The following is a 70,147-nucleotide window of genomic DNA, read 5'->3' on the forward strand; positions in this document are numbered from 1 at the left end:
ATTTTGGACAGCTCTCAACCGGTAGAAGAATTAGTAGAATACTGTAATATCTTAGAATTGTGCATATACCCAAAACACAACCAGACACGTGGTGATGATTTGAGACACAGTACAAACCGAATGCACAGCTGCTGCAGTTTGAAAATGAAAACATTTGAGTTGAGGGCAGGTGGGTAAAAAGTTTACCAACAGGTAGCAGCCTATGTCAGAGAACCACACAATGAAAGTCAGGACTGGAAACGGAACACAGGTGTGGCATGTGAGCAGAGAAAGACTATCGGTGAATCAGAGGCGGGATCCCTCAGAACATTGTCAAGCAGGTGCATAGTGTAACAGTAATGATGCAGGTCCAACTCAGAACATATCCTCCTCTGACGTAACGATAGCCCACTCATATGTTAAGCATCAAAACTAGGACTCTTTCCAAGTCTTTATGCAACATTGGAAAGTGGAAACACATCTGACAGACTAATTGCAGCATTACCACAAAAATGGAAGAGGCAAGTGGAAGGGGTAGAAAGTAAGGACCTTGTTTGGAGTCCCTGCATTAAAGACCAGAACTGGTTAAAGAAAATTGTGAGAAATAAAAAAGTATACCAGTTTAATTAAAGGACAAAAACATTGACAGCTGTGCCATACAGATTGCAAAATAGTTGGTAAGAGATTTTCAATATACCGATTCCATAGCACACGGTTTATGAACTAACACACAAAACAACGCCGTATTCAAAACTTTTAGTTTTTCAATTAAAATTATTATACAAAATCCTTGCAACCAATAGGATGTCATATATTTGGGGGATACAACCATCCCAGCTCTGCAGGTTTTGCTGTGAAGAGACAGAATCATTACATCATTTGTTTTGGTACTGTCCATATGTAGCTTGTTTTTGGTTAACTCTGCAAATAGCACTGCTGGGTGATTTGAAAAGTCATAGTCAATCAATAAATAATATTGTAATACTCTAAGCAAAAATGTTTAACTTTAATTTAAAATCTGTAGAAACTATGAGAATAAAAAGGTTCATAACTTCTGTGAAACATCACAGCACAGTTGAAATAAATATGGCAAATAGAAATCAAAACGGGATGGTGTTCAGAGATAGATGGGAGGGGTTGAGGGTAGCTGAGGGATGGGACTAAAAACAAACAAAACATTACTAATTCAAAATATACTGTGTCTGTAAAATGTACAGTTGAAGTCGGACGTTTCCATACACTTAGGTTGGAGTCATTAAAACTCATTTTTCAACCACTCCACAAATTTCTTGTTAGCAAACTGTACTTTTTGCAAATTGGTTAGGACATCTACTTTGTGCATGACACAAGTAATTTTTCCAACAATTGTTCACAGACATATTATTTCACTTATAATTCACTGTATCACAGTTCCAATGGGTCAGAAGTTTACATACACTAAGTTGACTGTGCCTTTAAACAGCTTGGAAAATTCCAGAAAATTATGTCATGGCTTTAGAAACTTCTGATAGGCTAATTGACATCATTTGAGTCAATTGGAGGTGTACCTGTGGATGTATTTCAAGGCCTAGCTTCAAACTCAGTGACTCCTTGCTTGACATCATGGGACAATCAAAAGAAATCAGCCAAAAATTGATAGTCTGGTTCATCCTCGGGAGCAATTTCTAAACGCCTGAAGGTTCCACGTTCTGGAGGAAACAGGTACAAGTATCTATATCCACAGTAAAACAAGTCCTATATCGACATAACCTCATGACCGCTCAGCAAGGAAGAAGCCATTGCTCCAAAACCGTCATAACTTCTCAGGGCTACGTGGAACGCTACTGTCCCCCCCACGGTTCACACGATTCAACAGCCAGTGAAATATCAGGGCCCCAAATTCAAAACCACAAAATGTCATAATTCAAAGTTCTCAAACATACTACTATTTTACACCATTTTAAAGATGCACTTCTCCTTGATGTAACCACGTTGTCCGATTTCAAAAAGGCTTTACGGCGAAAGCATAAAGTTAGATTATGTTAGGACAGTGAAAACACAAGAAAAACCACACAGCCATTTTCCAAGCAGGAGAGGGGTCACAAAAACCATAAATTCAGCTGAAATGATGCACTACCCTTTGACGATCTTCATCAGATGACACTCCTAGGACATCATGTTACACAATACATGCATTTTTTGTTCGATCAAGTTGATATTTATTTCCAAAAACAGCATTTTAAATTGGCGCGTGATGTTCAGAAAATATTTTGCCTCCAATACTGTCGGTGAATCAGCACAACAATTTGCAAAAATACTCATCATAAACGTTGATAAAATATTAAACTGTTATTCAAAGAATTTTAGATTAACATCTCCTTTATGCAACCGCTGTGACAGATTTTAAAAAAACTTCACGGGGAAAGCACACTTTGCAATAATCTGAGTACTGCGCTCAGAAAAATACACCAGGCTATACAGATACCCACCATTTTGGAGTCATCTAAAATCATAAATAGCATTAGAAATATTCACTTACCTTTGATGATCTTCATCAGAAGGCACTTCCAGGCATCCCAGGTCCACAATAAATGTTGTTTTGTTCGATAAAGTCCATAATTTATGTCCAAATACCACCTTGTTGTTTGCACGTTCAGTAAACTACTCCAAGTGTAGGAAGCGTGCGGAAAATTTCACGAAGAAAAGTAAAAAAAAGTTATATTTATGTTCGTTCAAACATGTCAAATGTTGTATAGCATCAATCTTTAGGGCCTTTTTAACTTAGAACTTCAATAATATTCCAACCGGACGATTCCAATGTCTTGAAAAAACGTTTTGGAACACAGCTACCCCTCACGTGAATGCGCGGCAATGAACTCATGTGCTTTCCTGAGTCAACAACTTCCAACTCCTTTTGTTGGCTCTCTTTTCACCATAAAAGCCTCAAACAACTTTCTAAAGACTGTTGACATCTAGTGGAAGCCTTAGGAAGTGCAAAATTAACCCTAAGTCACTGTGTGTTAGATAGGCAAGGACTTGAAAGGACTAGAACCATCAGATTTTCCACTTCCTGGTTGTATTTTTCTCAAGTTTTTGCCTGCCATATGAGTTCTGTTATACTCACAGACATCATTCAATAATTTGCAAATATTTGACTTTGGGCCTAAGTATTAGGAAGTTTACTCTGGGCACGCTTTTCATCCAAAAGTGAAAATACTGCCCCCTATACCCCAACAGGATAAAAAACCCTAGACTATGGTTTGCAACTGCACATGGGAACAAAGATCGTACTTTTTGGAGAAATGTCCTCTGGTCTGATGAAACAAAAATAGAACTCTTTGGCCATAATGACCATCGTTATGTTTGGAGGAAAAAGGGGGATGCTTGCAAGCCGAAGAACACCATCCCAACTGTGAAGCACGGGGGTGGCAGCATCATGTTGTGGGGGTGCTTTGCTGCAGGAGGGACTGGTGCACTTCACAAAATAGATGGCTTCATGAGGAAGGAAAATGATGTGGATATATTGAAGCAACAGCTCAAGACATCAGTCAGGAAGTTAAAGCTTTGTCGCAAATGGTTCTTCCAAAGTTGTGGCAAAATGGCTTAAGGACAACAAAGTCAAGGTATTGGAGTGGCCATCAAAAATCCCTGACCTCAATCCTATAAACAATTTGTGGGCAGAACTGAAAAAGTGTGTGCGGGCAAGGAGGCCTTACAAACCTGATTCATTTATACCAGCTCTGTCAGGAGGAATGTGCCAAAATTCACCCAATTTATTGTGGGAAACGAAACGTTTGACCCAAGTTCAACAATTTAAAGGCAATGCTACCAAATACTAATTGAGTGTATGTAAACTTCTGACCCACTGGGAATGTGATGAAAGAAATAAAAGCTGAAATAAATCATTCTCTCTGTTATTCTGACATTTCACATTCTTAAAACCAAGTGGTGATCCTAACTGACCTAAGACAGATAATTTTTACTAGGATTAAATGTCAGGAATTGTGAAAAACTGAGTTTAAATGTATTTGGCTAAGGTGTATGTAAACTTCCGACATCAACTGTATATAGTATGTATAAACTGCAAGTAGAAGCCTAAGTATTGTTGTCCATTAGTTTACTCCAACTAGGGGAGGGGTGGTAGGGTTAGGGGAAAATAATAACGGAAAATATATTTAAAATATATATATATATATATTTAAAATAATATATACTGTATATTTATAAAATATATATATATGGGGGATTGGAAATGATGCAGACAATTACATTGATAGAAGCCACAATCTTTTTGCAATTTAGAAGCTGATCAACCCCCTGAAAAGAAAAAAAACACACCTGACTGGTTTTGAGTTAGCTCCACACAATGGCAACACACTGAGCCATGGGGCACACCTCAATCCCCGGGCACCAGACTAGACAAGTACAGTACTATCCTTAGAACAACTGACACAGCTATGCTCTACCTTCTGACCCTGAAACCATCTGGGCCAAACAACTGACTTCCAAACACATTAACCCTTAAGGTCGATTGACCTTAAAAAAACAGACACTGCTGAAAGCATCTGGCCACTCCCTTGGGTCTAACTCTTCATTACTTAATCCACTTATTTTCAACTCCATTAATATATAAATATAATTAAATATCATATAATATTCAAGATGAACAGGCTAGCTAGTATTATGTGAGAACTTCCCTGTGGCTCAGTTGGTAGAGCATGGTGTTTGCAACGCCAGGGTTGTGGGTTTGATTCTCACGGGGCCAGTACAAAAAAAAATAATGTAACTGGATAAACTGTAGCCTAAAGATCGGATTCACTGAGCAGTTAACACCTGCAAACTTGCTCCTGTTATATTCCAGAAAATAATCATACAAAAAACAAAATGATAAAAAGTTGAAAAAGGTAAGGAGAGTGACAAGTCGAATGTGTTTATAAAATAGGTATTTAAGCCTTGTTGAATTTTCTTTCATATAAGTGTTGTGTCTCTTGGTCAGGTACAGTCAATGACGAGAATAGTACATTTTTCGGAACTGGCTTTGACGTCTTAGGGGTGTGTCCCACATGTCACCTAATGATGGTGGGAAAGTCACAGCTCGTGTCTTCACGTTGGTTTAGTAGCCTGGACTATTTTTACAGTAAGGAAACATTTGCGCTTTTATTTGTGCCGTATATTTGCTTATTTAAGGACCGTTGTTGTTATTACGTCGGTCTGAGAGGGGAAGAACAATCATAAACTTGATTTATTAAATTGATCTATCAGGGGGTCAGTGCTGAAAATAGCCTAAATCTGGATTGTTGCATCGCGGATGAGAAATACATGTTTTATGAAGACGAGGACAACCCCGACAAGGCGCCAGCTATGTGGTGTGGTGGAGTGCGCTGTGTCCGTATGCGGTGCTTCACCAGGTAAAATATATTCTTCACACAATCTTCCTCTGCTGTTCAGGGCATAGACCTACAGTAGCCTACCTACGTATAGGCTATAGACTGTCAATATTATCCCACATAGGAATGATCAAACTGTGTGTGTGTGTGTGTGTGTGTGTGTGTGTGTGTGTGTGTGTGGTTTCAAATAGATGTTTTAACAAATCAACAGGTAGACTTATTCTGCAGCTCTCCAGGTGAATGGACCAGAGTAATTGTAATATCGTTTCAGGACACAGCTGATAGTGTAAATTGAAGTGTGTCGTAACAGGCACTCAGTATTGTGTTTACTTTAGAGTCATGTACACCATATTAGTGTTATGTAAGACAATAGCATTAACACATGGATGCTTCCCTACTGTATCAAATATCCATCTGTAACTGACACACAGAAATAACATCAGAGATATCAACACAGGTATTTAAAACCACATTTGTTTCTGCGAGATCAGAAGACGCACCCAAAATATTTTATTCAGATAAAAAAAGTGGATTTTAATATTGATGTATAAATCAGAGATCTAGACTGTTCTAGTAGAGAGGATGTATGGTGTCTGTGTGTTCCTTATACTGTAGAGAGGATGTATGGTGTCTGTGTGTTCCTTATACTGTAGAGAGGATGTATGGTGTCTGTGTGTTCCTTGTACTGTAGAGAGGATGTATGGTGTCTCTGTGTTCCTTATACTGTAGAGAGGATGTATGGTGTCTGTGTGTTCCTTATACTGTAGAGAGGATGTATGGTGTCTGTGTGTTCCTTATACTGTAGAGAGGATGTATGGTGTCTGTGTGTTCCTTATACTGTAGAGAGGATGTATGGTGTCTCTGTGTTCCTTGTACTTGTCTCATCAGTAAAATCTTATCTCTTGGTCATGCAATTAGACCGGGCTAAATCTAGACAGTATCATCTATTTTTTAGACATGGGTTCGTTTGGTCTCACCACACCTTCACTATCTCAGTAGTGCAGTCAAAGTTTTTTATTTCATTTGTGGTAAAGGATTCTCATCAGACTTGATACAGAGTTGCTTTAACAATGAAATGTGTTGAGATTGATTTCGGAGTTGTTAACGTTGATGCTGTGAACTGTTGTTTGACAGAACGATGACCAGAGCCTCTGATCTCCAACACATGGGAACTCGGAGACATCCAACCCTGCTCTGGATATCCCTGCTGGTCCTTCTTCTTCATGTAGCCAGAGGTGAGGTGTTGTAACCAGTAAACAACACAATACATCAGAAACACACCTTTTCAGAACACAATCCAAAGGTTGTACTGAGAAACCATTGAGGAATGTCTCATTAGTCTGTTTAGCTGTTTACAGAGGGAATCTGAGAAACCCCATCCTACTGTAAGGCTGGAGAAGTCTGACATGCTGGTCACTCAGCATTACCTGTCATCAACACACACGCAATGCCTCATACCTCCTAAGTATAGAAAAACCTGCTGGTCTGGTTCGAGTCTCACCTGCAACTAAACACCCAGAAATGTGACAAAGATGTTGTTAGTCAACACACAGTGGAGATGGAAACAGTCACACTAAGGCCGAGAGGTAGGGAGGAAGAGGAGGAAACAGGAACAGTTGAAAAAGGGGAAGGATTGGGTAGGTTTTTGTTGTAGTGGATGGAAAAAGGCCTGTTATCAACAGCCATTCGACTTCTTAACAGTAGGCTTTTACTGGCCATTCTGGCTGGTGCGTTAATCTGTTGAATGTCTTAGGTATTGTTCACTTATGTTGTTAACCTAGACTGTCTGTCGGGCTCCCTGATCTGGGGAAGTGGCCGAGTGTCTAAAGTTGTCGTTACACTGACCATGTTGACTTCTCTGTTTCTGTTCTCAGTAAATTCATCATTACAACCCGCTGCCCCGCCTCCTTCGTACTCAACTCAACCAAGTGCACCACTTATAACAAACACTTTATCAACTACACAGACTACAACCACATCAGTGTCTACCACCCAAAATACTGTAGCATCAACCATATCACAAAGTAGCACAACATCGACACCAGCTATAGCCACAACACCTGCAGCTCCATCAGCTATAGCCACAACACCTGCAGCTCCATCAGCTATAGCCACAACACCTGCAGCTCCATCACCTATAGCCACAACACCTGCAGCTCCATCAGCTATAGCCACAACACCTGCAGCTCCATCAGGTATAGCCACAACACCTGCAGCTCCATCAGGTATAGCCACAACACCTGCAGCTCCATCAGCTATAGCCACAACACCTGCAGCTCCATCAGGTATAGCCACAACACCTGCAGCTCCATCAGCTATAGCCACAACACCTGCAGCTCCATCAGCTATAGCCACAACACCTGCAGCTCCACCAGCTATAGCCACACCACCTGCAGCTCCACCAGCTATAGCCACAACACCTGCAGCTCCATCAGCTATAGCCACAACACCTGCAGCTCCATCAGCTATAGCCACAACATCTGCAGCTCCATCAGCTATAGCCACAACACCTGCAGCTCCATCAGGTATAGCCACAACACCTGCAGCTCCATCAGGTATAGCCACAACACCTGCAGCTCCATCAGCTATAGCCACAACACCTGCAGCTCCATCAGGTATAGCCACAACACCTGCAGCTCCATCAGCTATAGCCACAACACCTGCAGCTCCACCAGCTATAGACACAACACCTGCAGCTCCACCAGCTATAGACACAACGCCTGCAGCTCCACCAGCTATAGCCACAACGCCTGCAGCTCCACCAGCTATAGCCACAACGCCTGCAGCTCCACCAGCTATAGCCACAACGCCTGCAGCTCCACCAGCTATAGCCACAACACCTGCAGCTCCATCAGCTATAGCCACAACGCCTGCAGCTCCACCAGCTATAGCCACAACACCTGCAGCTCCATCAGCTATAGCCACAACACCTACAGCTCCACCAGCTATAGCCACAACACCTGCAGCTCCACCAGCTATAGCCACAACACCTGCAGCTCCACCAGCTATAGCCACAACACCTGCAGCTCCATCAGCTATAGCCACAACACCTGCAGCTCCACCAGCTATAGACACAACACCTGCAGCTCCACCAGCTATAGACACAACACCTGCAGCTCCACCAGCTATAGCCACAACGCCTGCAGCTCCACCAGCTATAGCCACAACGCCTGCAGCTCCACCAGCTATAGCCACAACGCCTGCAGCTCCACCAGCTATAGCCACAACACCTGCAGCTCCATCAGCTATAGCCACAACGACTGCAGCTCCACCAGCTATAGCCACAACACCTGCAGCTCCACCAGCTATAGCCACAACGCCTGCAGCTCCACCAGCTATAGCCACAAAACCTGCAGCTCCATCAGCTATAGCCACAACACCTGCAGCTCCACCAGCTATAGCCACAACACCTGCAGCTCCATCAGCTATAGCCACAACACCTGCAGCTCCACCAGCAATAGCCACAACACCTGCAGCTCCATCAGCTATAGCCACAACACCTGCAGCTCCACCAGCAATAGCCACAACACCTGCAGCTCCATCAGCTATAGCCACAACACCTGCAGCTCCACCAGCTATAGCCACAACACCTGCAGCTCCACCAGCTATAGCCACAACACCTGCAGCTCCACCAGCTATAGCCACAACACCTGCAGCTCCACCAGCTATAGCCACAACACCTGCAGCTCCATCAGCTATAACCACAACACCTGCAGCTCCATCAGCTATAGCCACAACACCTGCAGCTCCACCAGCAATTGCCACAACACCTGCAGCTCCATCAGCTATAGCCACAACACCTCCAGCTCCACCAGCAATAGCCACAACACCTGCAGCTCCATCAGCTATAGCCACAACACCTGCAGCTCCACCAGCTATAGCCACAACACCTGCAGCTCCACCAGCTATAGCCACAACACCTGCAGCTCCACCAGCTATAGCCACAACACCTGCAGCTCCACCAGCTATAGCCACAACACCTGCAGCTCCATCAGCTATAACCACAACACCTGCAGCTCCACCAGCTATAGCCACAACACCTGCAGCTCCATCAGCTATAACCACAACACCTGCAGCTCCACCAGCTATAGCCACAACACCTGCAGCTCCACCAGCTATAGCCACAACACCTGCAGCTCCACCAGCTATAGCCACAACACCTGCAGCTCCACCAGCTATAGCCACAACACCTGCAGCTCCATCAGCTATAACCACAACACCTGCAGCTCCACCAGCTATAGCCACAACACCTGCAGCTCCATCAGCTATAACCACAACACCTGCAGCTCCATCGGCTATAGCCACAACACCTGCAGCTCCACCGGCTATAGCCACAACACCTGCAGCTCCATCGGCTATAGCCACAACACCTGCAGCTCCACCGGCTATAGCCACAACACCTGCAGCTCCACCGGCTATAGCCACAACACCTGCAGCTCCACCTGCTATAGCCACAACACCTGCAGCTCCACCGGCTATAGCCACAACACCTGCAGCTCCATCAGGTATAGCCACAACACCTGCAGCTCCATCAGCTATAGCCACAACACCTGCAGCTCCACCAGCTATAGCCACAACACCTGCAGCTCCATCAGGTATAGCCACAACACCTGCAGCTCCACCAGCTATAGCCACAGCACCTGCAGCTCCACCAGCTATAGCCACAACACCTGCAGCTCCATCAGCTATAGCCACAACACCTGCAGCTCCACCAGCTATAGCCACAACACCTGCAGCTCCACCAGCTATAGCCACAACACCTGCAGCTCCATCAGCTATAGCCACAACACCTGCAGCTCCACCAGCTATAGCCACAACACCTGCAGCTCCACCAGCTATAGCCACAACACCTGCAGCTCCACCAGCTATAGCCACAACACCTGCAGCTCCATCAGCTATAGCCACAACACCTGCAGCTCCACCAGCAATAGCCACAACACCTGCAGCTCCACCAGCTATAGCCACAACACCTGCAGCTCCATCAGTTACAGCCACAACACCTGCAGCTCCACCAGCTATAGCCACAACACCTGCAGCTCCACCAGCTATAGCCACAACACCTGCAGCTCCATCAGCTATAGCCACAACACCTGCAGCTCCACCAGCTATAGCCACAACACCTGCAGCTCCACCAGCTATAGCCACAACACCTGCAGCTCCATCAGCTATAGCCACAACACCTGCAGCTCCACCAGCTATAGCCACAACACCTGCAGCTCCACCAGCTATAGCCACAACACCTGCAGCTCCACCAGCTAATGCCACAACACCTGCAGCTCCACCAGCTATAGCCACAACACCTGCAGCTCCACCAGCTATAGCCACAACACCTGCAGCTCCATCAGCTAAAGCCACACCTGCAGCTCCACCAGCTATAGCCACAACACCTGCAGCTCCATCAGCTATAGCCACAACACCTGCAGCTCCACCAGCTATAGCCACAACACCTGCAGCTCCACCAGCTATAGCCACAACACCTGCAGCACCACCAGCTATAGCCACAACACCTGCAGCTCCACCAGCTATAGCCACAACACCTGCAGCTCCACCAGCTATAGCCACAACACCTGCAGCTCCATCAGCTATAGCCACAACACCTGCAACTCCACCAGCTATAGCCACAACACCTGCAGCTCCACCAGCTATAGCCACAACACCTGCAGCTCCACCAGCTATAGCCACAACACCTGCAGCTCCATCAGCTATAGCCACAACACCTGCAGCTCCACCAGCTATGGCCACAACACCTGCAGCTCCATCAGCTATAGCCACAACACCTGCAGCTCCATCAGCTATAGCCACAGCACCTGCAGCTCCATCAGCTATAGCCACAACACCTGCAGCTCCATCAGCTATAGCCACAACACCTGCAGCTCCATCAGCTATAGCCACAACACCTGCAGCTCCATCAGCTATAGCCACAGCACCTGCAGCTCCATCAGCTATAGCCACAGCACCTGCAGCTCCATCAGCTATAGCCACAACACCTGCAGCTCCATCAGCTATAGCCACAGCACCTGTAGCTCCATCAGCTACGGCCACAACACCTGCAGCTCCACCAGCTACGGCCACAACACCTGCAGCTCCACCAGCTATAGCCACAACGCCTGCAGCTCCATCAGCTATAGCCACAACGCCTGCAGCTCCATCAGCTATAGCCACAACGCCTGCAGCTCCATCAGCTATAGCCACAACACCTTCAGCTCCATCAGCTATAGCCACAACACCTGCAGCTCCATCAGCTATAGCCACAGCACCTGCAGCTCCATCAGCTATAGCCACAGCACCTGTAGCTCCATCAGCTACAGCCACAACACCTGCAGCTCCACCAGCTACGGCCACAACACCTGCAGCTCCACCAGCTATAGCCACAATACCTGCAGCTCCACCAGCTACGGCCACAACACCTGCAGCTCCATCAGCTATAGCCACAGCACCTGCAGCTCCATCAGCTATAGCCACAACGCCTGCAGCTCCATCAGCTATAGCCACAACGCCTGCAGCTCCATCCGCTATAGCCACAACGCCTGCAGCTCCATCAGCTATAGCCACAACGCCTGCAGCTCCACCAGCTATAGCCACAACGCCTGCAGCTCCACCAGCTAGAGCCACAACGCCTGCAGCTCCATCAGCTATAGCCACAGCACCTGCAGCTCCATCAGCTATAGCCACAGCACCTGCAGCTCCATCAGCTATAGCCACAAAACCTGCAGCTCCATCAGCTATAGACACAGCACCTGTAGCTCCATCAGCTACAGCCACAACACCTGCAGCTCCACCAGCTATAGCCACAACACCTGCAGCTCCACCAGCTATAGCCACAACACCTGCAGCTCCACCAGCTATAGCCACAACGCCTGCAGCTCCATCAGCTATAGCCACAACGCCTGCAGCTCCACCAGCTATAGCCACAACGCCTGCAGCTCCATCAGCTATAGCCACAACGCCTGCAGCTCCATCAGCTATAGCCACAACGCCTGCAGCTCCATCAGCTATAGCCACAACGCCTGCAGCTCCACCAGCTATAGCCACAACGCCTGCAGCTCCACCAGCTAGAGCCACAACGCCTGCAGCTCCATCAGCTATAGCCACAACGCCTGCAGCTCCATCAGCTATAGCCACAACACCTGCAGCTCCATCAGCTATAGGCACAACACCATCAGCTATAGCCACAACATCTGCAGCTCCATCAGCTATAGCCACAACACCTGCAGCTCCATCAGCTATAGCCACAGCCCCTGCAGCTCCATCAGCTATAGCCACAGCACCTGCAGCTCCATCAGCTATAGCCACAACACCTGCAGCTCCATCAGCTATAGCCACAACACCTGCAGCTCCATCAGATATAGCCACAACACCTGCAGCTCCACCAGCTATATCCACAACACCTGCAGCTCCACCAGCTATAGCCACAACACCTGCAACTTCATCAGCTATAGCCACAACACCTGCAGCTCCACCAGCTATATCCACAACACCTGCAGCTCCACCAGCTATAGCCACAACACCTGCAACTTCATCAGCTATAGCCACAACACCTGCAGCTCCATCAGCTATAGACACAACACCTGCAGCTCCATCAGCTATAGACACAACACCTGCAGTTCCATCAGCTATCCTGTCCACAGCCACGTTACCCATTACAGACATTTCTTCATCTAACACTCCAAACACGTCAACAGTCTCAGTGCCCATGTCTAATGCATCCTCGACCCCACCCCCCACATTCCTCACAACCCCACCCCCCACATCCCTCACAACCCAACCCCCCACATCCCTCACAACCCCACCCCCCACATCCCTCACAACTCCTCACCCATCACCACTGCACACTGCCTTATCCAACATGACTAATGAACCAATGACATCCACCATGCCATCTCCATCCACTATTCTGCACTCGACTTCGCCCATCATAACGTCCACTACCAACAGTAAATTAGGTCATCCTTATACATTATGTTCAAATCTCATCATTCAATGACACTCATTGTACAGTCGGACTCAGCAAGCTAATAGACTCCTGTCTCTCCATTTCAGTGACCTCTAAAAATGGCACACCTCCAAGACACTCCACTCCTTTGCCAATAACAGTCACCTCTAATGCAACAACAGGTAAGTCAACTGCCTGATTTATAGTGGAGGGGTTTAACACAGGGAGTAATCATACTATTGACTGTATGTGTGATAATGTCTCTGTATAATAAAGGAGTTTGTGTGGAGCTACAGATGTGGGATCTTCATTTGAGCCAGTTTGCTGCAGTAGGAAAAATAATCCTGCAGCAACAGGAAATATTAATTATTATGAAGCCTTTTCAAACCTCGAATACACTACAATTTTGCATTTCCTGTTGCGTTGGTTTGCACTGATCCTCACATATCTCCTCTCCCCTCTGTTTCAGAGTCAGCAGAGGTGCTTTGTAACTTCACACAGCTCTGTACCAATCAGTGTATGTTTAATGAATCCTGCATATAATATGATATTGAGGCATTAGTCTTTCATGCCCACGGTTATTTTACTTATTTATGTTAATTACTTTACTGTTTTGGAGGGGGGTAAGAAATGTGCTATATAAATAAAGTCTGATTGATTGATTTGAAATGTACGATGTAATGTGTATGTTTAACAGCTGTGTACTACTGGATGGTCCTTGCGGTGAATGTGACTGGAGATCTGAAGAATGAATCAGACATCAGTGGCTGGGTAGGCCAGAAGACAGTGAATGAAACTTGATTGACTGATGTGTGATGAATCCTGTTGAAACTGTACATTTGTTTAGTTATACATGAAATGTGACAGCATTGTTTTCCTGTTTCAGTTCAGGACTCTGTTTCGTTCTCTCTTGGACTCCTGTGAGCCCAACAACTCTGAACAAGCAAATGGCACAAATTTGACTGACACACTGCAAACCATCTCTGTCAGTCCAACATATCCCACCCCCTACAACATGACAACATGGTTATACAACTTCACCACGACAACACTATCCCAGAACTTCACCGACTTCACCACGACAACAGTATCCCAGAACTTCCCCAACTTCACCACGACAACACTATCCCAGAACTTCACCAACTTCAACATGACAACCTTGACAACTAACATGACAACTATGCTTTACAATAGTATTAGTACTCCCTCACACAACCATAGCATGTCCACCCCACCCTACAACCATAGCATGACAACTCTTTCTCCCAGCTGGCCCCATAGCACCACAAGGTAAAGTATTCAGTCACACGTCATTATTGCCTGTTATGATTTATACCGTAGATGTACAGAAAAGGATGTTTGAATATCAAAAGAAAAATCTCTTCTGAAGCTATCTCTGTTTATTCACTGTCTGTTCTGTAGTGAAGAGCATGAAGGTGGAAATATGACTGCTGCCAGCCTGTTTCAAGTAAGACTACATCTCTCTCCAGACAGACCTGCCTTAATGTGCATGTCAACATTACAGGGCACTTTGTCTCAGTCTGTAAAAGTATGTGAGTTGAATCAAAACTCTTATCTTTACAGGACATTGAGGTGACGTGTGTCAATAAAACAGGGATCAGGTTAGTTGAACTCACAGGCGGCTGGTGGCCCCTGAATTGGGGAGGGCGTGCTCATAGTAATGGCTGCAATGGAATTAATGGAATGGTATCGACACATCACTTTCATTCCAGTCATTATTATGAGCCATTCTCCCCTCACCAGCCTCCTGTGGTGGAAATACCTCCACTAATTTCAATACTACAGTTCAGCATCCTCTGTCCCGCTCCACGGTGTAATACTGCCCAAAACCCTCCAGGAGGACTAACTGCACTGTGCTGCTGATGACGAGGAAGCCAATGTTAACCTGTGGTTTCCAGCGAGCGCTGTGGAAGGGTCAGGAGAACAGCTCCATACAATTCCAAATAGTGGGAAAAGTGGAAAGAGTGGGTGAGTCGCACTGACCCTAATGTGAATATGAAATCTCTCATAGGAATGTACATTTATCTGAGCCTAACTTTTGTTGCTTGTTACTTGTAGCTAAGGGTCTGTGTGCAGGCCAATTGCCTCCAAGTAATGGTTTTGCAAAGTGCACCGGCTTCCTGAATGGCACTCTCCCTCTTCCAAACACGTGTGACACTCCAGGGACTGTCAATATCTCATGGTCAGTTGGAGGTCACTCTGGAAAAGTTAATACTATGCTGCTGTTTCTGTGTTTGTAGCTTTTCTTTAGTATCAATAGGGTATCCATCCTCTGATACGAACATGTTGTATCTTACAGTGGACATGCAGGGACTGTTTACGTGCCTCTTGGGAATCAAACCCAAATGGACTGTGGTATGCCCCCTGAACCTCCCATCGGTAAAAACTCGGACATTTTTTTCACCCTTGCTCATTTACCCATGTGATAGTGTAGTACTCATTATCCACATTTAACAGACAGACACATTCATTTGCCATTTCAATCTTCAGTGGGGGTTTTAAACAGTCAGATGTACAGGGTGGCAGGTGTAATTACAGGGTACAATGAATATCTTAAGCTCCGAGGACCAACAATGCAGGTCAAAGTGAAATAAAAACAATAAAAGTAATAATAAAGAATAGAAATAAATAGAAATAAAGTGTATATAGTGTACAAAGCTGTCATCAAGGCAAAGGGTGGCTACTTTGAAGAATCTAAAATCTATTTTGATTTGTTTAACACTTTTTTGGTTACTACATGATTCCATATGTGTTAATTCCTAGTGTTGATGTCTTCACTATTATTCTACAATGTAGAAAATAGTAAAAATAAAGAAAAACCCTTGAATGAGTAGGTGTGTCCAAACTTTTGACTGGTACTGTGCATATTAACACTGTAACGATGGTAAACCCCTCTATCTTGATAAGTACCGTATTCCTGTTTTTCAGATGCGGAGATTGTCTCCAACTGCTCTGCTTACTGCTATGGTACAGGTAAATGCAATATTTACAAATCTACTGCTCATTTCACTGATACTGCGATGGTCCCGCTACACTTTTTCATTTCCTGCCATGTGATAACTCTCTCTCCTTCCCTCTCTTTTTAGCTGCATACTATACCTTGGGCATACAGATCAAAGATCCTGCTATGAACATTTCAAACATCTTCTATATGGTGAGCTGTTTCTGTTGTGTCACCTGTTTGTTTGAATATATATGTGTGTGTGTGTTTGTAATTGTGTGTGTGTGTGTGTGTGTGTGTGTGTGTGTGTGTGTGTGTGTGTGTGTGTGTGTGTGTGTGTGTGTGTGTGTGTGTGTGTGTGTGTGTGTGTGTGTGTGTGTGTGTGTGCGTGCGCTGTGTTCCCCAGATTGATAAGCTAAAAACTCCTCCACCCTGCGACAACACCTCAGAGACACAGTATGTCCTAATTTCATCATCTGTTATAAAACAGTTCCCTCTCTGCTTAGCATCAATATGCTCATACTTTCCAATTAGATCCTTACAGCGTAAATGAACCCCAATAGTACATATAGTGCCATACCTTCCAATTAGATCCTTACAGTGTAAATGAACCCCAATAGTACATATAGTGCCATACCTTCCAATTAGATCCTTACAGTGTAAATGAACCCCAATAGTACATATAGTGCCATACCTTCCAATTAGATCCTTACAGTGTAAATGAACCCCAATAGTACATATAGTGCCATACCTTCCAATTAGATCCTTACAGCGTAAATGAACCCCAATAGTACATATAGTGCCATACCTTCCAATTAGATCCTTACAGCGTAAATTAACCCCAATACTACATATAGTGCCATACCTTCCAATTAGATCCTTACAGTGTAAATGAACCCCAATAGTACATATAGTGCCATACCTTCCAATTAGATCCTTACAGTGTAAATGAACCCCAATAGTACATATAGTGCCATACCTTCCAATTAGATCCTTACAGCGTAAATGAACCCCAATAGTACATATAGTGCCATACCTTCCAATTAGATCCTTACAGTGTAAATGAACCCCAATAGTACATATAGTGCCATACCTTCCAATTAGATCCTTACAGCGTAAATGAACCCCAATAGTACATATAGTGCCATACCTTCCAATTAGATCCTTACAGTGTAAATGAACCCCAATAGTACATATAGTGCCATACCTTCCAATTAGATCCTTACAGTGTAAATGAACCCCAATAGTACATATAGTGCCATACCTTGCTACAGCAGGTTTGATATTTTTTCTGACGTAATTCTCTGTTACAGTCCTCCCTGTCCCCTGCCCATCATATCAACTATCTACCAGGTGATTTAATGTTGAGATGATACCCCAACCCCACAATGAGCTTTCATTGTTTTATGTTGCTCTGTAAAGACATAATTTGAAACCTTATGAGCCATTCTGTGTTGTTTTCACACAGGATGCTCATGTGGAATGCGATGGCTCAAATACCAAGTGAGTTCCTGTACTCCTTGCAGGCCTAAAACCTTTACAGTACATTCAAGACGGCCCTTTATGTGGAGTGATGATGCTGGTGTGACTAATTAATAACTATACCATTACTGTTTTCTTACCAGTCTCCAAAGCTGCAGGGTTATCGTGCGCCTCAACCATTCGGTGCCTATATGTGCAGTCAGTACTGCATTGATGACTGTGTTCAATGATAAGCAGAGTATTGGCTATAATGGAACGGTGACCCGAGCAGGTGGGTGGCCATACCATGGATGGTGGAAACTGACAGCATCGGTGTATTTATTCATATACATTATACAGTATGTGTTTCTGACTGTTTGTGTTCATACATTTCACACAGCCATTTGTGGCTGCCCAGGATCCAGTGGAGGTCTATTGAATTCGACCTTCACGTGGGAGAGTATCAACCTCAACTCCACTTTGTTCTGTGAGGTTGAAAAGACCCGTGACATCTTCAGCTGGTCAGTCCAGTCTCTCTTTGTGTGCTTCAAAGACATCAAAACCTTGTTAGACATTTTGTAATTGTGTAAAACACTGTAAATGATGGAGAGTAAACAAAATGCACATTGTTATTTGTACATTTAAGTTATATAGCTATTTATAAATCAAGCCCTGAATGCTAATTGGCTGAAAGCCGTAGTATATCAGACCGTATACCACAGGTATGACAAAACATTTATTTTTACTGTTCTAATTACATTGGTAACCAGTTTATAATAACAATAAGGCACCTCGGGGGTTGTGGTACATGGCCAATATACCACGGCTAAGAGCTGTGTCCAGGCACTCCCTGTTGCATTGTGCATAAGAACAGCCCTTAGCCGTGGTATATTGGCCATATACCACACCCCCTCGGGCCTTATTGCTTAAATATATCATCGACTATATGCACTGAAGATCTACATTTATCTGTCCCTTTCTCTGTTTAGCAAACAAGGCAAAAATGTGTGTGTGCTCCTGAATGAAATGTTCGACCCCATGCCTCCTTCTACTTCACCCAGCCCAATGGCCAACACCACTTTACTTGCAACAACAATACTGCCTCCTCCATCCAATGTCACTATACACCTAAACACCCCCTACGTCCCATTGAACACAACATTAGCACCACTAAACACCACTTCTACAGCTCCAAATACTACACCATCAGCTCCAAATACAACCATCGCCACGACAACCCGGGGTAATACCACTACAAACTCATCAACACCCATCATTCCACCAGTGAATCCCACAACAGCTTCCCCAAAGTACACCACGACAGCTGTTATAACATCCACCGCAGGTAACCCTCAGGATACTAACCCAAGCTGATCTCTGACCTACCTGGGCCATAGCTGGTACTGCCACATTAATCTACATTTAAAATGTAGACCCAATGTCAAAGTTCCCCTCTGATAACATCCTCGTTTTTATTATGGATCCTTTTCCCCACAGCGCCCAACACCACAGCAGCCAGTAGTGAAGAGCAGGCCAATCAGCTGCTGGATCTGACTAGTGACGTGTCCAAGCTCAACTCCTCCCAGGTGGACCAGCTGGTGTCGCAGCTAGAGGCCCTGCTAGCCGGGCACAATGTCAGCCTGGCTCTGGGGAAAACCTCTGTCAAAATCGTTAGCAACCTGCTGGGTGCCTCCTCTGACACCCTGGCCTCCTCCTCCACCAAGTGAGCTGCCTGGAGATAAACAATCTACTGTTATGCTGCTTGCTGTGCTGTACCAGAAATGATTACTTATATAAAGCCTGTAAAGAGACTGTGACAACATTTTCTTAAAACCGGAAGAAATCTTAGCAATGGCCTTGACCAGCCTGCACATCAGAATAACGGTTGATTTTTCTACCAGGATCATTGGGATTGTTGATATGGTGGGCCTGAAGCTGGTCGTTCAGCAAGAGGCTACGATTTTAACCAAGTCGGTTGCTGTCGCTGTCAAAACAGTGGACGGCACTAATTTCCAGCAAACATCTTTCTCCATCCCGGACCCCAACAATGTGCAGGTAACCTTCCAGTAAGGAAACACTGAGTAGTAAATACTGTAGCCTCGGTTGCCGTCAAAATACATGCAGAAGTAATGTAGAACATCCTTCACTCTGCACGAATGATGTTTTCACTCTGCCGTATGTCTGGTAGGGTCTGTTATGCAGATAGACACAAAACTCCTGTTTATTGCTAAGTGTTAACCATAGAGAAATGTGTCCCCTTCAGATCCGTGGTGATGGCAGAGCCAGGAGAAGTGTGGGAACAGAGGCGTCCGCTCTTCCCCAGGGCTCCATCACGTTCCCCTCCTCCCTCACAGCGAACCTCTCCCATGAGCAGCAGCTACAAGCCTCCAGACTCCAGTTCAACTTCTACCAGAAGGCCACTGTGTTCCAGGTGCTTACCTGCTCCTCTGTATTCAGTACTGTCCCAACCCATTGCCAAGCCTAAACCTTCATTGCTACTTAAGCAGCCCTTGCTATTTATGTAGATATGATGACTATGAATAAAAGTCACATAAATCGGTCAGAAATGAAGAACTGTGAAACCATAGTAAAATAATGTATAGACAATGCCATATTCTTTCCATGCCGTTCCTCAGGACCGAGCCCTGGGAGCCAGCAGGCTGTACAGTGGGATCCTGGGAGCCAGTGTGGCCAACCTGTCAATCAAATCTCTGCAGGAGGACGTGGTGATCACCCTGAGAAACACTGAGCCCGTCCCAGTGAGTCAAACAAACACACGCTGCATTTATCTAGTCAAGACCTTTTCCCTATGTCAAGGATGGGACATCTTGAGAAGTATTTAACACCCTGTCTTCTCTTCATCATTTGTCTACACAGGCAAATGTTGTGGTTTCATGTGTTTTCTGGGACTTTGGCTTGAATGGTAAGTATTCCTCTTGTGTCTCCCAAAATGAAAGGAAGACTATCTCTGACAATTTACAGGCATTAAAGAATAAAAATGTTTTTTTCTTCTCGTAGATGGCTCAGGAGGCTGGAACCGAGATGGCTGCTCTGTCAGGAACAGCACAGATAATGAGACTGTCTGTGCCTGCAACCATCTCACCAGCTTCGGTGTGCTACTGGTGAGTACTTCCTGAGACAGGGGTGCAATGTGATCTCTCCCATTCAGTCTTTGTCAACAATCAAGGACTTATTTTTAGAATTATTCAACGTGTAAAACATATTTTTGGTATTTTTTTCTCCCAGGACATCTCCAGAACGGGCATAACCAATCATCTCCAGGCCACAATCCTCACCTACATCACCTACATCGGCTGTGGTGTCTCCGCCATCTTCCTCTCTGTCACTCTGCTCACCTACCTGGCCTTTGGGTGAGTCTGAGCCCCTTGTGATCAGTGCAGGGTATCCATGGTCACTTTACCCCTACATGTACAAATTACCTTGACTAACCTGTACCCCCACACACTGACTCGGTACTGGTACCCACTGTATATAGCCTTGTTATTGTTATTTTATTGTGTTACTTTTAATAAATGTTTTACTTTAGTTTATTTAGTAAATATTTTCTTAACTCTGTTTTCTTAAAACTGCATTGTTGGTTAAGGGCTTGTAAGTAAGCATTTCACGGTAAGGTCTACACCTGCTGTATTCAGCGCATGTGACAAAGACAATTGGATTTGATTTTGATGACACTCACCTGGAGAACTGATCTAAATACAAAGACATATAAACAAGCTGTAATCAATGTAATACCAGTCCTGATTCCAATCCTAATTCCTTTAGGAAACTGCGTAAGGACATCCCATCTAAGATCCTGATCCAGCTGTGTGTGGCTCTGTTGTTTTTAAACCTGGTGTTCCTGGTGGATGCCTGGCTGGCCCTCTACCCTGACGCTGTGGGCCTGTGCATCTCCACCGCCTGGTTCCTGCACTACTTCGTGCTGGCTTCCTTCACCTGGATGGGCCTGGAGGCCGTCCACATGTACTTGGCCCTTGTCAAGGTCTTCAACACATACATAAAACGCTATATGCTCAAGTTCTCTCTCGTCGGCTGGGGTAAGTGAAAAAATGATTCTGGGACTGTCATCAGAGTGAAAAACAGCCACCATGTGCTTATAAAGGTAACAGTTACTTACAGTTCAATGTAGTCTGTTGTCTCTCATCATAGGCGTCCCACTCCTTGTGGTCATCGTCGTTATTGCTGTTGATAAGAACAATTACGGCCTTGTTAGCTACGGAAAGTACTCAGATAACTCCCCTACAGATGACTTGTAAGTCCCTTGCATTTTGTTCAATATTTAACATGCCAATTTACAGTTGGAGCATTGGTATTTAGTGCTTGTTTTTGCATCATGACATTTATACCAGTACTCACATTTACATAATAGGATAGCTGATCAATTCAAATATGGTCTCCTGTATTTTACTCCTTTCCTCTCACACAGCTGCTGGCTGAAGAACGACATTGCCTTCTACGTATCTGTGGTGGCCTACTTCTGTGTCATCTTCCTGTTGAACCTCAGCATGTTTGTGATGGTGATGGTTCAGCTGTGTCGGATAAAGAGTCAGAACCCCCACAACATGAGGCACCGTAACGGGCTGCAGGACCTGCGCAGTGTGGTTGGGATCACCCTACTCCTGGGCCTCACCTGGGGCTTTGCCTTCTTCGCCTGGGGGCCCGTCAACCTGGCCTTCATGTACCTCTTCGCCATCTTCAACTCCTTTCAAGGTCAGATTTAGAACTCCTCCAGATTTGTTTTGTGATTTGAAAATGATTTCACTATTAATGTTCTCAGAGAAGACACCGACACAAAGCCTGAGGAGTTTCTTGGGAAATCTGTTGCCAAGTGTGTAACAAAAGTGTAGTTACCTGACGCTTGTGTTCTTTTGCAGGGTTCTTTATCTTTTTGTTCCACTGCGCTGTGAAGGAGAACGTGAGGAGGCAGTGGAGGACTTACCTCTGCTGTGGTAGACTGAGACTGGCAGAGAACTCAGGTAAGACTTGTTGACCTGCATCTTACAACATATGTGTAGTTTGAAGAAGAGAAGAACCTTCCATTTATTTGTATTTGTATTTATTAGGGATCCCCATTAGTTCCTGCCAGGGCAGCAGCAACTCTTCCTGGGGTCTGAACACATTAAGGCACTTATATCACACATTAAACAAAATATAAAACACTACAACATATAACATTATTATACCACTACATATCTACATTACAACATGTATAACACCACCATACAACAATATTACAATGTACGTGTGTGTAGAGTTGGTGTGATAGCGCGTGTGTCTGTATCTGTGTGTGTCTCTTCACAGTCCCCGCTGTTCTATAAGGTGTATTTCTATCTGTTTTTTAAATCTGATTCCACTGCTTGCATTAGTTACCTGATTTGGAATAGAGTTACATATAGTCATGGCTCTATGTAGTACTGTGTGCCTCCCATAGTCTGTTGTAATTTTACCTCTGTGTCACCTGACCACACGATTGAACAGTAGTCCAGGTGCAACAAAACTAGGGCCTGTAGGACCTGCCTTGTTGATAGTGTTGTTAAGGCAGATCAGCACTTTATTATAGACAGAATTCTCCCCATCTTAGCTACTGTTGCAACATGTTTTGACTATGACAGTTTACAATCCAGGTTACTCCAAGCAGTTTAGTCACCTCAACTTGCTCAATTTCCACGTTCATTACAAGATTTAGTTGATGTTTAGGGTTTAGTGAATGATTTGTCTCAAATACAATACTTTTAGTTTTTGAAATATTTAGGACTAACTTATTCCTTGCCACCCATTCTGAAACTGACTGCAGCTCTTTAAGTGTTGCAGTGATTTCAGTTGCTGTAGTGTTGAGTCATCTGCCTACATAGACACACTTGCTTTACTCAAAGCCAGTGGCATGTCATTAGTAATGATTAAAACAATTCTACCTGGATTGTGTTGGAGAGGCTTCCATTAAAGAACACCCTCTGTGTACTGTTAGACAGCTAAATCTTTATCCATAATATAGCAGGTGGTGTAAACCATAACACGTGTTTTTCCAGCAGCGGACTATGATCAATAATGTCAAAAGCTGCACTGAAGTCTGACAAAACAGCTCCTATAATATTTTTATCGTCGATTTCTCTTAGCCAATCAATCATAAGTCATTTGTGTAAGTGCCGTGTTTGTTGAATGTCCTTCCCTATAAGTGTGTTGGAAGTCTGTTTTCAATTTGTTTACTGTAAAATAGAATTGTATCTGGTCAAACACCATTTTTTCCAAAGGTTTACTTAGGATTGGTAACAGGCTGATTGGTGGGCTATTTGAGCCAGTAGAGGGGCTTTACTATTCTTGGGAGGTAATGACTTTTGCTTCCCTGAATTGAGATATTTTATGTAATTTAATGTACACAGTTTTAATGAACTCTTGTTTCATCACAGACTGGAGCCGCACGGCTACACAGAAGACAGAGAAGAAGTCATTGTCAGTGACCAGAGCCACGTCCTTCCGCTCCGGCAACTCCGGTGACTCCCCAGAACGGCCCAGTGGAGCAACAGGTGGAGCAACAGGTGGAGCAACAGGTGGAGCAACAGGTAGGCATGGGGATTGGGGGTGGGGGGATTAGGGATTACTAACAACCAATAGAGAAATAGTTTTTGTATATGCTGATCTACTTTCTGCCCCTGATAAAAGTGGAAGCATGTCATAATATTAAACCTCTGTTATCAGAGCAGGGGATGGCTTAGCAAGCCTTCATATCCATGTCACTGATGACCTATGTAACCTATGAAATCTCTGTGACGGGCTCTGAGATGACCTTTTCCCTTTAACATAATTTTACCCGGAATTGGAGCTAGCTGTACGATTTGAGCTCCGGCCACGTCTATAGCGCCTCTTTCAGCCTCTTACTGATGGTGCACAGTAACTGGTGTGTGTTTGTATGCAACAGTGTGTGAGAATGTGTGTCTATGTATGACACTCTACAGCAGGATTTAGTCAGCTTAACCCATCCAATCAAATAGTGACTGTATCTAACTGTACCCCCGCCCATGTGCCTGGCTCAGCTGCTGGCTGCCAGATGGCTCTGATTCCAACAGTCACGTGTGTCTCTGCTCTCCTGTTGCTAGTTTATCTGCTCTTGGTCATGAAAAAGCCTTTCATCCATTCTGCTGCCAGACGGTCGGAAAGAATTTTATACGTTTAGTTATAAACAGTGAATCACCAGAATAATTTGGCCCTTGAAAATAAGATACTCGAATTTACACAACTACACGTGAAATCAAGTTGTTTTGCTGTAAGGCTATCCACCGTAATCTACTTTTCTTATACGTGGTCCTTTAATGTAGAGTTCATCTCAGAAATACCACTCTAAGGATTTAAATGCAGTAACTTGTGTGCAGGATAAGCTGTAACTCTGATGTGTACCATTTCAGGAAGTCTGTTTAACGACAGAACCATCACAGCCCTTGAGGAGCTCAACTCAGACGTGGTCCTCAATGAGGTGAACAGCCAATTCAGGACTCAGAGCCAGAGAGCGGCCTGAGTCAGCCTGAGTCCTGAGTCCTGTGAAATACTAGACCTAGTGTAGGCTGGTAGGGGAGTGGACTTACGTGAGACAGTGTGTTTCATAGCATTTTCTACGTTTATATGAAATATTTGAATGTTAATGCTGCAAATGCATTAAAAGTTTAGAAGTTTAATGGAAGTGTGTGACAGACCACACTAAAGAGATGGGACATCACTGAAGATCCAGCATGCTCGTGGATTTCGTCCAGTTGACCTACCAATACTATCATGAACTCGTCTGGGCTGGCACCTATGATTGTGAATATCAATGCATGTACTGTACTGAAAAGGTATCTACAGTAGCACGGAGGAAAACCCCAACTCATACTGTAGATCATCACCAGCTGTATCATATGACTGCATACTACATGTTCTATCGTTTTCCTCAGCATTCTTCAGAGGCATACGCTGACACATACTAACACTCTGTCGCTGCCTGGTTTGATTTCATTTAAGCTCTTTTATACTATACTCAGAATCAAGATATTTCCATCAGATATATATGTATTTATATTTTAAAGAGGCAACATAACAATGGATGTATAATTAAATGTTATTTCACCAATAACAATTGTATAAATAAAATGAAATGTTTTATTTTAAGATAATCTGATATTGTATTTCCCTGATATTCACTGATATAAAAGACACACGCGCCTTCATTTTCATGCACATTTAAATTCATACTATATACAGTAATAAATGTTTAAACCAGTGGGGGGAAAAGCATCTGTGTATTCCAGCAGAAGCAGTTCCATGAACAGCACCAGCAACTTCACACCTGAACCCGGATTCCAACAGGGTTCCAATAAAAAACAGATTTACTCAATAGTATCTCTTCTTCAGTAGGGCTTGACTGTCCAAAACTCCCACAATGCACTCTGGTAGACACCAATGGTTACGTCATAATCCAGTGGGTGGCAGAATACAACGCCTTGACGATGATGCTGTTGTCAGCGTGAATAACCTAATAGATAATATACAGTAGTAATATAGTTCAGTAGTCATTAGACAATCCTGCTTTAGGTGTACATACTCCCATACTCCACTGCATGATGAACTGTTAATAGACTGTTGACGGTCTATTCACCTACTGGAGTACAAGCTCCAGTAGATGATGTTGAACAGCAGGTAGGTCATGGGGAAGATGACTCTGGAGTAGGAGTCGATCATGTAGCTGTTACTCATGATGAAGCTGAGGTTGTGTTTGATGGATTTTTTGCGTCGTAGCCTGGTGCCCTCCGTGGGCGGGGGCTCTGCAGCGGAGTTCCTCGAGTTCCTCAACGTGGCCGTCCGACTCCGCTCTGTGTTGGGGGTGCTGGGCAGCTCTGGGAATGGCATCAGGTCAATGTCATTGTCATGGTAACATCCGTCAAAGGCCATAGTTTGAGTGGCATTGAAATTGGCAGGGATCTGAGGAGAGAGAGGGGAGGGAATTTCAATGTTTAAATTCAATGATCTTCCGATTCATGACCAATAGGGGGAGACGCAGTCATAGTTGTTGTTATAACCTACTTTGGCGCTCATGTTGTGGCTCTGACAGTGGTAGCATATTCCATATTTCATAATACACCCATGCATATGATCCCTCACTCTATGACTTATCTAGCCCATGAACTTTGACCCTATAGACTCCATAAGTGTCAGTGACCTTTCCCCCCTTGAGCTTCTTCATCTCTTCCACAGTGGTGAAGTAGTTGACAGTGGCGTACTCGATGACGGACAGGAAGACAAACAGGAAGCTGGCCCACAGGTAGATGTCTACCGCTTTTACATAAGAGACCTGGGGCATGGAGGCTGACACGCCTGTGATGATGGTGGACATGGTCAGAACTGTGGTGATGCCTGGAGAGGGAGAGGGAAAGGGAGAGAAAGAGAGATTATTGAGTTAAGATTCTTGATCAATTTGTTTTTTAAGCCTTCTTTCACCCCTAAAAGCTCTTTGTACCATGACCGCCTTCGATGATAAAAAGAGAGAGGCAAACGTATGGAAAAATAGTGAGGTGTATTACTGTGTGGAGGTTTAGCATAGGTGGATGGAAAGTAAAAGAAGAAATGATGTAGGAGTCTGTACTTTGAGCTCTACTTCCATGAGCAGCTAGCTGTACATGTACATTTCCTCTTTTTCCTCTGAAGTGGGAAGATATTGTTATAAATGAAACCTAGATATCAGTGTGTAAACACAAACTCTCTGTGAATGGGGACATTTTTTATTTTTATTAAGCTGAAGAGTGAAATTAGGCCAGCTTTTGTTACGGTATGAGCCTCTAAAGACCTGCACTGCTCACAGGGTGAAGCAAACTCCGCACACTGTTGCATTAGCACAAAGTCAACATTATTCACAAATCTGAGTGCAGTCAACATCTTTCTCCTTTTCTCTTGCTCTTCCCTCTCCCTCCCTTTCTCTTTCTTTCCAACACAAACAACCTTTCATAGACATACACCACACTGCCTGAAGGGATCTCGCCTGGTGCAGGTGATTGTAGTCATGTGCAGAACTAAACATTCTTTGTCACTGTGTTCAGTTTCGGTTGTCCTCTGATGAGAGGGAGATGATGTGTCCACCCCAACTGCTACTCTCTCTCTCTCTCTCTGTCTGTCTGTCTGTCTCTCTCTGTCTCTCTCTGTCTCTCTCTCTCTCTCTCTCTCTCTCTGGGGTAATTAGTTATGCTCTGGAAACTGTCAAAAGCAGCAGGTTCATATTCACCTGTCCATTCACAGCAGGAACACAGTAGGAGATTGGTGCACAACCGTCCCCCTTACGGTAATAACAGGGGTGTGACAAGGAAGAGAAAGGTAAAGCACCCACCCACTTTAATTTATGGAGATGCATCAAGAATACTGTACAGAAAATACTGATGGCCTTGTGAGGTTTCTCTGCTCAGTTTGTGAGCTTAGGTTATTTTCTGGAGATTCCTTCAAAACCCCTCCTACTAGCAGTGAGAGTATCAGTACTGTACCCAGTGAGACTCGGGCGGGTACAGCCCTCCTGTCAATCCAGAAGGACACCCAGGAGAGCATCACCATCAGCATGGTGGGGAAATAGGTCTGCAGCATGAAGAAGAAGATGTGCCTCCTGAGGATGAAGTTTATGTAGAGTCTGTTATACCAACCTGGGGTGGAGAGAGAGGGGTGGTGGGGAGAGAGAGAGGGGTGGGGGGAAAGAGTGAAGTGGGGTAGAGAGAGAAAGAGAGGGGTGAGGGAGAGAGAGAGATAGATGGGGAAGAGAGAAAGATTGGGATGGGGGAGAGAGAGAGAGAGAGAGAGAGAGGGGTGGGGGGGAGAGGGGGTGGTTCAGAGCGAGAGAGAGAGAGGTGGGGGGAAAGAGAGAGAGAGGTTGGAAGTGAGAAAGAGGGGTGGGGGAAGAGAGAGAGAGGTGGGGGAGAGAGAGAGAGGGGTTGGAGAGAGGGGGGGGTGGGGGAGAGAGAGTGGGGTGGGAAAGGTGGGTTGAGAGAGAGAGAAAGGTGGAGAGCGAGAGAGAGAGAGGTGGGAGAAAGAGAGGGGGTGGGAGAAAGAGAGGGGGGTAGGGGAGAGACGTGGGGGAGAGAGAAAGTGTTGCGGTGGATAGCGAGAGAGAGAGTGAGAGAGAGAGCGGGGTTGGGGGAGAGAGAAAGAGAGAAAGAAAGAAAGGGGGAGAGATGGGGGACAGAGATGGAGAGGTGGGGGAGAGAGAGGTGGGTGGGGAGAGAGAGAGAGATAGGTGGGGAGAGAGAGAGGGAGGAGGGGAGAGGTGGGTGGGGGAAAGATAGGTGGGGGAGAGAGAGAGAAGTGGGGGAGAGAGAGAAAGTGAGGTGGTGGAGAGCGAGAGAGAGAGAGAGAGAGAGGGGTTGGGGAGAGAGAGAAAGTAAGAAAGAAAGGGGGAGAGATGGGGACAGAGGGAGAGAGGTGGGGAGAGAGAGAGGGGGGAGAGAGAGAGGGGTGGGGAAGAGAGAAAGAGGGGTGGGAGACGGAAAGGTGTGGGGAGAGAGAGAGGTGAGAGAGAGGTGGGGGGAGAGAGAGAAAGAGAGAGAGGGGTGGGGGGAAGAGAGAGAGAGAGGTGGGGGAGAGGGAGAGCGGTGAGGGGAGAGAGAGAAAGAGGGGTGGCGGAGAGAGAGAGAGAGAGGGGGGTGGGGGAGAGAGAGGGGGGTGGGGGAGAGAGGGGTGGGGGACAGAAAGAGAGAGGTGGGGGAGAGAAAGAGAGAGGTGGGGATAGAGAGAAGGGTGGGGGTAGAGAGAGGGGGGAGAGAGAGAGTGGTGGGGGAGAGAGAGAGGTTGGGAGAGAGAGGTGGGGGGGAGAGAGAGAGAGATAGGTGGGGAGAGAGAGAGGGAGGAGGGGAGAGGTGGGTGGGGGAAAGATAGGTGGGGGAGAGAGAGAGAAGTGGGGGAGAGAGAGAAAGTGAGGTGGTGGAGAGCGAGAGAGAGAGAGAGAGAGAGGGGGTTGGGGAGAGAGAGAAAGTAAGAAAGAAAGGGGGAGAGATGGGGACAGAGGGAGAGAGGTGGGGAGAGAGAGAGGGGGGGAGAGAGAGGGGTGGGGAAGAGAGAAAGAGGGGTGGGAGACGGAAAGGTGTGGGGAGAGAGAGAGGTGAGAGAGAGGTGGGGGGAGAGAGAGAAAGAGAGAGAGGGGTGGGGGGAAGAGAGAGAGAGGAGAGGTGGGGGAGAGGGAGAGCGGTGAGGGGAGAGAGAGAAAGAGGGGTGGCGGAGAGAGAGAGAGAGAGAGGGGGGTGGGGGGAGAGAGAGGGGGTGGGGGAGAGAGGGGTGGGGGACAGAAAGAGAGAGGTGGGGGAGAGAAAGAGAGAGGTGGGGATAGAGAGAAGGGTGGGGGTAGAGAGAGGGGGGAGAGAGAGAGTGTTGGGGGAGAGAGAGAGGTTGGGAGAGAGAGGTGGGGGGAGAGAGAGAGAGAGATAGGTGGGGAGAGAGAGAGGGAGGAGGGGAGAGGTGGGTGGGGGAAAGATAGGTGGGGGAGAGAGAGAGAAGTGGGGGAGAGAGAGAAAGTGAGGTGGTGGAGAGCGAGAGAGAGAGAGAGAGAGAGGGGTTGGGGAGAGAGAAAGTAAGAAAGAAAGGGGGAGAGATGGGGACAGAGGGAGAGAGGTGGGGAGAGAGAGGGGTGGGGAAGAGAGAAAGAGGGGTGGGAGACGGAAAGGTGTGGGGAGAGAGAGAGGTGAGAGAGAGGTGGGGGGAGAGAGAGAGAGGTGGGGGGAGAGAGAGAAAGAGAGAGAGGGGTGGGGGGGAAGAGAGAGAGAGAGGTGGGGGAGAGGGGAGAGCGGTGAGGGGAGAGAGAGAAAGAGGGGTGGCGGAGAGAGAGAGAGAGAGGGGGGTGGGGGGGAGGAGAGAGGGGGTGGGGGAGAGAGGGGTGGGGGACAGAAAGAGAGACGTGGGGGAGAGAAAGAGAGAGGTGGGGATAGAGAGAAGGGTGGGGGTAGAGAGAGGGGGGAGAGAGAGAGTGGTGGGGGAGAGAGAGAGGTTGGGAGAGAGAGGTGGGGGGAGAGAGCGAGGTGGGGGAGAGAGAGATAGGTGGGGACAGAGAGGGAGAAAGAGAGAGAGAGGGGTGGGGGAAGAGAGAGAGAGGTGGGGGGAAGAGAGAGAGAGGTGGGGGGAAGAGAGAGAGAGGGGTGGTGGAGAGCGAGAGAGAGAGAGGGATGGGGAGAGAGGTGGGGGAGAGAGAGAGAGAGATGGGGGAGAGAGAGATAAGGGATGGGGAGAAAGAGTGGTGTTGGGGAAGAGAGAGACAGGTTGGGTTGAGAGAGGTGGGGGGACAGAGAGAGGGGTGGGAGAGGTGGGGGGACAGAGAGAGTTGGGGGAGAGAGAGGTGGGGGACAGAGAGAGAGAAGTGGGGGAGAGAAAGAGAGATGTGGGGATAGAGAGAGAGGGGGGGAGAGAGAGAGGGGTGGGGGAGAGAGGTTGGGAGGGAGAGGTGGGGGAGAGAGAGAGATAGGTGGGGAAGAAAGAGAGGGGTTGTGGAGAGACAGGTGGGGAGAGAGAGGTGAGGGGAGAGAGCGAGAGGTGGGGAGAAAGAGAGGTTGGGTTGAGAGAGGTAGGGGGACAGAGAGAGGGGTGGGAGAGGAGGGAGGTGGGAGAGGGAGAGGTGGGGGAGAGAGAGGGGTGGGGACAGAGAGAGAGAGATGGGGAGAGAGAGACAGAGGGGATGTGGGAGATAGAGTTGTGTGGGGGAAGAGAGAGAGAGGTAGGTGAGAGAGAGAGGGGTTTGGTTGAGAGAGGTGGGGGGACAGAGAGAGGTGGGGGAGAGCGAGAGGGGTGGGGGAGAGAGAGATAGGTGGGGACAGAGTGAGTGAGAGGGGGTGGGGGAGAGGGAGAGGTTGGGTTGAGAGAGGTGGGGGGACAGAGAGGGGTGGGAGAGGTGGGGGGAGAGAGAGTTGGGGGACAGAGAGAGAGAGAGGGGTGGGGGAGAGAGGTTGGGAGAGAGAGGTGGGGGAGAGAGAGAGGGGTGTGGGGAAAGAGAGGGGTGGGGAGAGAGAGAGATAGGTGGGGACAGAGAGAGAGGTGGGGGAGAGAGAGCGATAGATGGGGACAGAGTGAGTGGGAGGGGGTGGGGGAGAGAGAGATAGGTGGGGAAGAAAGAGAGGTGGGGGAGAGAGAGGTTGGGGAGAGACAGGTGGGTAGAGAGAGGTGGGGGAGAGAGACAAAGGGGATGTGGGAAAAAGAGTTGTATGGGGAAGAGAGAGAGAGAGGTTGGGTTGAAAGAGGTGGGGGGACAGAGAGATGGGTGGAAGAGGTGGGGGAGAGAGAGGTGGGGGAGCGAGGGAGCGGTGGGGAAGAAAAGGAGAGGGGTGGGGGAAGAGAGAGGGGGGAAGAGAGAGGGGGAGGAGAGGGAGGTTGGGAGAGAGAGGTGGGGGGAGAGAGAGAGGTGGGGAGAGACAGGTGGGGGGAGAGAGGTGGGGGGAGAGAGACAAAGGGGATGTGGGAAAAAGAGTTGTATGGGGAAGAGAGAGAGTGGTGGGGAGGGAGAGAGAGGTTGGGTTGAAAGAGGTGGGGGGACAGAGAGAGGGGTGGGAGAGGTGGGGGGAGAGAGAGAGGTGGGGGAGAGAGAGGTGGGGGGAGAGTGAGAGCGGTGGGGAAGAGAAAGAGAGAGGTGGGGATAGAGAGAGAGGGGTGAGGGAGATAGAGAAAGGGGTGGGGGAGAGAGAGGTGGGGAGAGAGAGATAGGTGGGGACAGAGAGGGAGAAAGAGAGAGAAAGGTGGGTGGAAGAGAGAGAGAGAAAGTGGGGGGAGAGAGAGAAAATGGGGTGGTGGAGGGCGAGAGAGAGAGAGAGAGGGATGGGGAGAGAGAGAGGGATGGAGGAGCGAGGAGAGGGGTGGGGGAAGAGAGAAGTGGGGGAGCGAGAGAAAGGTTGGGAGGAGAGAGAGGGGGGTGTGGGGAGAGAAAGAGAGGGTGGGGGGAGAGAGAGAGCAGTGGGGGAGAGAGCGAGAGGGGTGGGGGAAGGAAGAGAGAGGTGGGGGAGAAAGAGAGGTGGGGGATAGAGAGGTGGGGGAGAGAGAGGGGTGGGGGAGAAAGAGGGGTGTGGGGTAAGAGAGAGAGAGGTGGGCGAGAGAGAGAGAGGTTGGGTTGAGAGAGGTGGGGGGACAGAGAGGGGTGCGGGGAGGAGAGAGAGAGATGGGGGAGAGAGAAGATGGGGAGAGAGGGGATGGGGAGAAAGAGAGGTGTGGGGGAAGAGAGAGAGAGGTGGGGGTGAGAGAGTTTGAGGGACAGAGAGGGGTGGGAGAGACAGAGGTGGGGGAGAGAGGGGTGGGTGGGGGAGAGGGAGGTGGGGGACAGAGAGAGAGATAGGTGGGGGGAGAGAGAGGGGTTTGGGGAGAGAGAGGGGTGGGGGAAGAGAGAGGTGGGGGGAGGGAGAGAGAGGTTGGGTTGAAAGAGGTGGGGGGACAGAGAGAGGGGTGGGAGAGGTGGGGGGGAGAGAGAGAGGTGGGGGAGAGAGAGGTGGGGGGAGAGTGAGAGCGGTGGGGAAGAGAAAGAGAGAGGTGGGGATAGAGAGAGAGGGGTGAGGGAGATAGAGAAAGGGGTGGGGGAGAGAGAGGGTGGGGAGAGAGAGATAGGTGGGACAGAGAGGGAGAAAGAGAGAGAAAGGTGGGTGGAAGAGAGAGAGAGAAAGTGGGGGGAGAGAGAGAAAATGGGGTGGTGGAGGGCGAGAGAGAGAGAGAGAGGGATGGGGAGAGAGAGAGGGATGGAGGAGCGAGAGAGGGGTGGGGGAAGAGAGAAGTGGGGGAGCGAGAGAAAGGTTGGGAGGAGAGAGAGGGGGGTGTGGGGAGAGAAAGAGAGGGGTGGGGGAGAGAGAGAGCAGTGGGGGAGAGAGCGAGAGGGGTGGGGGAAGGAAGAGAGAGGTGGGGGAGAAAGAGAGGTGGGGATAGAGAGGTGGGGGAGAGAGAGGGGTGGGGGAGAAAGAGGGGTGTGGGGTAAGAGAGAGAGAGGTGGGCGAGAGAGAGAGAGGTTGGGTTGAGAGAGGTGGGGGGACAGAGAGGGGTGCGGGGAGAGAGAGAGAGATGGGGGAGAGAGAAAGATGGGGAGAGAGGGGATGGGGAGAAAGAGAGGTGTGGGGGAAGAGAGAGAGAGGTGGGGTGAGAGAGTTTGAGGGACAGAGAGGGGTGGGAGAGACAGAGGTGGGGGAGAGAGGGGTGGGTGGGGGAGAGGGAGGTGGGGGACAGAGAGAGAGATAGGTGGGGGGGAGAGAGAGGGGTTTGGGGAGAGAGAGGGGTGGGGGAAGAGAGAGGTGGGGGGAGAGAGAGGTGGGGGAGAGAGAGATAGATGGGTACAGAGAGAGAGATGGGTGGGGGAGAGAGAGAGAGAGAGGAGGTGGGGAGAGAGAGAGGGGAGTGTGGGGAGAGAGAGAGGTGGTGGGATAGAGACAGAGGGGTGGGGGAGATAGAGAGAGGTTGGGTTGAGAGAGGGGGGGATGTGGGAGAAAGAGAAAATGTGGGAAGAGAGAGAGAGGTGGGGAGAGAGAGGTTGGGTAGAGAGAGGTGGGAGAGGGAGAGGTGGGGGGAGAGAGAGAGGTTGGGGAGAGAGAGAGGGGATGGGGAGAAAGAGAGGTGTGGGGGAAGAGAGAAAGAGGAGTGGTGGAGAGTGAAAGAGGAGGGTGGGGGAGAAAGAGACGTGTGTGGGAAGAGAGAGATGGGGGAGAGAGAGAGGGGATGGGAGAGAGAGATGAGAGAGAGATCGGGGATGTGGGAGAAAGAGAAAATGGGGGAAGAGAGAGAGAGGTGGGGAGAGAGAGAGGGGTTGGGTTGAGAGAGGTGGAGTACAGAGAGAGGGGTGGGAGAGGGAGAGGTTGGGGAGAGAGAGAGAGGTTAGGGAGAGAGAGAGAGAGGGGTGGGGGAAGAAAGAGAGAGGTGGGGGGAGAGAGAGAGGTTGGGAGAGAGGGATAGAGAGGGGATGGGGAGAAAGAGAGATGTGGGGGAAGAGAGAGAGAGAGGTGGGGGAGAGAGGGTTGGGGGACAGAGAGGGGTGGGGTGAGAGAGATAGGAGTGTGGGAGGCGAGAGAGAGAGAGGGAGGTGGTGGAGAGCGAGAGAGAGAGGGGTGGGGGGAGTTAGAGAGGTGGGGGACAGAGAAAGAGAGTTGGGGGAGAGAGAGACAAGGGGGGAGAGAGGGGTGGGGGAGAGAGAGAGGGGTGGGAGGGGAGAGAGGGGTGGGGGAGAGAGAGGGGTGTGGGAGAGAGAGTGGTGGGGGAGAGAGGGGTGGGGGAGAGAGAGTGGTGGGGGAGAGAGAGGTGGGGGGGGAGAGGTGGGGGAGAGAGAGTGGTGGGGGAGAGAGGGGTGGGGGAGAGAGAGAGGTGGGGGAGAGAGAGAGAAGAGGGGAGAGAGGGGTGGGGGAGGGAGAGAGGGGTGGGGGGAGAGAGAGAGGGGTGGTGGGAGAGAGAGAGGTGGGGGAGAGAGAGACAAGGGGGGAGAGAGAGAGGGGTGGGGGAGAGAGAGAGGGGTGGTGGGAGAGAGAGAGGGGTGGGAGGGGAGAGAGGGGTGGGGGAGAGAGAGGGGTGTGGGAGAGAGAGTGGTGGGGGAGAGAGGGGTGGGGGAGAGAGAGGGGTGTGGGAGAGAGAGTGGTGGGGGAGAGAGTGGTGGGGGAGAGAGAGTGGTGGGGGAGAGAGGGGTGGGGGAGAGAGAGTGGTGGGGGAGAGAGAGGTGGGGGGGAGAGGTGGGGGAGAGAGAGTGGTGAGGGAGAGAGGGGTGGGGGAGAGAGAGAGGTGGGGGAGAGAGAGAGAAGAGGGGAGAGAGGGGTGGGGGAGGGAGAGAGGGGTGGGGGAGAGGGAGAGGGGTGGTGGGAGAGAGAGAGGTGGGGGAGAGAGAGACAAGGGGGGAGAGAGAGAGGGGTGGGGGAGAGAGAGAGGGGTGGTGGGGGAGAGAGAGAGGGGTGTGGGAGAGAGAGTGGTGGGGGAGAGAGGGGTGGGGGAGAGAGAGTGGTGGTAGAGAGAGGTGGGGGGGAGAGGTGGGGGAGAGAGAGTGGTGGGGGAGAGAGAGGTGGGGGGAGAGGTGGGGGAGAGAGAGAAAAAGAGAAAGATAATCACTCTTGGTGGAACAGTTCATCACCATTCCTCTGGGTAATCAGAGCTCATTATGACACAGGAAGGAATCTAGTCAAAATTATAGTCACATGGGACATCACATGGCTATGATGCAATGGACAAGTTATTACTGAGGTTTGGGCAGGATTCCACACTGACACTCTGTGGAGGAAAATCTCCTAAACTCTCGCTGTCAGACTGGCAGAGTGGAATCAGAAGCAGGAGGGTTTGGGATGTTGGCTTTGGCTCTTACAGAGCAGTTAAATGACGTAAGAATACGCTGAGCAGCAGAGTAGGACAGAGGAACAGCACTGTATGTCCCAATGCATCAGGGTGCAGCACGACCACACATACCCGTGCTGCTGTAGAAGGCAAGCCCGAAGGAAGGGTGAAATTCTTCAATAAAAAACTGCGAGAGCACGATCTCGTCAGTCCTTAATGAATCGTTCCCGTTCTTCCAGTAGAGCATGAGGTCATTTTCATTGTATGCGTCTTCAAGAGAGGAGAGAACAGGGTAGAAGGTGACTCCTTCATATAGCCTCTCTTAGAAGAATCATGGGCTATGTCCCTCAGAGGAGAGGAGACACTGAGCTTCAGTAGTACCACCTCTTCTCTGAGACCAGGGCCATGCTTTCTGTGTGTGTGTGTGTGTGTGTGTGTGTGTGTGTGTGTGTGTGTGTGTGTGTGTGTGTGTGTGTGTGTGTGTGTGTGTGTGTGTGTGTGTGTGTGTGTGTGTGTGTGTGTGTGTGTGTGTGTGTGTGTGTGTGTGTGTGTGTGTGTGTGTGTTATAATCTGGGTAAGGTACACTGCACTGTCGCCTGAGGTTAGGTTTAACACAATCATGACAATTGAAACATCAGTGTATAAAATGACTCTGATAAGAAATGACCAACTTCAATTAGCCTGTAGCTGGGTCATTCCACCAATTAGGTGCCTTTTGAGTAGTGTACCTTGGTGGGAAGAAAAAGTGTTATTTTTTACGTTAAAATTAATCACTAATAACATTAAATAAATAAACATTTTCGTAAATTACTTTGTCAAAGCAACAAAATAACTATGGCTTTACGATAATAGTGAACTTGTGGGGGTTAAGTGGGTTAAAATCTTCCTAGCAGACACAGAGGGTGCACAGAGGGACATGTCAAAATACAGAATATTTGTACTTTAGCAAGTCTTTATTCATATAAAAACGGATTTATTTAATTGTCCCTGTGTGCTATGTTAAAGGACACTTCATTTAATAAAACAAGCTTTTAAAATTAAATATCTTTGCACAATTTCTACTTAGAATATCAAAGGGGTGGAAATGGCACTCATTTCGTGGAACGACCCAGCTGCTGTTCCTATAAAGATGAACAGGACTTTTGATCCCTGGTAAATCCTGCTTCAAAAAGACATGTATTATGGACACAAACTGACCTGACCGTAGGATTACCAATTTGATTTTATCTATATGAAAAGAGGAGGGCCAACTGTTCCATATTATGTTTTTATTCTGTTCTCTGAATACACGTGAGCTAATATACAATATATCTCATTACACCCATAAACCCTTATTGTTTTATACTCACAGCTCTCCAGTTCCAGAGAGCAATTCTGTGTGTCCAACGGAAAACTACTGAAGTCCATGGCGCAAAGAGCAGTCACAGTGATCCTAAAACGAAGAGCACAATCAATAATATGCTCCACAATACAACAGCAGCAGAAAACAACTCCCCATGACTCCTATGTGTATAAAGCAGCAATAGTATAGGATGGTGCACTATCCTAAAGGCATTATGCTTCCTGTGGTAAAAGAGAACCATTCTCCGTGTACCTGACACTGTAGAGAATGTTGCCGTCAGGGTACACCCTCAGCATGATGTTCTCCATGGTCGTGTCATGGATGAAGGAACGTTTGGAGTGGACAAAGAACACGTCCGGCACCCAGATCTTCTTCACCAGCCGAGCGTCAAATGTCCGGCTTCTGTTGCTGCTGGAAGGGAAGGCCAGCCGGTCGTCCTGCCAGTAGTGTCTCAGGTACAGAGTCATGGTGAAGTCCTATACAAACACACCAACACACACCAACGCTTAGGCCCAATAGACAAACTAGCACATTATCCAGCACATTAACTAGCACATTATCCAGCACATTAACTAGCACATTAGAGATTAATTGGATGTCAATAATGGTGCACAAAAATGATTTGTATGTACAGTAGGTCGAGAGACAGGGTAATGCAGGTTCAAAGTGTTTAAAATCAATATTTGAGTTGACTGTTATGCCTCAACATTAAATTGGGCAGAATAGAGTAGAATAGAGTTGCAACACTTAGAGGTATAGTTCACCCAAATTTCAAATTTACACATTGGTTTCCTTACCCTGTAAGTAGTCTATGGACAAGATATGACAGCAATCCATGCTTTGGTTTGTCTGGCACTGTTTCCGTTTGTCTGGCACTGTTTCCGTTTGTCTGGCACTGTTTCCGTTTGTCTGGCACTGTTTCCAAATGCTAACGTTTTAGCGTTAATAGCACAAATCCCATTTAAGTCATGGTACTGATATTAGCATTTTTTTACTTGTCCATAAACTGCTTACAGGGTAAGGAAACTAATGTGTCATTTTGTAATGTGGGTGAACTATCCCTTTAAGGATGAGGGACAGAATATATGGGTCTCATTTTGTGAAAGTGAGTTTCAGAGTGTTGGTCACACACAAAAACACAAAAACACACACATACACACAGAGGTTTATAGACTTACCATGTTGACTTCAGATATACTGTCAATGCTCTCCACCTGCACGTCTATGCCCACAGGAATAGCTGCCCCTACATGGGAGAACAAACAGCTTGAGATTTCACATGTCTATCTTGACAGGGAGAGCAAGTTTAGTCAGGCTTTTGGCGGTGTGCTCTCATATGGATTCATGACTCAAGGCTTTAGCATGTCAGACTCAACCTGAAAGCTATTTTATGACCTAGTCTCACTGGGTTTCACAAGACCTATCACATCTGTCTGCACATGTAGCCTTAGTTATACAGTTCGTGAGAAATGTTCTCTTTAAGACCAAAATATTTGTAAATCAACCCAAACACTATACTTGAAATGCAATTTAGGGTAAACAAATTGTGAATAAGAGAGAAACACTAACAAGGGGGTCAAAGAGCAACTTGGGGCTATGCTTGGTCTCAACAGAGATACTGTGACACTGTGGTCACGCTGAACATTCGTCAGCTAAGCCCTATTTTGTGATTATCCTGTCCATCACTCTCCCCGCTGAACACAGATGCAGGCTAGAGGGCCCCACATAACCCCAAAGACACACGGATGATCCCACACCTCCCCTCCCCAAAGACACAGCATCCTCATAACTCAGGCATCCAAGAGACGCTGTGTCACCAAACTAATAAATGGCTTCTCTCCATATCTCCTTTCATTCTATAAGTCCTTCTCATATCAACCTACTACATCCGTCTATAATCAATGTATATCCATCTACAGTATAATCAAGATACATCCATTTATAATCAATATACAGTACCAGTCCAATCATGTTCTGCCCCTGAACAAGGCAGTTAAACCACTGTTCCTAGGCCATCATTGAAAATAAGAATTTGTTCTTAACTGACTTGCCTAGTTAAATAAAGGTACTCATCCCAAACCATCTCAATTGGGTTGAGGTCAGGTGATTGTGGAGGTCAGGTCTTCTGAATCAGCACTCCGTCACTGTCCTTCTTGATCAAATAGCCCTTACACAGCCTGGAGGTGTGTTGGGTCATTGTCCTGTTGAAAAACAAATGCTAGTCCCACTAAGTGCAAACTAGATGGGACGGCGTATTGCTGCAGAATGCTGTGGTAGCCATGCTGATTAAATGTGCCTTGAATTCTAAATAAATCACAGACAGTGTCACCAGCAAAGCACCCCCACACCATCACACCTCCTCCTCCATGCTTCATGGTGGGAACCACACATGCAGAGATCATCCGTTCACCTACTCTACGTCTCACAAAGACACAGCGGTTTGAACCAATAATCTCAAATTTGGACTCATCCGACCAAGGACAGATTTCCACCGGTCTAATGTCCATTGCTCGCGTTTCTTGGCCCTTGCAAGACTCTTCTTATTATTGGTGTCCTTTAGTAGTGGTTTCTTTGCAGCAATTTTACCATGATGGCCGGATTCACGCAGTCTCCTCTGAACAGTTGATGTTGATATGTTTCTGTTACTTGAACTCTGTGAAGCATTTAATTGGGCTGCAATTGTTTAGTTGGGCTGCAATTTCTGAGGCTGGTAACACTAATGAACGTATCCTCTGCAGCAGCGGTAACTCTGGGTCTTCTTTTCCTGTGGCGGTCCTCATGAGAGCCAGTTTCATCATAGCGCTTGATGGTTTTTGCGACTGCACTTGAAGAAACTTTAAAAGTTCTTGAAATTTTCAGGATTGACTGACCGTCATGTCTTAAAGTAATGATGGACTGTCGTTTCTCTTTGCTTATTTGAGCTGTTCTTGCCATAATATGGACTTGGTCTTTTACCAAATAGGGCTATCCATTAAGAAGGAATGAAATTCCACATATTAACTTTTAACAACGCACACCTGTTAATTGAAATGCATTCCAGGTGACTACCTCATAAAGTTGGTTGAGAGAATGCCAAGAGTGTGCAAAGCTGTCATCAAGGCAAAGGGTGGCTACTTTGAAGAATCTCAAATATAATATATTTTGATTTGTTTAACACTTTGTTGGTTACTACTTGATTCCATATGTGTCATTTCATAGCTTTGATGTCTTCACTATTATTCTTCAATGTAGAAAATAGTACAAATAAAGAAAAACCCTTGAATGAGTAGGTGTGTCCAAACTTTTGACTGGTACTGTACTTTCATCTACAGTATAATCAACATATATCCATCTATAATCAAGATAAATCCATCTATAATCAATAGAACTCCATCTATAATTAATATAAATCTGTCTCAAATGAATATACCTTCATCTATAATCAAGATACATCCATCTATAATCAATAGAACTCCATCTATAATCAATATAAATCTGTCTCAAATGAATATACCTTCATCTATAATCAATATACATCCATCTATAATCAATGTACATCCGTCTATAATCAACATACCTCCACCAATAATCAAGATACATCCATCTATAATCAATATACCTCTGTCTATAATCAATATACCTCCATCTATAATCAACATACCTTCATCTATAATCAAGATACATCCATCTATAATCAATATACATCCATCTATAATCAATATACCTCCATCTATAATCAATATACCTCCATCTATAATCAATATACCTCCATCTATAATCAATATACCTCTGTCAATAATCAATATACCTCTGTCTATAATCAATACACCTCCATCTATAATCAATATACCTCTGTCTATAATCAATACACCTCCATCTATAATCAATATACCTCTGTCTATAATCAATATACATCCATCTATAATCAATATACACTACTGTTCAAAAGTTTGGGGTCACTTAGGAATGTCCTTGTTTCTGAAGGAAAAGCACATTTTTTGTCCATTAAAATAACATCAAATTGATCAGAAATAGAGTGTGGACATTGTTAATGTTGTAAATGAATATTGTAGCTGGAAGCGGCAGATTTTTAACAGAATATCTACATAGGCGTTCAGAGGCCCATTATCAGCAATCATCACTCCTGTGTTCCTATGGTACGTTGTGTTAGCTAATCCAAGTTTATTGATCATTAGAAAACCCACAAAACACCAGTCTCAACGTCAACAGTGAAGCGGCGACTCTGGGATGTTGGCCTTCTATGCAGAGTGGCAAAGAAAAAGCCATATCTCAGACAGGCCAATAAAAAGAAAAGATTAAGATGGGCAAAAGAACACAGAAACTGGACAGAGGAACTCTGCCTAGAAGGCTAGCATCCCAGAGTCACCTCTTTACTGTTGATGTTGAGAATGGTGTTTTGCGGGTACTATTTAATGAAGCTGCCAGTTGAGGACTTGTGAGGTGTCTGTTTCTCAAACTAGACACTCTAATGTACTTGTCCTCTTGCTCAGATGTGCACCGGGGCCTCCCACTCCTCTTTCTATTCTGGTTAGAGCCAGTTTGCGCTGTTCTGTGAATGGAGTAGTACACAGCGTTGTACGAGATCTTCAGTTTCTTGGCAATTTCTCGCATGGAATAGTCTTAATTTCTCAGAACAAGAATAGACTGACGAGTTTCAGAAGAAAGTTCTTTGTTTCTGGACATTTTGAGCCTGTAATCGACCCCACAAATGCTGATGCTCCAGATACTCAACTAGTCTAAAGAAGACCAGTTTTATTGCTTCTTTAATCAGGACAACAGTTTTCAGTTCTGCTAATATAATTTCAAAAGGTTTTTCTAATGATTAATTAGCCTTTTAAAATCATGAACTTGGATTAGCTAACACAATGTGCCATTGGAACACGGGAGTGATGGTTGGTGATAAGGGGCCTCTGTATGCCTATGTAGATATTCCATTAAAAATCTGCCGTTTCCAGCTACAATATTAATTTATAACATTAACAATGTATGCACTGTATTTCTGATCAATTTGTTATTTTAAAGGACAGACTTTTTAATTTTCTTTCAAAAACAAGGACATTTCTAAGTGACCCCAAACTTTTGAACGGTAGTGTACATCCATCTAGAATCAAGATACATCCATCTACCGTTCTGACATACCCTATGAAGGAGGAGCAATTCCATATTCACTCAAAATACATGACAGGGGTTTGAGTTGGACTGCTCCTGTCTCACACGTGTCAGTAGAGCTAACAGACTGAGTTACATATCTGCCTTGGTAGGATTAAAGTGCTCATGGCAGTATCAAAATTAGTTCTTTGAAAGATAAGCAATTTCAGGGAAAAATGGTTTCCTAATTTCAATTCCGCCAAATGTACCCTTCTCTGTGACCTGCCCAATCTCATTTCAACGTTACAGGGATTAACTTCCTCCATCTACCCCACCCCACCTCGCCTAGACAACACAGAAACAAACACAGACAAAACACAGGGATAGTTTGGAATAGATAGGAAAACAGCCAGATGGAAACCTAAATGTACATAAATCCATAACGTGCCATCACACCACATTTAGAAATATGTAGCTTAACTGTCATTATAGACTTCAGTATGACTGCTATGTAAATACATGTTGCAGCGAGAGTTTACAGTGGGATCCCAAACACTGACACAGGTGATCTGTAGTTCAATCGAACACTTTCTGAACACCTAATGACCATACTGCGGTAGTATGTATGCATGGGACTCTTTGCTGCTCTGGACTGCCCAGTAAGATTTAGCATTCAGTATTGTTTCAGAAAGCATGGACCGTAATCCAGATTACTATAGTTCTAACATCTGTGTTCTCGGCCGCAGGCTGTCTATGTCTGCTAGGCTCTGCAGACAATCTGGGTCAGTGATTTTTTTTCAGGATGGGGTGTTACAAAAGATGACACTGTAACCTACTTTCTGCTCCAGGAGAGAGCATACAAGCCACAGTACTAGCGTTAATGCTGCCTCTTCCAAAACCTGAATTATACCTAATCTGTCACATCTGCTGTGTGGCACGTTATGGACTATCTATAAAAACAAATTACTGTAGGTAAAGCTCCATTGTCCTCTCTTTTTCTCTCTTTTTCTATTTTTCTCCCTCCCTCCCTCCCTCCCTCCCTCCCTCCCTCCCTCCCTCCCTCCCTCGAATGACCCTTGACTTCCCCATTCACTCTTAATTAATGAGTCAAACCTAACAGGTGCTGGTAAAAGCACACAGTCACATCCAAACTACACGTTGTCATAGTTCAACCACATGCAAATATGTTGTATGCCCACCAAGCCAAAGGAGACTGGGGGGTGGTCTCACCTCCAAAGCCAGGCCGCATTGCAAAGTCATGGTCCTCAATACGGAGAAGCTGTTCAGATTTAATTAGCAGGGACTTGGTGCTGTCAGACTTTTTCATCTTGAAGTCTATTCGTCTGAGGAGCAAAGCGGACACAGATCAGCATATCAGATGTAATTTTTCCTTAGAAATACACACCCACACCAACTGGCGCACACACGCACACACACACACACACACACACACACACACACACGCACGCACGCACGCACGCACGCGCGCACACACACAGAGAGAGAGACAAACACTCTCTTATTAAGGCAGCAACATCTTCTCTGGGGTGTTAGCTGTTAAGAATGATTAATTTCACTTTATATGTCTTATTAAAATCACATTACAGTTAGTAGAGGGTCAAATTACATGATTGATGAATCCCTCCAATTTGGGTGACAACACACCCAGCATCATCACTCCCAAAGCCTCTAAATAGCATCATACAAAACTTCAGTCAACTGATATTCTCATTTTACAATCAAACAAATCATACCCATACTACACAAACACAAACAACTCTATTTTTACAAATGATATTGGCATACACTCAAACCCCTTATCAACACCCCTCTCCATCATTACCCAGAAATTACTGCTTCTCTCTTACGAGGTGTCCCCACCCAAACACGGGTCCCCTGACATTACCTCTAAGTCCCTGTGGTTACCTCACCTGCCCTGGCCTTTATCCACAATGCACTGCAGTAATGACGTCTGTCCCAGCACACATTGGAGATCATTCACACGACCATGGTAAATTCCCCATCAGTGTTTTTGAAAATTCATAGAGATTGGATTGATGCATTGAATCTATGAATAGCATTCCATGTTAAACAATACAACTCCTCCCCAAAATAACCTTTGAACCATATCAATCAGACAACAGATCAACAGAACAGTAACATCCTGTGGTGTGTGTACTAAATGAAACGTTGCTTCCAGAACTATACACCAACCAGCTTCAAACCAAACAGAAAAGATAAGCAAACACAACCCTTGACAAGAACATAACACAACTCCAGTGGGACCACACCCCTAGACTCTGGCTCACCCTCCATGTTGGTTCTTGGTGTTCTCCCCAAGGTACACGTCCTTGTGCCTCCTCTTGTTGGGTCGGTGGCTGTCGTTGAGCAGTGTGACAGGCCACAGCCAGGCCAGGCACATCAGCCTGAAGGCCAGGAGCACCAGGTTCATGCCTGGGGCTGGAAGAGCTGGAGCAACCAGGAAGTCTTTCCAATGCGTCTGAGTCTATCTCTCAGAGATCTTCCAGGAGGTCAGTGGGATGCCCCGACTGTCCCTGTCCGGTGGCCCATCCATATCCCAGCAGCACCCATTCCACCTCACAGCGGACACGCAGAGCTCTGAGAGATCTGTGTTATACAACCCTCTCGTCCTCTGTTACATGCTGCACGTTGATCCAGGCATCCAACTGTCAGCTCCAGTGCCACAAAATGTTCCTCCAGCTTGTGTTTTCGCATGCCCGTGTCTTAGTGCCAGTCCCTCTGGCTCGTGCTTCTATGCTACTCAGGGCACATCCTGTTCTCCCTGCTCTCCTCTCTCCCCTCCCTCTGATTAAAACCAAATATCAATTTATTTCTATAATGACAAAGGAATGACGTTAATTCCTCTCTAATCTTCTTATGTGTGGTTGCTGAAATCTTTCAGTAACCTACAAACTGGAACCAGGGGAGGGTGGGGTGGGGATAACACAACCAACAGTTTCTAATCACGATTCTCCCCAGATATAAAGAAAAAGCATGTAGCCCACATTCACAGTATGGATCCAGGGTTTTCCCTAGAATTGCTTTGTGATTGTGACGTCAGCAGGAACAGATTTCAACATATCTGTTCCACTTGCTTATTCAGATTTTTAGAAAAGCATCTGTGCATTTTGGATAGCTACCATGGATTTATTTAAACCATTGACAATAAAAGAAGTTTATACTATCTGTCAATGCCAGTATGTCCAGTTATTGCTTTCCTGTCAGCACAACAATACTATACCTTTGGTACTATACTGTACCTCTGTAAACCTACTGTTGCATACAGTTGAATGCCAGTGTCTGCCATATGCCAGTCATTCATCTAAACCTCACAGTCATGCACTCTGCTACCCCCAGATCTTTTTATCATATCACTTCATCCTCCTAAATCCTCCTCTTAACATCTGCAAAGCATCAACAGTCAACATCCAGCTAATCTGGAGCTATGGAGATGGATAGCCAAATGACAACCATCAAATGTTTAATGCCACTAGATTAGTTGAGCATCTGTGTGACAAAATGAGGTGAGGTAGAGCAATCAGAGTTGAGATGATAAGCAGGATATTAAGAGAGGAACAGACACCTCTGAATTGGTGGATTATTACAGGAATAGTACTAGTAACAGTAACGTTGCTCTTCTACAATCGTCATCATTCATAGAATATATCCATGAAAGGAACAAAAAGGAGCATGTCTTCTTCATTTTGTGGTATTGGTTGTATTGATTTTAAGGTTGCACAAAAATTGTGGTCTCACAGCTGCTTTTCTATTATTAGGCATTGGGCTGTGTAATGTCTACAGTTTAAACCAGGCTGTGCATATTTTCCAGTCATTTAAAATAACAATTTCCTTTTCAAGGTGTACATTGACTAATGTAGGCCAACCATGATTGTCAGGTCAGTTAAATGTTGGCTTTTAACAACCAGAATGTATGCTAATGTCACCACAAGGGGTTTGGATAACTGCTGGTAATATTCATGGTATGATAACTCGGAATGGATGGATACAAGGTTGAATCATTGGAATGTAAGCAGAATTAAACCATATTACACAGAGAAAAATCTAAACAAAACAAACAGACATTATAGTGATGAGTAAACACACATGAATAGAAAATAACAAAACCGTATAGGATGTCTACAAATTTGACAGAAAGAGACTGGTAAAGAATCAATGATAAAATGGAAGCGCCCACAGCATAATCCCAGTCCAGTGGCATTCTCCTTTAATCTGGGATTAGCGTTGACTGAGGACAGAGAGAAGCGCTGCCATCTTTAAGGCATGCACATGGTGCCAGGGTTTTCTCTCACACGCGCCTCCTAGGGACCATAAAGGAGACATGTACATGTGGATTAGATTACAGTACCATCTCGCAAACACACCCTCTAGTCTAGTGCTCACTGTTGGTAAACCATGGCAACAAAGTGAGGCATCCAGACTAAAACATGCTTGCTATGACAGACATATACTTTAATATATTAAAACCATAGCCACTCATTATTGACATACAATTCTGCTGCGAAATGAATGTGCATTTCTTCAGTGATTCTCTCTGTTTATCAGCCCCTATGGGATGACTGGTCTGTGGGACATTTCTCATCATAATGTGGTTTTACAATTGAATGAACTCAATGCATAAATTGTATCATTTTCAAGCTTTACGGATATTTAGGGAATGTGATACATTGTCTCAGAAAGACAACAATATTGTTAATATCAGACATATTTTCTTATCAGACAAGTTTCTTATAAGTCACATTCACTTATTTAAGTATATTGAAAGGCTTCATCATTGGCAGTGAACAAGAAGGACATTCCCCAAACACTTAAACTGGAACGACACTCTCAATAATGGTTGCACAAAAACAATCTGTGTCCCACAAATATTGTAATGAGCCCACGCCTCTAGCTGGGCTTGGTGTGGGCTAGGCTGTGTTGGGCTTGGTGTGGGCTAGGCTGTGTTGGGCTTGGTGTGGGCTAGCCTGTGTTGGGCTTGGTGTGGGCTAGCCTGTGTTGGGCTTGGTGTGGGCTAGGCTGGGTTGGCTTGGTGTGGGCTAGGCTGTGTTGGGCTTGGTGTGGGCTAGGCTGTGTTGGGCTTGGTGTGGGCTAGGCTGTGTTGGGCTTGGTGTGGGCTAGGCTGTGTTGGGCTTGGTGTGGGTAAGGCTGTGTTGGGCATGGTGTGGGCTAGGCTGTGTTGGGCTTGGTGTGGGCTAGCCTGTCTTGGGCTTGGTGTGGGCTAGGCTGTGTTTGGCTTGGTGTGGGCTAGGCTGTGTTGGGCTTGGTGTGGGCTAGGCTGTGTTGGGCTTGGTGTGGGTAAAGCTGTGTTGGGCTAGGTGTGGGCTAGCCTGTGTTGGGCTTTGTGTGGGCAAGCTATCCTGTGTTGGCCTTGGTGTGGGCTAGCTATTCTGTGTTGGGCTTGGTGTGGGCTAGGCTGTGTTGGGCTTGGTGTGGGATAGCCTGTGTTGGGCTTGGTGTAGGCTAGACTATGTTGGGCTTGGTGTGGACTAGGCTGTGTTGGGCTTGGTGTGGACTAGGCATGGGCTTGGTGTGGGCTAGCCTGTGTTAGGCTTGGTGTGGGCTAGCTAGCCTGTGTTGGGCTTGGTGTGGGCTAGCTAGCCTGTGTTGGGCTTGGTGTGGGCTACCCTGTGTTGGGCTTGGTGTGGGCTAGGCTGTGTTGGGCTTGGTGTGGGCTAGCTAGCCTGTGTTGGGCTTGGTGTAGGTTAGGCTGTGTTGGGCTTGGTGTGGGCTAGGCTGTGTTGGGCTTAGTGTGGTTAAAGCTGTGTTGGGCTTGGTGTGGGCTAGCCTGTGTTGGGCTTTGTGTGGGCTAGCTATCCTGTGTTGGGCTTGGTGTGGGCTAGCTATTCTGTGTTGGGATTGGTGTGGGCTAGGCTGTGTTGGGATTGGTGTGGGCTAGCCTGTGCTGGCTTGGTGTGGGATAGCCTGTGTTGGGCTTGGTGTAGGCTAGACTATGTTGGGCTTGGTGTGGACTAGGATGTGTTGGGCTTGGTGTGGACGAGGCGTGGGCTTGGTGTGGGCTAGCCTGTGTTTGGCTTGGTGTGGGCTAGCCTGTGTTGGGTTTGGTGTGGGCTAGCCTGTGCTGGGCTTGGTGTGGGCTAGGCTGTGTTGGGCTTGGTGTGGGCTAGCTATCCTATGTTGGGCTTGGTGTGGGCTAGCCTGTGTTGGGCTTGGTGTGGGCTAGCCTGTGTTGGGTTTAGTGTGGGTTAGGGGTTGGGCTTGGTGTGGGCTAGCCTGTGTTGGGCTTGGTGTGGGTTAGGCACTGGCCTTGGTGTGGGCTAGGCTGTGTTGGGCTTGGTGTGGGCTAGCCTGTGTTGGGCTTGGTGTGGGCTAGCCAGCCTGTGTTGGGCTTGGTGTGGGCTAGCCTGTGTTGGGCTTGGTGTGGGCTAGCTATCCTGTGTTGGGCTTGGTGTGAGCTAGCCTGTGTTGGGTTGGTGTGGGCTAGCCTGTGTTGGGCTGGTGTGGGCTAGCCTGTGTTGGGCTTGGTGTGGGCTGGCCTGTGTTGGGCTGGTATGGGCTAGCCTGTGTTTGGCTGGTGTAGGCTAGCCTGTGTTGGGCTGGTGTAGGCTAGCCTGTGTTGGGTTTGGTGTGGGCTGGCCTGTGTTGGGCTGGTATGGGCTAGCCTGTGTTTGGCTTGTGTGGGCTAGCCTGTGTTGGGCTTGGTGTGGGCTGGCCTGTGTTTGGCTGGTGTAGGCTAGCATTTGTTGGGCTTGGTGTGGGCTGGTCCTTCCTGTGCTGCTGTGGGCCAGTCCATCTTGGGCTTGGTGTGTGCTTGCGGTAGGCTAACATGTGTTGGGCTGGTGCGGGCTTGCTGTAGGCTAGCATATGTTAAGCTTGTTGTGGGCTAGCCCGCGTTTGGCTTGGTGTGGGCTGGTCCTTCCTGTGCTGTTGTGGGCTGGTCCATCTTGGGCTTGGTGTGACTAGCCTGTGTTTGGCTGGTGAGGGCTAGCCTGTGTTGGGCTTGGTGTGGGAAAGCCTATGTTGGGCTAGGTGTGGGCTGGCCTGTGTTGGGTTTGGTGTGGGCTAGCCTGTGTTTGGCTGGTTTGGGCTAGCCTGTGTTGGGTTTTGGTGTGGGCTGGCCTGTGTTGGGCTGGTATGGGCTAGCCTGTGTTGGGCTGGTGTGAGCTAGCCTGTGTTGGGCTTGGTGTGGGAAAGCCTACATTGGGCTAGGTGTGGGCTGGCCTGTGTTGGGTTTGGTGTGGGCTAGCCTGTGTTTTGCTGGTTTGGGCTAGCCTGTGTTGGGCTAGGTCTTGGCTGGCCTGTGTTGGGATTGGTGTGGGCTGGCCTGTGTTGGGCTTGGTGTGGGCAAGCCTACCTTTGGCTAGGTGTGGGCTGGCCTGTGTTGGGCTTGGTGTGGGCTAGCCTGTGTTGGGTTGGTGTGGGCTAGCCTGTGTTGGGCTGGTGTGGGTTAGCCTGTGTTGGGCTTGGTGTGGGCTGGTCCTTCCTCTGCTGCTGTGGGCTGGTCCATCTTGGGTTTAGTGTGGACTAGCCTGTGTTTTGCAGGTGTGGGCTAGCCTGTGTTTGGCTTAGTGTGGTAAGGCCTACATTGGGCTTGGTGTGGGCTGGCCTGTGTTGGGCTTGGTGTGGGCTGGCCTGTGTTGTGCTGGTGTGGGCATGCCTGTGTTGGGTTGGTGTGGGATAGCAAGTGTTGGGCTTGGTGTGGGCTGGTCCTTCCTGTGCTGGTGTGGGCTGGTCCATCTTGGGTTTGGTGTGGACTAGCCTGTGTTGGGCTGGTGTGGAATAGCCTGTGTTGGGCTGGTGTGGGCTAGCCTGTGTTGGGCTTGGTGTGGGCTTGCCTGTGTTGGGCTGGTGTGGGCTAGCCTGTGTTGGGGGTGGTGTGGGGTGGTCCTTCCTGTGCTGCTGTTGGCTGGTCCATCTTGGTCTTTGTGTGGGCTGGTCTGTGTTGGGCTTTGTGTTGGCTAACCTGTGTTTTGCTTGGTGTGGGTTAGCTAGCCTGTGTTGTGCTGGTGTGGGCAAGCCCATGTTGGGCTTGGTGTGGGCTGGTCCTTCCTGTGCTGCTGTGGGCTGGTCCATCTTGGGTTTGGTGTGGGCTGGAATGTGTTGGGCTTGGTGTGGGCTAGCCTGTGTCGAAATGGTGTGGGCTAGCCTGTGTTAGGCTAGGTGTTGGCTGGCCTGTGTTGGGCTTGGTGTGGGCTGGCCTTTGTTGGGCTTGGTGTGGGCTGTCCTGTGTTGTGCTTTGTGTGGGCTGGCCTGTGTTGGGCTGGTGTGGGCTAGCCTGTGTTGGGCTTGCTGTGGGTAAGCCTACATTGGGCTAGGTGTGGGCTGGCCTGTGTTGGGCTTGGTGTGGGCTGGACTGTGTTGGGCTTGGTGTGGGCTAGCCTGTGTTGGGTTGGTGTGGGTTGGGCTGGTGTGGGCTAGCCCGTTCTGGGCTGGTGTGGGCTAGCCTGTGTTGGGTTTTGGTGTGGGCTGGCCTGTGTTGGGCTGGTATGGGCTAGCCTGTGTTGGGCTGGTGTGAGCTAGCCAGTGTTGGGCTTGGTGTGGGCTGGTCCTTCCTGTGCTGTTGTGGGCTGGTCCATCTTGGGCTTGGTGTGGGCTGGCCTGTGTTGGGTTTGGTGTGGGCTAGCCTGTGTTGGGTTGGTGTGGGCTAGCCTGTGTTGGGCTGGTGTGGGCTAGCCTGTGTTGGGCTTGGTGTGGGCTGGCCTGTGTTGGGCTTGGTGTGGGCAAGCCTACCTTTGGCAAGGTGTGGGCTGGCCCGTGTTGGGCTTGGTGTGGGCCGGCCTGTGTTGGGCTGGTGTGGGCTAGCCTGTGTTGGGTTGGTGTGGGCTAGCCTGTGTTGGGCTGGTGTGGGCTAGCCTGTGTTGGGCTTGGTGTGGGCTGGCCTGTGTTGGGCTGGTATGGGCTAGCCTGTGTTTGGCTGGTGTGGGCTAGCCTGTGTTGGGCTTGGTGTGGGCTGGCCTTTGTTGGGCTTGATGTGGGCTGTCCTGTGTTGTGCTTTGTGTGGGCTGGCCTGTGTTGGGCTGGTGAGGGCTAGCCTGTATTGGGCTTGCTGTGGGTAAGCCTACATTGGGCTTGGTGTGGGCTGGCCTGTGTTGGGCTGGTATGGGCTAGCCTGTGTTTGGCTGGTGTAGGCTAGCCTGTGTTGGGCTTGGTGTGGGCTGGCCTGTGTTGGGCTGGTGTAGGCTAGCCTGTGTTGGGCTTGGTGTGGGTTAGGCACTGGCCTTGGTGTGGGCTAGGCTGTGTTGGGCTTGGTGTGGGCTAGCCTGTGTTGGGCTTGGTGTGGGCTAGCCAGCCTGTGTTGGGCTTGGTGTGGGCTAGCCTGTGTTGGGCTTGGTGTGGGCTAGCTATCCTGTGTTGGGCTTGGTGTGAGCTAGCCTGTGTTGGGTTGGTGTGGGCTAGCCTGTGTTGGGCTGGTGTGGGCTAGCCTGTGTTGGGCTTGGTGTGGGCTGGCCTGTGTTGGGCTGGTATGGGCTAGCCTGTGTTTGGCTGGTGTAGGCTAGCCTGTGTTGGGCTGGTGTAGGCTAGCCTGTGTTGGGTTTGGTGTGGGCTGGCCTGTGTTGGGCTGGTATGGGCTAGCCTGTGTTTGGCTTGTGTGGGCTAGCCTGTGTTGGGCTTGGTGTGGGCTGGCCTGTGTTTGGCTGGTGTAGGCTAGCATTTGTTGGGCTTGGTGTGGGCTGGTCCTTCCTGTGCTGCTGTGGGCCAGTCCATCTTGGGCTTGGTGTGTGCTTGCGGTAGGCTAACATGTGTTGGGCTGGTGCGGGCTTGCTGTAGGCTAGCATATGTTAAGCTTGTTGTGGGCTAGCCCGCGTTTGGCTTGGTGTGGGCTGGTCCTTCCTGTGCTGTTGTGGGCTGGTCCATCTTGGGCTTGGTGTGACTAGCCTGTGTTTGGCTGGTGAGGGCTAGCCTGTGTTGGGCTTGGTGTGGGAAAGCCTATGTTGGGCTAGGTGTGGGCTGGCCTGTGTTGGGTTTGGTGTGGGCTAGCCTGTGTTTGGCTGGTTTGGGCTAGCCTGTGTTGGGTTTTGGTGTGGGCTGGCCTGTGTTGGGCTGGTATGGGCTAGCCTGTGTTGGGCTGGTGTGAGCTAGCCTGTGTTGGGCTTGGTGTGGGAAAGCCTACATTGGGCTAGGTGTGGGCTGGCCTGTGTTGGGTTTGGTGTGGGCTAGCCTGTGTTTTGCTGGTTTGGGCTAGCCTGTGTTGGGCTAGGTCTTGGCTGGCCTGTGTTGGGATTGGTGTGGGCTGGCCTGTGTTGGGCTTGGTGTGGGCAAGCCTACCTTTGGCTAGGTGTGGGCTGGCCTGTGTTGGGCTTGGTGTGGGCTAGCCTGTGTTGGGTTGGTGTGGGCTAGCCTGTGTTGGGCTGGTGTGGGTTAGCCTGTGTTGGGCTTGGTGTGGGCTGGTCCTTCCTCTGCTGCTGTGGGCTGGTCCATCTTGGGTTTAGTGTGGACTAGCCTGTGTTTTGCAGGTGTGGGCTAGCCTGTGTTTGGCTTAGTGTGGTAAGGCCTACATTGGGCTTGGTGTGGGCTGGCCTGTGTTGGGCTTGGTGTGGGCTGGCCTGTGTTGTGCTGGTGTGGGCATGCCTGTGTTGGGTTGGTGTGGGATAGCAAGTGTTGGGCTTGGTGTGGGCTGGTCCTTCCTGTGCTGGTGTGGGCTGGTCCATCTTGGGTTTGGTGTGGACTAGCCTGTGTTGGGCTGGTGTGGAATAGCCTGTGTTGGGCTGGTGTGGGCTAGCCTGTGTTGGGCTTGGTGTGGGCTTGCCTGTGTTGGGCTGGTGTGGGCTAGCCTGTGTTGGGGGTGGTGTGGGGTGGTCCTTCCTGTGCTGCTGTTGGCTGGTCCATCTTGGTCTTTGTGTGGGCTGGTCTGTGTTGGGCTTTGTGTTGGCTAACCTGTGTTTTGCTTGGTGTGGGTTAGCTAGCCTGTGTTGTGCTGGTGTGGGCAAGCCCATGTTGGGCTTGGTGTGGGCTGGTCCTTCCTGTGCTGCTGTGGGCTGGTCCATCTTGGGTTTGGTGTGGGCTGGAATGTGTTGGGCTTGGTGTGGGCTAGCCTGTGTCGAAATGGTGTGGGCTAGCCTGTGTTAGGCTAGGTGTTGGCTGGCCTGTGTTGGGCTTGGTGTGGGCTGGCCTTTGTTGGGCTTGGTGTGGGCTGTCCTGTGTTGTGCTTTGTGTGGGCTGGCCTGTGTTGGGCTGGTGTGGGCTAGCCTGTGTTGGGCTTGCTGTGGGTAAGCCTACATTGGGCTAGGTGTGGGCTGGCCTGTGTTGGGCTTGGTGTGGGCTGGACTGTGTTGGGCTTGGTGTGGGCTAGCCTGTGTTGGGTTGGTGTGGGTTGGGCTGGTGTGGGCTAGCCCGTTCTGGGCTGGTGTGGGCTAGCCTGTGTTGGGTTTTGGTGTGGGCTGGCCTGTGTTGGGCTGGTATGGGCTAGCCTGTGTTGGGCTGGTGTGAGCTAGCCAGTGTTGGGCTTGGTGTGGGCTGGTCCTTCCTGTGCTGTTGTGGGCTGGTCCATCTTGGGCTTGGTGTGGGCTGGCCTGTGTTGGGTTTGGTGTGGGCTAGCCTGTGTTGGGTTGGTGTGGGCTAGCCTGTGTTGGGCTGGTGTGGGCTAGCCTGTGTTGGGCTTGGTGTGGGCTGGCCTGTGTTGGGCTTGGTGTGGGCAAGCCTACCTTTGGCAAGGTGTGGGCTGGCCCGTGTTGGGCTTGGTGTGGGCCGGCCTGTGTTGGGCTGGTGTGGGCTAGCCTGTGTTGGGTTGGTGTGGGCTAGCCTGTGTTGGGCTGGTGTGGGCTAGCCTGTGTTGGGCTTGGTGTGGGCTGGCCTGTGTTGGGCTGGTATGGGCTAGCCTGTGTTTGGCTGGTGTGGGCTAGCCTGTGTTGGGCTTGGTGTGGGCTGGCCTTTGTTGGGCTTGATGTGGGCTGTCCTGTGTTGTGCTTTGTGTGGGCTGGCCTGTGTTGGGCTGGTGAGGGCTAGCCTGTATTGGGCTTGCTGTGGGTAAGCCTACATTGGGCTTGGTGTGGGCTGGCCTGTGTTGGGCTGGTATGGGCTAGCCTGTGTTTGGCTGGTGTAGGCTAGCCTGTGTTGGGCTTGGTGTGGGCTGGCCTGTGTTGGGCTGGTGTAGGCTAGCCTGTGTTGGGCTTGGTGTGGGCTGGCCTGTGTTGGGCTGGTATGGGCTAGCCTGTGTTTTGCTGGTGTGGGATAGCCTGTGTTGGGCTTGGTGTGGGCTGGCCTGTGTTGGGCTGGTGTAGGCTAGCCTGTGTTGGGCTTGGTGTGGGCTGGCCTGTATTGGGCTGGTATGGGCTAGCCTGTGTTTGGCTGGTGTGGGCTAGCCTGTGTTGGGCTTGGTGTGGGCTGGCCTGTGTTGGGCTGGTATTGTCTAGCCTGTGTTTGGCTGGTGTGGGCTAGCCTGTGTTTGGCTGGTGTAGGCTAGCATTTGTTGGGCTTGGTGTGGGCTGGTCCTTCCTGTGCTGCTGTGGGCCGGTCCATCTTGGGCTTGGTGTGTCCTTGCGGTAGGCTAACGTGTTGGGCTGGTGCGGGCTTGTTGTAGGCTAGCATGTGTTGGGCTGGTGTGGGCTTGCTGTAGGCTAGCATATGTTAAGCTTGTTGTGGGCTAGCCAGCGTTTGGCTTGGTGTGGGCTGGTCCTTCCTGTGCTGTTGTGGGCTGGTCCATCTTGGGCTTGGTGTGACTAGCCTGTGTTTGGCTGATGAGGGCTAGCCTGTGTTGGACTTGGTGTGGGAAAGCCTATGTTAGGCTAGGTATGGGCTGGCCTGTGTTGGGCTAGGTGTGGGCTAGCCTGTGTTGGGCTGGTGTGGGCTAGCCTGTGTTGGGCTGTTGTGGGCTAGCCCGTTTTGGGCTGGTGTGGGCTAGCCTGTGTTGGGTTGGTGTGGGCTAGCCTGTGTTGGGCTGGTGTGGGCTAGCCTGTGTTGGGCTGTTGTGGGCTAGCCCGTTTTGGGCTGGTGTGGGCTAGCCTGTTTTGGGCTTGGTGTGGGCTGGCCTGTGTTGGGCTGGTATGGGCTAGCCTGTGTTTGGCTGGTGTTGGCTATCCTGTGTTGGGCTTGGTGTGGGCTGGCCTTTGTTGGGCTTGGTGTGGGCTGTCCTGTGTTGTGCTTTGTGTGGGCTGGCCTGTGTTGGGCTGGTGTGGGCTAGCCTGTGTTGGGCTTGGTGTGGGCTAGCCTGTGTTGGGTTGGTGTGGGTTGGCCTGGTGTGGGCTAGCCTGTGTTGGGCTGGTGTGGGCTAGCCCGTGTTGGGCTGGTGTGGGCTAGCCTGTGTTGGGCTTTGGTGTGGGCTGGCCTGTGTTGGGCTGGTATGGGCTAGCCTGTGTTGGGCTGGTGTGAGCTAGCCAGTGTTGGGCTTGGTGTGGGCTGGTCCTTCCTGGACTGTTGTGGGCTGGTCCATCTTGGGCTTAGTGTGGGCTGGTCTGTATTGGGCTGGTGTGGGCTAGCCTGTGTTAGGCTTGGTGTGGGTAAGCCTACATTGGGCTAGGTGTGGGCTGGCCTGTGTTGGGTTTGGTTTGGGCTAGCCTGTGTTTGGCTGGTTTGGGCTAGCCTGTGTTGGGCTAGGTGTTGGCTGGCCTGTGTTGGGCTTGGTGTGGGCTGGCCTGTGTTGGGCTTGTTGTGGGCAAGCCTACCTTTGGCTAGGTGTGGGCTGGCCTGTGTTGGGCTTGGTGTGGGCCGGCCTGTGTTGGGCTGGTGTGGGCTAGCCTGTGTTGGGTTGGTGTGGGCTAGCCTGTGTTGGGCTGGTGTGGGTTAGCCTGTGTTGGGCTTGGTGTTGGCTGGCCTGTGTTTGGCTGGTGTAGGCTAGCATTTGTTGGGCTTGGTGTGGGCTGGTCCTTCCTGTGCTGCTGTGGGCCGGTCCATCTTGGGCTTGGTGTGTCCTTGCGGTAGGCTAACGTGTTGGGCTGGTGCGGGCTTGTTGTAGGCTAGCATGTGTTGGGCTGGTGTGGGCTTGCTGTAGGCTAGCATATGTTAAGCTTGTTGTGGGCTAGCCAGCGTTTGGCTTGGTGTGGGCTGGTCCTTCCTGTGCTGTTGTGGGCTGGTCCATTTTGGGCTTGGTGTGACTAGCCTGTGTTTGGCTGATGAGGGCTAGCCTGTGTTGGACTTGGTGTGGGAAAGCCTATGTTGGGCTAGGTGTGGGCTGGCCTGTGTTGGGTTTGGTGTGGGCTGGCCTGTGTTTGGCTGGTGTGGGCTAGACTGTGCTGGGCTAGGTGTTGGCGGGCCTGTGTTGGGTTTTGTGTGGGCTAGCCTGTGTTGGGCTGGTTTGGGCTAGCCTGTGTTGGGCTAGGTGTTGGCTGGCCTGTGTTGGGCTTGGTGTGGGCTGGCCTGTGTTGGGCTTGGTGTGGGCAAGCCTACGTTGGGCTAGGTATGGGCTGGCCTGTGTTGGGATAGGTGTGGGCTAGCCTGTGTTGGGCTGGTGTGGGCTAGCCTGTGTTGGGCTGTTGTGGGCTAGCCTGTGTTGGGTTGGTGTGGGCTAGCTTGTGTTGGGCTGGTGTGGGCTAGCTTGTTTTGGGCTGTTGTGGGCTAGCCCGTTTTGGGCTGGTGTGGGCTGGCCTGTGTTGGGCTGGTATGGGCTAGCCTGTGTTTGGCTGGTGTCGGCTATCCTGTGTTGGGCTTGGTGTGGGCTGGCCTTTGTTGGGCTTGGTGTGGGCTGTCCTGTGTTGTGCTTTGTGTGGGCTGGCCTGTGTTGGGCTGGTGTGGGCTAGCCTGTGTTGGGCTTGCTGTGGGTAAGCCTTAAATGGGCTAGGTGTGGGCTGGCCTGTGTAGGGCTTGGTGTGGGCTGGCCTGTGTTGGGCTTGGTGTGGGCTAGCCTGTGTTGGGTGTGTGTGGGTTGGCCTGGTGTGGGCTAGCCTGTGTTGGGCTGGTGTGTGCTAGCCCGTGTTGGGCTGGTGTGGGCTAGCCTGTGTTGGGCTTTGGTGTGGGCTGGCCTGTGTTGGGCTGGTATGGGCTAGCCTGTGTTGGGCTGGTGTGAGCTAGCCAGTGTTGGGCTTGGTGTGGGCTGGTCCTTCCTGGACTGTTGTGGGCTGGTCCATCTTGGGCTTGGTGTGGGCTGGCCTGTGTTGGGCTTGTGTGGGCTAGCCTGTGTTGGGCTTGGTGTGGGTAAGCCTACATTGGGCTAGGTGTGGGCTGGCCTGTGTTGGGTTTGGTTTGGGCTAGCCTGTGTTTGGCTGGTTTGGGCTAGCCTGTGTTGGGCTAGGTGTTGGCTGGCCTGTGTTGGGCTTGGTGTGGGCTGGCCTGTGTTGGGCTTGGTGTGGGCAAGTCTACCTTTGGCTAGGTGTGGGCTGGCCTGTGTTGGGCTTGGTGTGGGCCGGCCTGTGTTGGGCTGGTGTGTGCTAGCCTGTGTTGGGTTGGTGTGGGCTAGCCTGTGTTGGGCTGGTGTGGGCTAGCCTGTGTTGGGCTTGGTGTTGGCTGGCCTGTGTTGGGCTGGTATGGGCTAGCCTGTGTTTGGCTGGTGTCGGCTAGCCTGTGTTGGGCTTGGTGTGGGCTAGCCTGTGTTGGGTTGGTGTGGGTTGGGCTGGTGTGGGCTAGCCTGTGTTGGGCTGGTGTGGGCTAGCCCGTGTTGGGCTGGTGTGAGCTAGCCAGTGTTGGGCTTGGTGTGGCTGGTCCTTCCTGGACTGTTGTGGGCTGGTCCATCTTGGGCTTGGTGTGGGCTGGCCTGTGTTGGGCTGGTGTGGGCTAGCCTGTGTTGGGCTTGGTGTGGGAAAGCCTACGTTGGGCTAGGTGTGGGCTGGCCTGTGTTGGGTTTGGTGTGGGCTAGCCTGTGTTTGCCTGGTTTGGGCTAGCCTGTGTTGGGCTAGGTGTTGGCTGGCCTGTGTTGAGCTTGGTGTGGGCCGGCCTGTGTTGGGCTTGGTGTGGGCAACCCTACCTTTGGCTAGGTGTGGGCTGGCCTGTGTTGGGCTTGGTGTGGGCCGGCCTGTGTTGGGCTGGTGTGGGCTAGCCTGTTTTGGGCTGGCCTGTGTTGGGCTGGTATGGGCTAGCCTGTGTTGGGCTGTTGTAGGCTAGCCTGTGTTGGGCTTGGTGTGGGCTAGCCTGTGTTGGGCTGGTGTAGGCTAGCCTGTGTTGGGCTTGGTGTGGGCTGGCCTATTTTGGGCTGGTATGGGCTAGCCTGTGTTTTGCTGGTGTGGGCTAGCCTGTGTTGGGCTTGGTGTGGGCTGGCCTGTGTTGGGCTGGTGTAGGCAAGCCTGTGTTGGGCTTGGTGTGGGCTGGCCTGTGTCGGGCTGGTATGGGCTAGCCTGTGTTTGGCTGGTGTTGGCTAGCCTGTGTTGGGCTTGGTGTGGGCTGGCCTGTGTTGGGCTGGTGTAGGCTAGACTGTGTTGGGCTTGGTGTGGGCTAGCCTGTGTTGGGCTTGGTGTGGGCTGGTCCTTCCTGGGCTGGTGTGGGCCAGTCCATCTTGGGCTTGGTGTGTGCTCGCTGTAGGCTAACATGTGTTGGGCTGGTGTGGGCTTGCTGTACATTTACATTTAAGTCATTTAGCAGAAGGCTAGCATATGCTAAGCTTGTTGTGGGCTAGCCCGCGTTGGGCTTGATATGGGCTGGCCCATCTTGGGCTACTGTGGGCCAGCTTTTGACGTGCTAGCACATTTTGTACTTGTGTGGGCTTGGTGTGGGCTAGCCCTTGCCCACCATGCCCATCGAATAGTCATGTGGAGCCAATGGAGTCCTACTTTGCTGAGAAACTTAAAAGTTCATTAATGCAGCCGTGGGGGTATATTACAGTGGCAGTAGCACCTACTCGGAGAAAAATGACCACTGTGACTGAATCTGTTCGACATTGAGATATCATTGGCCCTGAGCTGATCTCGTCTCCCTGAGGTTCCAATTTTGCCTCTGTAACAGTGTAGGTTCCGTCCCTCTCTTCGCCCCAACCTGGGCTCGAACCAGGGACCCTTGCACACATCAACAACTGACACCCCACGAAGCATCGTTACCCATCGCGCCACAAAAGCCACAGCCCTTGCAACGCAAGGGGAAACCCTACTTCAAGTCTCAGAGCGAGTGACGTCACTGATTGAAATGCTATTAGCGCGCACCACCGCTAACTAACTAGCCATTTCACATCGGTTACACCTCAACGCCCTGACGTTTTGGTTTTGTTGTATCTCATCTTATTGAAATGTGTTTCCTGTATGTGTTACTGTTATTCATCGTTTAGTTGCCATAGTACACATGAAAGGAAATCATAGTACACATGAAAGGAAATCATAGTACACATGAAAGGAAATCATAGTACACATGAAAGGAAATCATAGTACACATGAAAGGAAATCATAGTACACATGAATCAACTTCTTGCCTCATGCCTGCACTGTGACATCCCGCTGTGGCTTTTCTCGTCCAGACCAGTTCTCTTTGATGTGAATGACTGTACTGAAGGTTTGAGAGAAAAAGGAAGCTGCCTTTTACGGAACTACAAGATACAAGAAAATACACTTTCATTGGAAACCACGATATAAAAAGGAGAACTAACTGTGTATGCAGTTATTACTCAGAAGAGAGTGAAGGTGAAATCGGGTTGTCACTAGCTACCACAGCCACAAAGTTAAATTGACTACGTCTTCAAAATTCATGAAATCAAAAATGATCTTTTTGGTCTTCATTTAAGGTTTAGGTTAGGTATAAGGTTAGCAGTGTGGTTAAGGTTAGGTTTCAAATCTGATTTTATTTAAGATAAATTGTAGAAATAGGCAGGGTTTAGCCATTTGCGGCTGTGGTAACTAGTGACAACTGAAATAGTGTGAGAAGTGGGAATTTGGCTGACAGAGTGACATGGAAAGAAATCAATCAGACTGGTTGAATCAACGTTGTTTCAACTCAATTTGTCAATGCATTGTGACATGGGAAATACATTTTTTTTAAGTCATCAACGTAAACTGTTGTTTTGATGGTGAAATTTCTACCACAGGATTATGTCATCATGATAACCAAATGTCAACAAAGGCAAACCTTGGATAAAATATGTTGAATTTTTTGAGAACAGACGATTTTGTATGGCAAAACATTGGTCAAAATTCTACAGAGATCCAGGACCATATGCATTTCAGTTAAAATAACAACCCATTGTTTATTTTCCAGGACAAATTATGTCCATGAATGTTTCATGTGTGTTTAATACAGTTGCTTCACAGTTGGTTTTGGTATTTTAACCTGTATGTCATGAACTCGTATGTTGAGGATAGACAAAATCCAACACTCACGATGGTGCACGCGCTGAGCCGGCTCGTCGTAGTTTCTCAACAACAACAAAAAATATGCGTCACAAGCCGACTACACTGGGCACGGGCGTGCATCCTCGTGCACCATCACGCTTTTGTTGATTTTGTCCATCCACACCAGCATTCTGCTGGCATCCAATACATAGTGCCAACTGTAAAGTTTGGTGGAGTATGAATAATGGTCTGGGGCTGTTTTGCATGGTTCGGGCTAGAACCCTTAGTTCCAGTGAAGGGAAATCTTAACGCTACAGCATACAATGACATTCTAGACGATTCTGTGCTTCCAACTCGTGGCAACAGTTTGGGGAGGGCCCTTTCCTGTTTCTGCATGACAATGCCCCTGTGCACAAACACGAGGTCCATACAGAAATGGTTTGACGAGATCGGTGTGAAAGAACTTGACAGGCCTGCACAGAGCCCTGACCTCAACCCCATCGAACACCGTTGGGATGAACTGGAATGCCGACTGTGAGCCAGGCCTAATCGCCCAACATCGATGCCCGACCTCACTAATGCTATTGTGGCTGAATGGAAGCAAGTCCCTGCATGAATGTTCCAGTATCTAGTAGAAAACCTTCCCAGAAGAGTTATAGCAGCAAAGGGGGAACCAACTACATATTAATGCCCATGATTTTGGAATGAGATGTTCGACAACATGTCCACATACTTTTGGACACGTTGTGTCCTCAAAAGTGGGTACACCTCTGTAACGGCCGTCGTTAAAATGAGACCAAGGTGCAGCGGAGGATGTGTTCATCATAAAGGATTTAATGAATCGCATGAACACTACAAAATAAACAAAACGACCAGCAACAGTTCTGTCCGGTTACACACTAAACAGAAAACAATCACCCACAAAACCCAAAGGAAAAACAGGCTACTTATGTGTGACTCCCAATCAGCAACAACGAACTACAGCTGTGCCTGATTGGGAGCCACACACGGCCAAACCAAAGAAACCAGCCAACATAGAAAAATGAACATAGAACGCCCACCCAATGTAACACCCTGGCCTAACCAAAATAAAGAACAAAAAACCCCTCTATGGCCAGGGCGTTACAACCTCAGCCATTTATAACTATTTTTTTACCAGAAAGGTGAGTTCTAGACCTTTCTTAAACTATTCAACATTACTAGTTATTGTTTATGGCCATCTCATGAAAAATCATTACTTTTTGGTTTGCATTTTTAGGCGGATATCTTCATTCTGCCCTAATGTATCAATTATTAAGTTGTAGACAAACTGGAATTAAAGCCAGACAAAATCAATTGCACAGATGGAACTTTCCAAGCAGAAGATTAATCTCTTTCAAATACTAATAATTTTAATAATAATTATATGTGTTTTTAATGTTGATATTTGGTTTCCTTGACAACCAAACACAATTCAATATCCCTTTTGAAATATAATAAATAGTCTATTAACCTGTCCACAAGTTAACCAATTATATCATATCAAATCAAATTTTATTTGTCACATGCGCCGAATACAACACCTTACAGTGAAATGCTTACTTACGAGCCCTTAACCAACTATGCAGTTTTAAGAATAGATAAGTAAAAAATAGATAATAAAAAAAATATAAATACAAATAACAAATAATTAAAGAGCAGCAGTAAAATAACAGTAGCGAGGCTATATACAGGGTGTAAGGGGTGTGTAACTGGTGGCAGAGAAATCAGACGCAGGAAAGCAGAACTGGGTTATAACCGGAGCAGCTCGTTTCGGTCGTAAGAGACGGTAGCATCAACATTATGTACAAAATAAGTTACAAACAATGCAAAAAGACACAACAAATAGCACAATTGGTTGGAGCCTGTAAAATGGCAGCCACCCCCTCAATTCAATATTACTTTTGAAATAAAGTAAATTTTACAAACTAATGTAACATTCAACCTTAAAATGAGTAACACATCCATTGCCACATTTTGAGGTTACTGTAAGTATAAATGTCTTCTTGTGTCATCAAGTTCAAGATAGCATGCATAGGTCATCGCAGTTCAGTGGAGATTTTCACAATTGTGTAATAATCTGCCCATGTACTTTTAATGTAATCTCAACTGCAATCCAGGTCATTTGGTTCTGCTATTAGATAAAGCACAGTGATAACACATTCATCTGTTGTATAAATAAACAAAATATCTGACATTGTATTCCAATTTGAACTGTCCTGTGCTTTTAAATGGTTGTGTGACAAGTAAACCAAAAATCAAACATTTTTATTCCATTGGAATTTGGTTAGGATTTTAGTTGGTTGAAGGCATAGTGTTAACATATTGGAAATTCAACTAACTTGTGGCTGTGTTTTTGAGTGGGTGAATATAGGTTGTATTGTCATTGATCAATGTCTCAACCAAATATTACCCAATTATCCACGTTGAAATGACGTGGTGTGCCCAGTGGGAAAAGTTTCTATGAGGCGCTGAGTGGAAGGAGTGGGGAAGGGGTGGGGTCATATGGTTTCTATGAGGCATTTAGTGTGACAACATCACAGCCAGACAACCCATGGCAGGTAATATGTAGGAGGACATAGAGGATGAATATCAAAAGTAAAATGATCATGATATTTCCAATTACAGGTGTAACCAAGGTGATGGCTGATCAACACAAAAAGGGGCCATTAAAAAATAAACAAGATGATAAAATGCTGTGGATGATTCCTACAGGGCCCTGGAGGCTTTAAGGGGGGGGTCTAAATAATGCTAATTTAACCATTCTCCTATTTGTTTACAATTCAAATTGTACTGCTACAGTGGTAAATATTAAAATAAAAGCTTATTCCAAATTAAAGAAACACCCCACCTCTGTCATGTTAAAAAAATAAAAAATCCAATGTGACTGCACTTGACTCTCAGCGCACATCATTACATCATGTTAATGTACTGTATGTACTAGAAACAGCTGGACCTGACAGTGGCTCTTCAGACAGAAGCAGAACGAGCCACTGCCATGATATGCCCACAACTTGATATAAGAACCTTGACATGAGGACAATGAGTTACTATCCCAAGTCCAGTCCAATATGTTGTAGCATTACATAGTGTTGGAAAACAGCAGTTTGTTATTTGAAAGGAGATGTATACAATCTTCTGATGTGTCCCATACTTGAACTGGATGATTTACCAAAAATAATTGGATTAGCATACAACGCCATGAAAACGTTTTTGCCCCCTTTCCGATTTTCTCTATTTTTGCATATTTTTGCTACTGAATGTTATTAGATCTTCAACCAAAACCTAATATTAGATAAAGAGAACCTGAGTTTACAAATAACCCAAAAAAGGATACTTATTTTATTTATTTCATTAACAAAGTTATGCAACACCCCCACAACACATCAATCCACACAATACCCCATAATGACAAAGAAAAAACTGTTTTTTAGAAATATTTGCAAATGTCTTCAAAATAAAAAACGGAACTATTACATTTATATAAGTATTCAGACCCTTTAGTCAGTACTTTGTTGAAGCACCTTTGGCAGCGATTACAGCCTCAAGTCTTCTTGCATATGACGCTATAAGCTTGGCACACCTGTATTTGTGGAGTTTCTCCCATTCTTCTCTGCATATCCTCTCAAGCTCTGTCAGGTTGAATGGGGAGCATTGTTACACAGCTATTTTCAGGTCTCTCCAGAGATGTTAGATCAGGTTCAAGTCCGGGCTCTGGCTGGGCCACTCAAGGACATTCAAAGACTTGTCCCAAAGCCACTCCTGCGTTGTCTTGGCTGCGTGCTTAGGCTTTTTGTCCTGTTGGAAGGTGAACCTTTGTCCCCAATCTGAGGTCCTGAGCGCTCTAGAGCAGGTTTCATCAAGGATCTCTCTGTACTTTGCTCCGTTCACCTTTCCCTCGATTTTGACTAGTCTCCCAGTACCTGCCACTGAAAAACATTCCCACAACATGATGCTGCCACTGCCATGCTTCACCGTAGGGATGGTGCTAGTTTTCCTCCAGATGTGATGCTTGGCAATCAGGCCAAAGAATTCAATCTTGTTTTCTTCAGACCAGAGAATCTTGTTTCTCATGGTCTGAGTCCTTTAGATGCCTTTTGGCAAATTTCAAGCGGGCTGTCATGTGCCCTTTACCGAGGAGTGGCTTCCGTCTGGTCACTCTACCATAAAGGTCTGATTGGTGGAGTGCTGCAGAGATGGTTGTCCTTCTGGAAGGTTCTCCCATCTCCACAGAGGAACCCTGGAGCTCTGTCAGAGTGACCATCGGGTTCTTGGTCACCTCCCAGACCAAAGCCCTTTTCCCCCGATTGCTCAGTTTGGCTGGGTGGCTAGCTCTAGGCCAGTCTTGGTGGTTCCAAACTTCTTCCATTTAAAAATGATGGATGCCACTGTGTTCTTGGGGACCTTAAATTATGCAGAAAAGATGCACTTCCCCAGATCTGTGCCTCGACACAATCCTGTCTCGGAGCTATACAGACAAATTCTTCGACCTCTTGATTTGGTTTTTGCTCTGATATGCACTGTCAACTGTGGGACCTTATATAGACAGGTGTGTGCCTCTCCAAATCATGTCCAATTAATTGAATTTACCACAGGTGGACTCCAATCAAGTTGTAGAAACATCTCAAGGATGATCAATGGATACAGGATGCACCTGAGCTCAATTTCGAGTCTCATAGCTTATGTAAATAAGGTATTTCTGTTTTTGCTATGTCATTATGTGGTATTGTGTGTAGATTGATGAGGAAAATGGTTAATTTAATCCATTTTAGAATAAGGCTGTAACGTAACAAAATGTAGAAAAGTAAAGGGTTCTGAAAACTTTCCGTATGCACTGTAGATAGACCACTGACACTAAGGTTCACACAAGTTTCCTGGCCAGCATCACAGTGATGAAGATAAACTCAGCAAGAAAAGAAAGGTCCTCTCACTGTCAACTGCGTTTATTATCAGCAAACTTAACATGTGTAAATATTTGTATGAGCATAACAAGATTCAACAACCGAGACATAAACTGAACAAGTTCCACAGACATGTGACTAACAGAAATGGAATAATGTGTCCCTGAACAAAGGGGGGGGGGGGGTCAAAATCAAAAGTAACTGTCAGTATCTGGTGTGGCCACTTGCTGCATTAAGTACGGCAGTGCATCTCCTCCTCATGGACTGCACCAGATTTGCCAGTTCTGTGAGATGTTACCCCACTCTTCCACCAAGGCACCTGTAAGTTCCCGGACATTTCTGGGGGGAATGGCCCTAGCCCTCACCCTCCGATTTAACAGGTCCCAGACGTGCTCAATGGGATTGAGATCCAGGCTCCTCACTGGCCCTGGCAGAACACTGACATTCCTGTCTTGCAGGAAATCACGCACAGAATGAGCAGAATGGCTGGTGGCGTTGTCATGCTGGAGGGTCATGTCAGGATCAGCCTGCAGGAAGGGTACCACATGAGGAAGGAGGATGTATTCCCTGTAACACACAGCGTTGAGATTGCCTGCAATGACAACAAGCTCAGTCTGATGATGCTGTGACACACCACCCCAGACCATGACGGACCCTCCACCTCCAAATCGATCCCGCTCCAGAGTACAGGCCTTGGTGTAACGCTCATTCCTTCGATGATCAACGCGAATCCGACCATCACCCCTGATTAGACAAAACCGCGACTTGTCAGTAAAGAGCACTTTTTGCCAGTCCTGTCTGGTCCAGCGATGGTGGGTTTGTGCCCATAGGCGACGTTGTTGCCAGTGATGACTGGTGAGGACCTGCATTACAACAGGCCTACAAGCCCTCAGTCCAGCCTCTCTCAGCCTATTGCGGACAGTCTGAGCACTGATGGAGGGATTGTGCGTTCCTGGTGTAACTCGGGCAGTTGTTGTTGCCATCCTGTACCTGTCCCGCAGGTGTGATGTTCGGATGTACCGATCCTGTGCAGGTGTTGTTACATGTGGTCTGCCACTGCGAGGACGATCAGCTGTCCGTCCTGTCTCCCTGTAGCGCTGTCTTAGGCGTCTAACAGTACGGACATTGCAATTTATTGCCCTGGCCACATATGCAGTCCTCATGCCTCCTTGCAGCATGCCTAAGGCACGTTCACTCAGATGAGCAGGGACCCTGGGCATCTTTCTTTTGGTGTTTTTCAGAGTCAGTAGAAAGGCCTCTTTAGTGTCCTAAGTGTTCATAACTGTGACCTTAATTGCCTACCATCTGTAAGCTGTTAGCGTCTTCACGACCCTTCCACAGGTGCATGTTCATTAATTGTTCATGGTTCATTGCACAAGCATGGGAAACAGTGTTTAAACCCTTTACAATGAAGATCTGTGAAGTTATTTAGATTTTTACGAATTATCAGGGTCCTGAAAAAGGGACATTTCTTTTTTTGCTGAGTTTAGTTATGTGGTAGTCCATCAGATAGAAGTTCTATAGAGATTAGAGTGAGTGAGTGTCTGTGTGTGTGTTTGTAACTGCATGCGGGTGTGTAATACTACAGACACACATTGAGGCCGTTGAGGCCGCTGGATGACTATAGGGTTACCAGCACACGGTCCTGTAGATATAAATGTACTGTGTGTGTTTGTACCCGTGTGTGTGTGTGTGTTCCTTTAGATGTCGATGTACTGAACAAACAGCGCCACCAGCAGGTAAAGACAGAGCAGGAACTCAAACAGCAGGCTGCTGTCCAATGGGAGTTCAGGGATCTGGGAGTGACTGACAGGTTCCGGTGTGATGAGGTTCTGAGAGGGGTGGGGCCGAGAGACTCACACAGTTACGCTCCTAGTTAGTGTGTGTGTTTGTGGTGCAGTGTGAATTGGCTACAGGAATAGGGCCTAGGTGTCTGAAACCTGGTCCCAGATTTGTGCTCTTGCCAACTCTATTGCTGTCATTGTCAAGCCAAACATTTGTCATCACCCAGGAGTGACAAGGAGTTTAGCATGATGGCACAAACAGACTGGGACTCAGGCTAAGGTCTGCAGCAGCGAGGAATGTGTGTCTGAATGTGCGGAAAAACATGTTGTGGCGAGAACAGAACAGTGGAAGACATCTCTCCTCCTCCACTGTGTTGCCATACCTTCTTACCCCTCAGGGGAAATATTGATACTCCCTCCTCAGTCACATCACTGATTTGTTTGACTAACATAACCTCTATTTTGTTACAGCAGTTTCCCAACTCCAGTCCTCCAGTTCCCCAACAGAACACATTTTTGTTGTAGCCTGGACAAGCACACCTGATTCAACTTGTCAACTAATCATCAAATTCTCAATGAGTTGAATCAGGTGTTCTTGTCTGGGGGCTACAACAAAAATGTGTGCTGTTGGGGGTACTCGAGGACTGGAGTTGAGGAATACTGTGATAGAGAAGGTGGGAGAGAAGATTAAATTGCAGGTATCTTACATCACAGGTTGAGAAGAAAGAAATGTGATCGTCTTATATTAGTTGCAGACTGATAGTCAACTTCAAAACAATTCTCAAAAGGGAGTCAGATCAAATAGGCTTATACATTTCATTTTCCATGGAGCCTTGCGTGAATACATATAGCATGTGTGTTTTGGGGACGAGGATGTTAAGCCTGCTTGTTGTAATACAATTGTGACGTCCGTCATTAACGGTAGACTAAGGTGCAGCGTGGTTTGGGTTCATCATATTTATTTCTCAATGTGAACCCACAAAAAACAATAAACAATACAGCGAACAAAAAGCTAGGCGTGCAAAGACATGCAACACCAAGACAAGATCCCACAACTGACTGTGGGAAAAAGGGCTGCCTAAGTATGATTCCCAATCAGAGACAACGAATGACAGCTGCCTCTGATTGGAAACCATAGTCGGCCAATCAAAGAAAAAACAACATAGACATACACCACATAGAATGCCCACCCCATGTCACACCCTGACCTAACCAAACAGAGAAAAACGTCTCTCTCAGGTCAGGGCGTGACAGTACCCCCCCCCCCCCCCAAAGGTGCGGACTCCCGGCCGCAAACCTGAACCTATAGGGGAGGGTCTGGGTGGGCATCTACTCATGGTGGCGGCTCCGGTTCGGGGCCGCCACGACGATCCACGGTTCAGAGCTTCCGGCTCCCACTCCGACCGCTGATCCCTCCGCTTTCGTGTCGCAGGAGGAACCAGACTGTGGACCATCGCCGGAAGCTCTGAACCGTGGATCGTCGCTGGATGAACCAGACTGTAGACCATCGCTGAAGACTCTGTACTGCGGACCGCCGCTGAAGACTCTGGACTGTGGACCGCCGCTGAAGACTCTGGACTGCAGGCCGTCTCAGGAGGTTCCGGACCGGGGACCGTCGCTGCAGGCTCCGTGCCATGGATCATCACTACAGGCTCCGTGCCATGGATTATCACTGGAGGCTTCGTGCCATGGATTATCACTGGAGGCTTTGGACCATGGATCATCCCTACAGGCTGCGGGCCATGGATTATCACTGGAGGCTTCGTGCCATGGATCATCACTGGAGGCATCGGACCATGGATCATCACTGGAGGCTTCTTACGTGGAGCCGGAACGGGTCTCACCGGACTGGGGAACGTCACTGGAGGCTGGGTGCGCAGAGCAGTCACAGGGTATACTGGGCCTTGGAGGCGCATTGGAGGTCTGGAGCTCAGGGCTGGCACAACCCGTCCTGGCTGGATGCTTACTTTAGCCCGGCAAGTGCGGGGCGCGGGCACAGGACGAACTGGGTTGTGCAGGCGCACTGGCGACACAGTGCGTAGAACTGGCGCAGGATATACTGGGCCGTGGAGGCACACTGGAGGTCTGGAGCTTAGGGCTGGCACAACCCGTCCTGGCTGGATGCTTGTTTTAGCCCGGCAAGTGCGGGGTGCGGGTACAGGACGAACTCGGCTGTGCAGGCACACTGACGACACAGTGCGTAGAACTGGCGCAGGATATCCTGGACCGAAGAGACGCACCGGAGACCAGGAACGCTGAGCCGGCACAATCCTTCCTGGCTGAACACTCAGTTTAGCCCGTCAAATGCGGGGCGCAGGCACAGAGCGCACCAGGCTACGTTCACCTGCTCCTCACGGTAAGCACAGGGAGTTGGCTCAGGTCTCCACCCTGACTCTGCCAATCTCCCCGTGTGCCCCCCCAAAATTTATTTGGGGGCTGCCTCTTGTGCTTGCCTCATTGCCGGGCTAGTTCCTCTTCTCGTTGCCGCTCTGCTCTCGCTGCCTCCACCTGTTCCCATGGGAGGCGATCCCATCCAGCCTGGTTCTCCTCCCACGTCCAGGATCCCTTGCCATTCAGGATGTCCTCCCAGGTCCACTCCTGATCCCGCTGCTTGGTCCTCTTGTGGTGGGATCTTCTGTGACGTCCGTCATTAACGGTAGACCAAGGTGCAGTGTGATTTGGGTTCATCATATTTATTTCTCAATGTGAACCAGCAAAAAACAATAAACAATACAATGAACGAAAAGCTAGGCGTGCAAAGACATGCAACACCAAGACAAGATCCCACAACTGACTGTGGGAAAAAGGGCTGCCTAAGTATGATTCCCAATCAGAGACAACGAATGACAGCTGCCTCTGATTGGAAACCATAGTCGCCAATCAAAGAAAAAACAACATAGACATACACCACATAGAATGCCCACCCCATGTCACACCCTGACCTAACCAAA

The 70,147-nt window shown here is 48.3% G+C and overlaps 2 protein-coding genes across 7 annotated transcripts; one reads left to right on the forward strand and one right to left on the reverse strand.

Annotated features, from left to right (window-relative positions):
* The first annotated feature begins 4,992 nt into the window (after window positions 1–4,992).
* On the forward strand, window positions 4,993–25,854 carry LOC115204369 (adhesion G-protein coupled receptor G2). Of its 5 annotated transcripts, XM_029769884.1 has the most exons (33): window positions 4,993–5,095; window positions 5,221–5,366; window positions 6,480–6,580; window positions 13,386–13,460; window positions 13,748–13,795; window positions 13,976–14,049; window positions 14,165–14,568; window positions 14,701–14,746; window positions 14,863–14,900; window positions 15,137–15,267; window positions 15,358–15,481; window positions 15,599–15,678; window positions 16,228–16,272; window positions 16,386–16,453; window positions 16,647–16,696; window positions 17,554–17,593; window positions 17,709–17,743; window positions 17,866–17,993; window positions 18,102–18,222; window positions 18,691–19,046; window positions 19,199–19,424; window positions 19,603–19,756; window positions 19,965–20,132; window positions 20,338–20,460; window positions 20,579–20,624; window positions 20,720–20,823; window positions 20,948–21,072; window positions 21,485–21,756; window positions 21,869–21,971; window positions 22,146–22,429; window positions 22,594–22,695; window positions 24,124–24,276; window positions 25,117–25,854. In XM_029769884.1, the coding sequence occupies exons 2-33, from the start codon at window positions 5,278–5,280 to the stop codon at window positions 25,224–25,226; spliced, it is 4,023 nt and encodes a 1,340-aa protein (XP_029625744.1). In that variant the 5' UTR covers window positions 4,993–5,095; window positions 5,221–5,277; the 3' UTR covers window positions 25,227–25,854. The 5 variants fall into 5 exon arrangements, with proteins under 5 accessions (XP_029625744.1, XP_029625739.1, XP_029625741.1 ...); XM_029769879.1 differs by lacking the exons at window positions 4,993–5,095; window positions 5,221–5,366; window positions 6,480–6,580 and adding an exon at window positions 12,832–13,288; XM_029769881.1 differs by lacking the exons at window positions 4,993–5,095; window positions 5,221–5,366; window positions 6,480–6,580 and adding an exon at window positions 12,833–13,288 and having other exon boundaries at window positions 24,124–24,240.
* On the reverse strand, window positions 25,828–45,186 carry LOC115204370 (gamma-aminobutyric acid receptor subunit rho-3). 2 transcript variants are annotated; one of them, XM_029769885.1, is made up of 9 exons: window positions 44,696–45,186; window positions 43,617–43,729; window positions 38,477–38,544; window positions 37,551–37,774; window positions 37,306–37,388; window positions 36,089–36,226; window positions 28,210–28,362; window positions 26,901–27,094; window positions 25,828–26,662 (listed from the first exon to the last, which is right to left on the reverse strand). In XM_029769885.1, exons 1-9 carry the CDS (start codon window positions 44,836–44,838, stop codon window positions 26,336–26,338), a joined length of 1,443 nt encoding a protein of 480 aa, XP_029625745.1. In that variant the 5' UTR covers window positions 44,839–45,186; the 3' UTR covers window positions 25,828–26,335. The 2 variants fall into 2 exon arrangements, with proteins under 2 accessions (XP_029625745.1, XP_029625746.1); XM_029769886.1 differs by lacking the exon at window positions 36,089–36,226.
* Window positions 45,187–70,147: the final 24,961 nt, after the last annotated feature.

The sequence above is a fragment of the Salmo trutta genome, chromosome 12 (genome assembly GCF_901001165.1).
Source record: "Salmo trutta chromosome 12, fSalTru1.1, whole genome shotgun sequence".
NCBI classification, from domain to species: Eukaryota; Metazoa; Chordata; class Actinopteri; order Salmoniformes; family Salmonidae; genus Salmo; species Salmo trutta.

What these genes read in the sequence shown, in the direction of transcription:
- LOC115204369 (XM_029769879.1), top strand. Translation starts at nt 13,039, where the DNA reads ATGTCTAATGCATCCTCGACCCCACCCCCCACATTCCTCACAACCCCA. An exon ending in TCATATCAACTATCTACCAG is followed by an intron (nt 17,594 to 17,708) that starts GTGATTTAATGT and finishes GTTTTCACACAG; the next exon opens with GATGCTCATGTGGAATGCGA. An exon ending in GAGACTGGCAGAGAACTCAG is followed by an intron (nt 22,696 to 24,123) that starts GTAAGACTTGTT and finishes GTTTCATCACAG; the next exon opens with ACTGGAGCCGCACGGCTACA.
- LOC115204370 (XM_029769885.1), bottom strand. Translation starts at nt 44,838, where the DNA reads ATGAACCTGGTGCTCCTGGCCTTCAGGCTGATGTGCCTGGCCTGGCTG. An exon ending in ACCAAGAACCAACATGGAGG is followed by an intron (nt 43,730 to 44,695) that starts GTGAGCCAGAGT and finishes TTTGCTCCTCAG; the next exon opens with ACGAATAGACTTCAAGATGA. An exon ending in AATGCGGCCTGGCTTTGGAG is followed by an intron (nt 38,545 to 43,616) that starts GTGAGACCACCC and finishes TCTCCCATGTAG; the next exon opens with GGGCAGCTATTCCTGTGGGC.